A 72,089-nucleotide genomic window follows, 5' to 3' on the forward strand; every position below is an offset into this window, starting at 1 on the left:
GCACCACATGAACCAACAGTAGTAGTTCCCACCGCTGCAGCAGAACCAACAACCAACCCCACCTCAGTGTCTGATCACCCCAAGCAAGCCTCGCCACCAAAACAGTTGTCCTTGCCGGGGAGAGACCTCCCATGTCTTGCCTCACGGCAGGAGGGAAAGACAAGTTGTTCCTCCCATCTCCCAACAAGTAAGCAGGTAGAGAGATACTTGACCCACCAGAACCAGTCCACCTCAGCCCTCGCAACCTGAAGGCACTCTTATAGGAAACCGGTTCGAGGTCCTAGCCGAGGACTCCAAGCAAGGCATTTCGATCCGTAGTAGCTGGCGGTCCAAATCACTTCCGACCAAGGCACCATCTAATAGTGCGGAGGTCAGCAGCACTATTGCGGAGCCAGACCAGCAACAGCAAGGGAGACATGCTAGAGCACCTTGCGCAGTAAATCCAGGCCAGCTCGCAGAACCCAGCCAACCTGAGCAGCCTAAAGGTAGGGTGGAGGTAAGCTCGGGAATCACAAAAACTGCTCCCCTCTTCTCTGTACCCTCTCCACTATCCTCCGAGCTTCTGGCCTCCCCGATACCGATGAACTTTAGGGTCCACCCTGGATAAGTATGATGGATATTTCGACCCCAATGATCACGTAGATTCTTTCCAGTCCCAGATGCACCTCGTTGGGGCTGACGAGGCTTGCATGTGCGTTGCTTTCTCCATGACCTTCAAAGGGGTAGCTCGCACTTGGTACAAAAACCTCACACCGGGGACAGTTAAAAGTTGGGCACAGCTCGTGCAGCTGTTCACCTCGCACTTCATCACCAGTAAGAAGTGTCCAAGGTCACAAGAAAACCTTCTTATTATAGTCTAGAGGGAAGGAGAGTCGATTAGAAGCTACATCAAATGCTTCAACGACACTTGTTTACAAATCTTGGACTTAGACCCCGCCGTAAGACTTGCGATAGCAAAAAAGGAAATCACCCACAAGGAACTCAAATGGCATGTGGTGGCAAACAAACCCAAAGACATCACAGAATTCCTTAAGCTCACCGATAAGTTCATCGGGACCGAGGAAGAGATGAACCAACGGACTGAAGTCCAAGTAAAGAAAAGAAAGAGAGAAGACCACAGGTCGAACAACGGTGGCGGCAAGAGGAAGAAAAGCAAGTCCCCAACCAGGGGAGGGAACAGGTCAGATTTACATCCCCGAGCTCCACGGGTTGAAAGAACGAGCTTCACACCCCTCAACACGAAACGAGGGGAAATTCTCATGAAGATCAAGGATGCCTCTTTTTTGAAGTGGCCGCCCCGGTTGAGGGGAGACCCGGCCACTAGAAATAAAAATGTATTTTGCCATTTTCATAGAGATCACGGTCATAGTATCGAAGATAGTAAAAACTCCGCGACAAGATTGAAGAGCTCATTTGTCGCGGGTACCTGAAAAATTTTGTACAAAAAAGTAATAAAAACCAAGCAGATCGGTAGGGGGAGAAAAGGAGAGATGCTCCCAAGCCCAACAGCCAACGCAGCAAGCAACCACAGAGACAGTTGCCCGAGGAGAGACTAATCTGCAGGATGATCAACACAATCACTAGCGGATCCATAGTCGCGGACTGCACCTCGGCCATAGAGAAGTCCTCAGTTCTCGATCTGGAACACGAAGAGCAAAATCCGTCGAAGAAACCCAAGTCCGTTGACTCGATTTTCTTCATGAAAGACGATGCTCGCGGGGTCCAGTACCCCCATGGTTATTCAATGGTCATAAAAATGAGGGTCAACAACTTCGAGGTGAAGCGTATCCTGGTCGACTTTGGCAGCTTGGCAGACATCCTGTTCAAAGACGCATTCAATAAGCTTCAGCTCCGAGAAGGCGACCTCAAACCGACAAGCACTCCACTGGTTGGGTTTAGTGGAGGGGAAGTCAGGCCCTTACGGCAAATTTCAATACCCGTGGAGATCGGCACCTGGCCTAGCCTCGCGAGGTTCAAGCACACCTTCTTGGTGGTCGTGAATCCCTCCCCGTACAATGCCATTATAGGTCGGCCCATCACCCACACGCTTCACGCAGTGGTGTCCACCTACTACTTGGCTATGAAGTTCCCCACAAACTTCGGAGTTGGGATAGTGCGATGCGACCAGCTCAAGTCCCGCAAGTGCTATGTTGTCATTCTCAAAGGGAAAGCCAAGCTGGCAGACGACCTCGATCTAGAGCAACCTGTGGAGTATTTCAAGGAGTGAGCTATGCCAATCGAAGGGACAATCCACATCCTGACCTCAGCGAAAGATCCAGCCAAGACCTTTCACATCGAAGCAATGATTGAGGAGCCTCTCCGCTCTCGGCTGGTAAGTTTTTTACTTAAAAATTTAGATGTGTTTGCATCGCCCCGGAGTGCAAGAGGATAGTCGATGAGGAGGTCGAGAAACTCCTCGCAACCGATTTCATCAGGGAGGTCCATTACCCGAGCTGGGTGGCTAACTCAATTCTGGTAAAAAATGCCAACGGTAAATGATGCATGTGCATCGATTACACCGACCTGAATCGAGCTTGCCCGAAGGATTGTTTCCCACTCTTTAAGATTGATTGTCTAGTGGACGCGACCTTAGGGCACGAGTTGTAGAGTTTTCTGCATGCATACTCGGGCTATAACCAAATCAAGATGGAACCCGTCGACGAGGAAAAAATAGCATTCATAACCGAGTTCGGAATGTATTGCTACAAGTTCATGCCCTTCGGACTAAAAAATGCAGGGACAACCTTTCAAAGACTTGTCAACAAACTTTTTGAGCCATTGATCGGAAACAAGGTTAAATGCTATGTAGACGACATGGTCGTCAAAACCCAATTTTCGAATTGTCTAATAAGTGACTTGCAATGTGTTTTTGAAATTTTGCGTAAGTATAGTATGAGACTGAACCCTAACAAGTGTGTCTTTGGTGTCACCTCAGGTAAATTCTTGGGTTACATAGTTAACCAATGTGACATCGAAGCAAACCCCGAAAAGATAAAGGCCATCCTGGACATGAAGCCACCTCGCAAGCTGAAAGAAGTTCAGAGGCTGAGTGATCGCATGGCTGCTCTAAGCCGTTTCATGTCCAAGTCATCAGATCACTGCCTGCCTTTTTTCAAGGCATACAAGAAAAGCAAAGACTTTGAATGGATTGAAGAGTGTCAGCCTGCCTTCGATGAGTTGAAGAAATACCTAGTTAGTATCCCGGTTCTGACCCAACCCGAGGATGGTGATGTTTTAAAGTTGTACCTCTCCGTGAGCGATGAGGTACTCAGCTTGGTACTGATAAAGGAAGTAGATCGGGTCCAATGACCTATCTACTATGTGAGTAAAGTTTCGCAGGATGTCGAATCCGGGTACCCAAAGATCAAAAAGTTAGTGTACGCTCTGGTCATAGCAGCTCAGAAGCTTCACTCGTATTTTCAAGCTCACACAGTCGTAGTCCTCACAAGCAAATCTCTGAGGCAAGTCCTACTCAAGCCCGAGGTATCTGGCAGACTGACGAAGTGGGCCATCGAACTCAGTGAGTATGACCTTCGATACGAGCCTCGAATAGCGATTAAGGCCCAAGCCTTAGCCGACTTTGTAGCAGAATGCACCTTCAGCACCGCAACTCCTGAACTAATTGAGCTCAAACACAAAAAGGAGGCTTCGACCAACGTGACACCGATCCCGGTTAGAGCAAGGCCAACCTAGGATGAGGAGCCCTAGATCCTCCATGTAGACGGCTCATCCAATCAACAAGGAAGCGGAGCCAACGCTATTCTGCATGGACCAAGTGGGGTGAAACTAGAGTACGCACTTCGGTTCGAGTTCGTAGCATCCAATAACAAAGTAGAGTATGAAGCACTACCAGTCAGGCTCACATTGGCGAACGAGGTACAAACAAAACACATCATCATCTGCAACAATTCCCAACTCATGGTCAAACAAGTCACCAGCGATTACAAAGCTCGTGACCCCACCATGGTTGCTTATTTAGCCAAGGTCAGGGAAGCTCTACGCAGCTTCCAACATACTTCATCAAGCAGACTCCAAGGTCCAAGAACGCTGAGACCGATGCCCTGTCTCGGTTATCCAGTAGAGTAGCAATACCATGAGGATCGTGTATATAGAGAACCTACCTCGGCCCAGCATTCTCGGGGGGCAGAAGAGGTCGCTCCTGTTGCACAAACAGAGCCGATTTGGATTGACCCACTCATGAGCTACCTGCTTCACGGAACCCGATCTGCAGATCGCAACGTGGCCAGAAGGGTAAAGCGACGGGCGGCCAAGTACGTCATGATAGACGGATAACTATACCAAAAATTCTACACGCTTCCTTAATTGCACTGCTTACAACCTTCAGAGGCTGAGCTTTTTCTCCACGACACTCATGAAAGCCTGTGTGGTGGACACCTGGGGGGCAGGGCTCTCGCCCAAAAAGTGATACGACAAGGGTATTACTGGCCCACGATGAAGATGGACGCACTCGAGCTCGTCAAGAAATGTGATAAATGCCAGAGGCATGCCAACATCCATCACTAGTCTACTGCCGACCTAAAGTACCTCACCAGCCCATGACCCTTCGCACAGTGGAGAATCGACATTCTTGGACCATTCCTGCCAGCGACAGGACATAGGACATTCTTAGTGGTAGCAGTAGATTACTTTACGAAGTGGGTAGAGGCGGAACCCCTAGCAACAATCACAGCTCGAGCTATACAAAACTTCTTTTGGAAGAAAATAGTATGTCGCTTCGTACTGCCTCGAGTGCTCATCTCTGACAGCGGTAAGCAGTTTGAAGATATCAAGTTCCAGAACTAGTGTACTGAGATGGGGATACAATGGAACTTCACTTCGGTAGTACACCCTCAGGCGAACGGGCAGACAGAAGTCACGAACAAAGCCATACTCCGCGGACATAAAGCCCACTTAGCCCGAGCTAAGGGGCTATGGGTAGACAAGCTGCCCATCATACTATGGGCTTACCGAACCACCGTCAAGACCGCCATAGGTGAAACCACCTTCAACCTCACCTATGGCACAGAAGTAATAATCCCAGCCGAGATCGAGGTACTTACATTATGCCTAGAAGCATATGGTGAAGAAGAGAACGGTGATGGGCTCCATACCAACCTCGACCTGGTGGAAGAAGTACGGGACCTTGCATATATCTGGACCGTAGCCTACCAGCAAAGATTAGCTCGGTATTATAATGCCCGGGTCCAAAATAGGCACTTCCGTTTCGGGGACTTGTTCCTTTGAAAAGTTATGGTATTTGAGCCCAGTGTAGGTAAGCTTGGACCGAACTGAGAAGGTCCCTACCGAGTAAAGCGGGTACTCGGGGAAAGTACATATGAGCTCGAAACCCTAGAAGAAAAGCCAGTGCCTTGAGCATGGAACATCAGCAATCTAAGGCGATACTACCTGTGATTGTCAAACTAAGGAGTGAACTGCAAAAACACCACCAGAAGACCAAAGGCCAAGCTAACAATTAACCTCGGCACCAACACAAGACCCATTCACCTCTTCGGCATGGGCAAAGTTCAGGAGTGGACTACAAATCGCTCCCCGAAGCCTAAGGACCACAACACCAGCATAAGACCCATTCGCCTCTTTGGCATGGGCAAAGTTCAGGAGTGGACTACGATTTGCTCCCCGAAGGCTAAGGACCACAATACTGTATAAGACCCATTCGCCTCTTCGGCATGGGCAAAGTTCAGGAGTGGACTACGAGCTACTCCCTGAAGCCTAAGGGCCACAATACTGCACAAAGACCCAGTTGCCTATTCGGCATGGGCAAAGTCCAGGAGTGAACTATAAGTCGCTCCCAGAGCCTAAGGGCTAAAGTACCGAACTAGCAGAGACCTCGGCATTGCATGATACCTGGTTGCCCCGCTGGCATAGACAGCTCGGGCATAAGCCCTACGATATCTAGCCCACTTTCACATATAAGCATGTCGGACCCATTAGGGGCAACTGATATCTAAATAAGTAGTCCGTAAGCTGGCAATTCGGGGCAACAAACACTTGGAAATTTTTTACATGGAGTTACCCCTACTAAGCCTTCATAAACAGTTCAGGGTAACGAACACTTGGAAAATTTTCTATTACGATTATCCTTACTTATTGTTCAGCTCGGTAGCTCGACAATTCGGGTAATTTGCACATCTGTTGCCTAGATCAGAAGTTATCTATACTTAGAATATCTTTTACATGAAGGAGTACTCAAAAGATTAGTATTTCATTCACAAAAGATGTAAGTACAAGGATTTTCTTCTAACCCGAGCATGGCGACTTCGGGGTGTACATTCGATACAAAAAAGTGCTCAAAGATCATGGTTGTTAGTAGGATCGGTCTCCTTATGGTCTTTCGCGACCTCTTGGTTCGAAAGGCACTCCTCGATCTCATTGTCACTCCCTTCCTCTGACGAGTTGGGCTCTGTGTTTGCTGCCTCGGCATCCTTGGGAGTAAGTTTTGATGCGGAAATAGCCTTGAGATCGAGGTCGAGGAACTTCCTCCTCATCATATGCATACACAATTTGAAGCCAGAGCGATAGGAGCTTGAACCATACTCAACTTGGAGATCGTGGAACTCCAAAGATTGCTTAAAGTGCTCCACAGCTTGGCTTCATGCCTCTTCCACAGCGGTCTCGAAAAACCAAGTTCGCTCTTGCACCATCGCCTTGAGATCTTCAACTTCTTTTCAAAGCCTCGTTCTCTCCTTGATCAGTGCCGAGTTCTCCTCAGTCAACACGAAGATCTACTCCTATTGTTTCACTTTCTCCTCGGTCAGTGTGAAGATCTACTCCTGCTATTTCTCCTCCTCGGTTAAAGACAGGATAAGCTCCCTTTGACCTTGAGCTCCCTTCTTGGCTCAAAGCACCTTGCCCCGAGCTTTATCAAGCTCGCGATGCAGTTTTTGTACCATCTACGGATTTGTGATAACACATCAGCGCATGAATAGAGGAGTTCACCTGGCAAAGGACAGAACCGAGGTAAAAACTTTTTTTTGAAAAGGTCGCAAAGAAACAAAAGTACAAGGTAAAAGCACCTACCGCCATACAGAGACCGGCAGCCCGACCCCCAAGCCGAGCCATAGGCATCTCAGCCCACTCCGCGACCTCCTCGGAGAAGATGGCCTCCTTGCTCTTGCGAATCCCAAACTTGTGAATCAGGATACTCCTCTTTGGAGGCTCACTTCGGGGTCTAGAAGTGCTCGCCGGCTCGGGAGAATGAGCAGCTTCCGGCTCGAGTGCTAGGGTGCTCTCCAGTTCCTCCTGCCGAGCACTTCCCTCTTCTTCCAAATTCACCACGGGAGGGTGAGGGTGGACCTCCTCCTGGGGGAGCTCAGCGAAGAGCGGCTTCGCGATATGGACCTCGGGCGGGGCAGGGGTTGAAGGGTTGACCTCCCGGCAAGGCTTCTTCGCCTTCCTCTTCTTCCCCTTCCGCATACTGTTGAAGAGGTTCCTGGCATCGACCTTCGACATGCTGACTATAGAGAATAAAAGGTTAGTCGCGAACTAACCTATTGGGCAATTCGTGCAAAAGCTTATAGCCCGGGCAAGGAGATAGGTAGTAAGTCTGCCTATGCTCAGGGATGACACAAGAAGAGTTCTTCTTGATGGACAATATAGAAGAAAAAATGTCAAGGTCAAGGGGCAGACAATACTCATAAAAAAGAGAGATAGTCCCTACTACGTTTCGGATGGAGTTCGGGTGTAATTGGTCTATGGTAATATTAAAAAACTTCAGGACCTCTATGATCAAGGGGTGTAGAGGCAAGCGAAGACCAGCCACAAGCTGCTCTTCAAAAATCATGATCTCATTATGATCGTGTTCCCAAGGGAAGTTACCTGCAGGGAGACTATAGGAGAGTTCACCCGGGAGGTTGTACTAGTATATCAAAGCCCAAAGCTTGTCCAAAGTCATTGTTGAGGGGCCAAAGTGGTTTGGCACCCGAACTGGACGAGAAGAGAAGGCTAGATTACCTGAGGCCTCTCGCGCCTCCCGGAGTAATTGCACCTCGGGAGAGCCCTGGACCAACCTTGGACCCAAAGCAGCCTCATCTTGACTACCGACCTGGGCCGAGGAACCCTCAGCCTCATATAAAAGACTATCGAAACTAAAGGAAGACATTGACGAGCTAAAACTAAATAGAAAGGAACTAAAAAGAAGAAGCTAAGGAAGACTCACCAAGGGAGGATGACCGAACTAGAAGAAAGCGGCAAACTAGAAAACATGAGCTAAAGAAGCAAGGCGCAACCTCATATCGAAGGCAGGTAAGCTTGTGGCGAAGAAAATATCTCGGGTCCTCCCTATTTATAGCCATTGTAATGGAGAAGCAATGGTCGAGATTGAAGCAATCTAACAACTCCTAAGAAAACCAGCTACACGACCCTCAAGGTCAAAATAGTTTAGCGCATTTCTTGGCGTCCGCAGAATTTATAGATCGCATGAGGTCCACGCGTGAATCACACGTGACCTGTCTGACAAAACAGCTGGGACTTCGAGCCAAATCCACTTGTCACATCGTGAACTTCCCGCACCAGGTCAAGACCCCTAGCTCGGGGAGTGGGGACAATTGATGAAGGGAAATTTAGGCCGACCTCGTAACAAGGAGACACGTGAACATGACTCGTCAAAAGTGACAATTCAGCATAATTAAATCGACACATGGACATGACTCAACACAAGTGACAGCTCAACATGATCAATTTGCTACAAAATGACTTCGGGTACCATGACACTCCGAGCTGGAGCTATCCTGAACTGAGATCACCTCGGTATCAGATCATGACCAGGGCAACGATATCAAGTCCACTACGGGCCAAACCCGGGCAGATGGACCACCTCGGAAAGAACCCACCTTGAGACAAGCCTATTTCGGTGCAAGATCGTCAGTACTAAGGCACCTCGGCATTCAGAGCAGGTCGAGTGTGAAGGGCACGAGCTCGGACAGCTCTTCCCTGAGTAGCTCGCCACCATGTAGCCTGGCATCTTAGACAACTCAGCACTGCATAGGCAGCTCACTACTAGGCAACTCTCCCCTAAGCAACTCACCACCAAGAAGCTCGGCACTTCGCAGGCAGCTCGCTACCTAGTCAGACCAACCCCTGTGCGACAACCCCAAGGAGCTCATTACCGTGCCCCGCATTTTGTGAGATTATGACTCGTAACGGCTATATTAGCTCACCCACTCCCTGGTTCAGACGGGAGCGGGCAACCTTACCGGCTGGTGGCATTTCACCCACCTAACACGCAAGTGGATCTCATCACAGCGAGGATCCAAAAACTGCTCCACCAAACCACAGGGACTCCAGTATATAAGGACTTCATCCCCTATGGGCGAAGGTATGTTTTTTGCGTAATCTTTACTCTCTAGCTCTAAAACTCACTATTATCATCTTCAAGCTCTCTACTACAGCTACTGTGTGCTAGCTTAGCCATCGGAGTGTCCCCGTCGGGTCAACCACCCCAAGATGTCTGACTCTCTCTTGCAGGTTACCCTAGTTTTCGTCATTACTGGCAGCCATATCGTCTTCAATTGGGAGCAGCCAGATTACGCCACATTACATCCTATAAAGAAAGCTTTCAATAAAAAATGCACGAATGAGAACATTTGCCATACTCTACATAGTTTATTTATTTCCTAAAGAAGGTAAACTCACAATGCTTTTACTTCATGCTTTAGCATTTCAGAACAATTGTTCATTTTCTCCCTATATATGTAATAATTTGACTTTGCCAAGCCCAACCATAACAAAAGATACACAAATGTAAAAAGTTAAACAGAACTTGGATCGGTATTGGCAAAGTGAGTTGTTAAAAAAAAAATTATACTTGAAGAAATAACAGTGAAGGAATCACAAAGTTAACAATCAATAGAAGGAAGTTTAGAATCTTCAAATAGAAAACAGAAAGAATAAGAACTGTTTTCTATTTAACTGATAACGTAATCAAACAATGGAAGATAATTCAAAATGAATACCAAGTGGGGAAAAAAACAGATCAAGAGAAAGAGAGACAGAGAACTTGGCTACAGAAGTGTTAGAATTTAATTAATGGAATCAGAAGCCTTTATAAAAGTCTGAGAAAAGAAGAGAATAAGATGTCCATAGAATTAGAATTTTGCAAAACAAGTAGAGATTTCCTTTACATGCCACTAATCCAAATCAACCAAATAATCAAAATCAACAAATTAAATATGGGTGAATGAAACGATTAAGAAGGTTATAACTAATAAAATAAGAATAGCTGAAATTAAACAATGATGTTGAGGTGGATGGATAACAACACTCTGCAATGATCCCCAGAGCATTCAGCAAAATTAGAGAGTTAGTGATAACGAATGAAGTCAGTTGAGATGTATGTTTCAAGGAATATGGGCAAGTGGTTTAATTACAACAAGTCAAAGCATCAAAGTGATGAAGAAATCACGACCAACAATTACATGAACTCTGATGCTAATTAATTAGAGAAAAGATTTGACAAGCAAATAAACAAATACAAGAGACTCTGATAAAAAGAATGGTGATGGCTGAATCAAATGCATGTGGGAATTCAACCAGCAGCAAAAGATGATATTGAAACATCCTGATTGATTGAGGCTACATCTCTGGGGCATTTTAGTAATCAAAATTTGGGGGTATATTGACCCTAACACCCCCAAAGATGCTCCTTTGTGTAGTAGCTTCAATAGCACATTTTCATGTATCAAAAGAAGCTTTTTTGTTTCTTTATTTCTGTTTTCTTTTTTTTCATTTTGCTAGACAAATGGAGTCAAGGCAGTTCCTCCCTCAAACCCCATAAACCCCTACCTTGGACCTTGGTGAAGGCAGGAATTGATCCAAAGTCTCTGCAACCACCCACCAGAGATCTTACCAACTGAGCCAGTCGTCTCATTCATCCCATGAAGCAAGCTTGCATGATAAAAGAGCAAGCCATGTTTAAGAATGGTTGGAACTACCCCTTCTATCCCAATAATCACAACCTTACCAACTGAGCCAGTCGTCTCATTCATCCCATGAAGCAAGCTTGCATGATAAAAGAGCAAGCAATGTTTAAGAATGGTTGGAACTACCCCTTCTATCTCAATAATCACCATCAACTGAAATTTGAAGTTACACTAACAAATTTCCTACAAGTGTTGTGAGTTGCATTAATTCCTTCAGAGGGGATTTGACAAAGCAGATCCATCCAGCAATGGAATGTGTAAGATAAACTGAAAACCAAGGAAAAGAAAACTGATCATCCAAGCAAAATTGGCGAAAAGTCCCCCACCTTTTTATGTCAGACAATAGGCCAGATGTGTTCATGAGAATAGTGATTAGTGGCACTGTAGACTTGATCACTTTATACAACAAAAGCTGCCTCAAATCCTATACCAAACCCACCCAAATATTCTAAATGTATTGATATAGTAGGAAAACTACCTTGAACATTGTCCATACCACAACCCTAATTTCAAATTAAGAAAGCTATGGAACTAGGTCAGTACTCCGTAGGGCTTCATGGGCCAGGAAGGGTCAATATAATCCAGGTACCAGCTTATCGTTATCTTTGGTGGTGAAGAAAAGGGTGCACTGTTATCATTTATCAACTCTATTATTCTTTTTTCTTAATGCCTACTGCAAGGATGAAGGATCCCACTTTTTTCTTAACACCTAATGCAAGGATGAAGGCCCTAACCAAGCCTTACTTAGCAAAGCTTATCAAGAATCAGATCCTAAACTAATGCATTTTAGTTTATTTGACCAACCTTAACTGTGATACTATCCCATTGTCCTTTAAGTAGTCTCTGAATTCGTTAGAGTGATACTCGCCACCTCGATCTGATCAAAGGGCTTTAATTTCTCTCCCTAACTATTTCTCGACCTCTTGTCTGAACTCTTTGAACTTTTCAAAGGATTCAAACTTGTGTCTCATTAGGTACACGTAACCATATTGTGAGAAATCATCGGTGAAGGTGATGAAATACATGTGTTGATTCCGTGTCCTAACACTCAGGGAACCACATACATTAGTCTGTATAAGGTCAAGTGTGCTTGTACATCTTTCAGGCTTACCGTCAAATGGCCGTTTCATCATCTTTCCTTGCAGGCAAGGCTCACAAGTGGGAAGATCTTCTACAGTTAGAAAATCCAAATGACCATCCTTTACCAACCTTGTGATTCGGTCAACACCGATGTGGCCAAGTCGGTAATGCCACAGGCACGTGGGATTAACTGTATCACGGACTCTCTTCTTGGAGATTTCAGCCGACGTAGTTTCGGTTATGTTGGTTTCTAGAGAAGGATGTAGAACATAGATACCGTCTTTCAGTTCCCCGTATGCGATGAATCTGTTATTTTTTTTAATAGTAATCGTACTACTAAAGAAAACAGAATAACCATCAGCACACAATTTTGAAATTGTGTGACCCCAAATCCTTATTTTTAAGATCTCGCATCCTACTCTTTTCCCATCCCACCCCCTATTTCCCTCAAAACAAATGAAGTAAAAAAGAATATTCTTTTTCCCATCCCCATCCCATAAACCAAATGGAGCCTAAGGTTCTGTTTGGTTTACAGTTAAAATCGAAATTGAAATAAAAAATCAAAATCTATTGGAATTCAAATGGGAATGGGAATTGAAATAAGTTGTAATGAGATTTAATTCCCAAGGGAAGGGGAGGGATGGCCATTCCCTTAAATGGGAGAATGTCATTCCACCACGAATGAAAATGGGATTCCGATTCCACCCAACCAAACAGTTGGAATCGGAATGGCTCATTCCGATTTCAATCATTTTTATGATAAAGGTTGATTGGCTATATATTTTTCTAGCATCATATCATTTCGGTATCATAGTCAAACCCTTTATTTTAAGGCAAACCTAGTTCTAAGGTTGGGTAATTTTGGTTCCACCAAGGCTAGATCTACTAATGTTAATCAAGGTTGGTTCCAAGATTGAGTAATTCCAATTCCTCCAAGGTTGGTTCCATCAAAGGGCAATCGAGGCTAATTCTCCAAGTCACTTTTGGGTAGGGTAAACCCCCAAACCCTAGAACCAACTTGGGTGGGGGTTGGTTCCAAATTCTTGGAACTAGACCCTACCTAAAAACCTATTGTAACCAGCCTAACCAAGGCATGTTTGAGGTCAGTTTCAATTGGTTTCAGGTGAAACCCACCCATTTTCTCACCCGTAAGTGGTATTGCCTGCTTATCTTAAAGAGTTCTTTTGAAAATTTCCACTTCAATGATCATTTTCCACTCCATGTTCCTCCTCAATTCTAATTCTTTAATAACCCCCCATCATCCCCAACCTCCGATCCCAGTTTAGGAGAAAAAACAAACCTCCATCCTTGATCCTTGATGGAGAGGATTTCCCCATCGGGACCCAAATACCCATTTTTTTTTAATTAAAAGCTTGTTTTGAGAAAAAATATTTTCTTAGAAGAAAGAAAAAAAAAACACTACTCTAAATTGGTTTAACACTTAATTGATATCATTAATTATCAAAATAAGATAGAAATTAAAACTTATAATGTTTTAAATATATATATATATATATATATATATATATATATATATATATATATATATATATATATATAGCATTCTCTATGATAATGATTACGATTTTCAGAGTAATCACTAGACCTTTCTTCTTTTAACCTTCAATTGGTCAAACATAACGTACCCTGTAAGCTATGTCATGTTATCTCTCTATTCATATATCATAAATGTGGTTGTTCTAGTATTGGATAAACTAGTGTAGACTTGGCACCATGGTTGACCGTTGACCTCGTCAGATGTTATGACCTCTCGACCATCACCTATTCAACTCATTCACTGGTTTTACCAGCCTGATTCCAACATAAATGACTCGTGGGTCTCATCGTTTGAAGAAACTTTGGGTTGGGTAGTTGGATTCACATCTTCTGGATTGGATAATTTGGATTACCGTAATACACCACCCCCTTCCTTCTCCTACTGCTGTGTTTGGTTTGAAAGAAAAGTTTTCCATACCTTTCGCTATCTTTTCTTTCAAACCAAACACAATTTAAATGTAAACTCCAAGAATCCAAATCAGTTTTAGTTGATCTGTTTCAAATGGATTAATATTTAATATGGGCTTAGCTTTAGGCCATGAGATCCAATACAAGAATCTGTTTCAAATGGATTAATATTTAATATGGGCTTACCTCTACCTATTAATTGCTCCTTGAAAATACCCTTGACCCTTCTCAATATCTGTATTTTTGGGGTACAACGTTGTGGACTGGACCCGGTCTTTAGGCCCATCGTTAACGGCACGTAATGTGCACCACGTGTCATATAGATGGCCTTCCTAGTTTCTATATTTATTAATGTGTCTTTTTCTTCATTAATTATTTAAATCTAAACATATTTATTATATGGGAAAGGTTCTTTTCCTTTTTTTTTATAAAAAGAAAAAAATTAAATGAGAAATGTGCGAAATATTTGAAAATTTAATCTTCTTGTTTTTTTTTCGCTTCAAATTTAATCTTCTTCTTTGAAAAGCTAAAGACATCGCTTCTTCCAGATTCAATGCAATCAAGGTATAAATGTATAATCCCTTGCCACTTGTGGGATTTATTCGTTTCCAGCCGTTGGATTGGTGCCAAATGGGGCAGATTCCATGTGATGTTGACAACGGCTTCCCTATCGGAAGAAAAAGTAAGGATTATGTCAACTGATCGATCTCACGGGTAGCATTTCGTCAGTTTGATTTTTGTAACAAATAAGTATTAACGAGATCGGTATATACGACATGGCTTGTCTATAACCAGTTCAAAGAATGGGCCATGTTGTGCGGGCACATTGGTCGAGCCAGGATGTGTTTTCTTCCTTTGGGTTAATATGGGGTCAACCCGACATAGCCTATGGGCTATGGCCCGAGCTTGTGCGGGTCCATGTCGTGCCTGCTGGGTTTAGGCCTGGGCCGAATTGGGTTAGACTGTTTTTTTATATATATTTTGATTTTTTTTAAATTTTTTGTTAAATAAATCTAAAATATTATATAAAATATAATTCTAATAGAAAAAATAGTTAACAAAATATAAAATGGACAACAAATTAGAAAAAATAGGAATTTCATTTCACTTAAATTTAAAACTTGAACAATACAATGATAAAAAATACTTAATAAAATATAAAAAATATAATACAATTACAAATTAAAAATAGAAAATCACAGTGTTGAAAAAATAACAAATAATTTAAATAAAATTGAATAACAAAATTTACAATAATTTTAAAAAATGCTACAAAATTATTGAGTATACAAAAAAAAAATATCTTCATCAATTATTGAGTTTACAGAAATAAAACTGAATCATCAATTATTTAGCCAATCTTTGAAGTAGATGCACATATTCAGACTTTCATCGTTCATGCAACTTTTCTTGTCTTCCAATACCCTAGTACCTACACTAAAACAAGACTCCGATGAAATTGCAGATACCAGAGGGGTTAGTAAATCATGTGACATGGCGGCAAAGGATTGGATAATTTTTGTCATGTGCACTCCACCAAGTTAAAATATCAAAATCATTCATTCCTTATGAGTTGAAGGAATTACTTAAAATTGTATATATATATATTTGCTTGTAAATAAAAATTAAGTTCATCAAATGGATTTGTTGATGAGGTGGCAGCATATTTATGTCTCATACTTTGTAAAGACCAAACTCTATCTTTTAACTATTGGAACTAGTTGTTTCAGAAATGAAAATGCACTTGTACACTTCATAGATTTTTTATGCCCTACCATATGAGATTCATATAAGCTATATGATTCAAATAATAAAATATTAATTTATTCCTTTTATTTTTCAATTTCAATATTCATATTTTCACAATATGATTCAAGTAAAATATCTACACCATCTTTCATAATCATAAGATCAAATATTGCAACTAAACAATAAAGATGAGAAATGTTCTCCCAGTATTTTTTAAATTTATTTTTTCCATTATTTCAATAATACTTTTAATTTGTGAAAATTTTCTATATTTTGCAAAACATTCACTAATCATGAATAATTGGTTAACTAAAAGACAGCGGGTTGGCTAATAAACACCCGGGAATTCCTTAATTGCATCATAAAAACTGTGTAAAAAATCTCTTATACAAATTTCCATTTCCCAATCTTCCTAAAAAATAATATATTGTGGCACTTTTGCATTATCAAAATCAATAGAAAATTGTTTGTAGGAAATCCAACTTTTTAACATAAAATAGGTAAAATTCCATCTATGTTGAACATATAACATAAAATGTTTAGATTTTAAACCATAATTATGACATAAATATTTAAATTCTTGTTTTATTTCTCCAAAACTTTTAACATATATAGTACAATTTTTTGGGCCTAGTGCCACTTTGGTCCCCGGACTTTAAAATGTAACAATTCAATACCTAAACTTTTAAAACATGACAATCCAGTACCTGTCATTAACTAGTTGTTAACCAACCGTTAAGAGGCATTTGAAAAAGACATAAATGCCCTTCGAATGTCATCTTATTTTCTTTATCAACAATCCAAACATGGCAAAAAATTAATAGTCTCAAATCCTTGCCTTTTCTATTCAATAAAGTTGGGGTCACATTTGAGTGGGCATTCTGGTGACCCCAACTTTCTTGAACAGAAGAGGCAAGGATTTGAGACTATTAATTGTTTGTCAATGTTTGGATGGTTGATAAAGAAAATTAGATGATACTTGAAGGGCATTTATGTATTTTTCAAATGCCACTTAACGACTGATTAACAACTAGTTAATGACAGGTATTGGATTGTCACGTTTTAAAAGTTTGGGTACTATCACATTTTAAAGTTTGGGGACCAAAGTGGCACTAGGCCCAAAGTATAGGGTATTAATCGAGAATTTTCCCAAAAAAGTTTGTTGTCAATTCCATAAGCATGTAAAGTATTTTAAATATTTGCAGCAGTAGTTGGGCTAGTATGTGGCCGTTCAAGCTTAGTAAAACTTAAAATTATTTTTTGTAAAAGCCAATTTTTACCAATAAAATGAACGGTAACACAAGTATAACTTATATTAAATTTAGAGGTCCAAATATCAGAAATAATTGCAACTCTGGAATTAAGATTTTATAAGATATAAATTAAATTTTGTTTATATGAATAAAAAATTTTCAGAGCATATGCTCTAAGAACATTTCTAGAAGTTTTTTTTTTTTTTAATTGAGGATTTACAAAACTACGTAAAATTTTTTTAAGTTTATTATCCTCAATTAATAAAAACGTTTGTTCAACCTGTACAATATATTTTGCCCACTCTTGACTCACTTTTTCTTGTAAATATTTAAAAGTACCAAAACCCTTTCAATTTGTGTTTGAGAATTTTCTTTTCCATCTTCTTCTTGTTTCTCATGGGTGAGCAAATGTTTGCCCAAGTGGCTAGTACCACCATTGATATAACTAAAGTCGCTCCTACATTTTTGACAAACAACTTTTTTTTCCCTTCCCCTCAACCTCTTCTATTTTAAATAATTTTCAATTCGGGCTAGTCAATTTAGTTTCCTTCTTTTTCATAACCCCAACAATAGTACCGATACTTGGAGTGGGAACTTTATCAATTTTAGTAGCATCCATATCAATGCTAACGTTATCATCTTATGACTAAATATCATCAGCATTGAATATGCTGGGGAATTGGTTTCGGGAGGAACCACCTTTTTTTTATTAAAAAAATATAAAATTAATTTAATTACACTCACTCGAATTACTGATTCAGAATCTTAACTTGATTTCAATGGCTGAAGCCTTAAAACTTCTCAAATTGCTAACTTGAGATACATGAGCAAGCCTTTTTGTTGAATTTTGAAAACAAGTTAAGACTTGAGAATTGGAGAGTAGAGAGAGTAATGAGAGTATTAAAGTGTATGCGAGTCCGAGAGAGAGAGTATGAAAAGAGAATTGTCAAATTGGTGTGATGAGAATGATGGAGAATTGAGCTATTTATAAGAATTAAAAATAATTCAATTGCCAAAATACCTTAAAAACTAACAATTTTTTAATTGTTGGGAGGAGTATTTTGGTCATTATAAAGTCATCTATCACTTTATCCCCCCTATACTGGCTATCCATTGTAAAGTCATTTATCACTTTATTTTGCTCATCGTACTCATTGTATTTTAGTTGTATAATCCTTCATTTATCACCTTCATCCCTTACGTGCACTTGACATAGACACTAAAATCTATGTCCCCCCCTTTCACTTGACCCTGGATTCAAATTCCCCACCCCAAATCCCGATGGGGCTAAAAATCCTAACCCCATTTTTATCCCACGCCTGACTGCCCATCCTAATAATTTTTACTTGTATATTTATTAATTTATTTCTTTAAAACCTATTTATAATTATTATATATATATATATATATATATAATATGTTATATAATATAGTGAGAATGGGATTGAGGTTGGGGTGGACAAATACTGTTCCCGCCACATCCCAAACCCGAGTTTTGGGTTTTCCTCGAACCCGCCCAGAACCCCGATAAGTGGTCAAAAAACACACCCTGGTACGGTCAAATTGCCAACTGACCTTCGTATATTACGAAGATACCCAACTTTAAGATTGCTTTCTTCTAATCACGGTAAAGGGTAAAAATGTTAAAACATGGAGAATTATATAGACTTGGGCTTTCAAAAAGTAGGTCCAGAACTCGAAACTAGTATCTTAAAAGGGAGGGAATATTACGATGGTACAATGTAGACAATGTCCCATCCCATCCTCCACGTTGACCTAACTTCTTTCTTTATAAAAATAAAATATAAATCAGGGGGACATATTCGTCAAATTAAAAATTTCAGGGTCAAACATTGAAAAAAGAATTCAAGGGTCAAAATATTCAAGAAAAACCGAGGAGGGAAAAAGCGTAGATTCGATGACTTGGACAGACCACGTGTCGAGAAAATCCTAACTAGCCGATGACATGGACACCTTCTTACAAAATCTCAGCCTGAAAGTAACGCCAGATGTGACCGTCATAGTAGACGAAGAGAAAAGGAGAAGACAAAAGAGTGTCTCTCTCTCTTCTCTCTCTCCTTCTCCCCCAAATGCAGTCTACTCTTGTACAGTAAGTCTTCTCTCTATACTCTAGTTTCTTCACCGCACCTCCCCGAAGAAAAGAATTTATGATTAAAGAATTAAGCAAAAAACAGGCAAATCTCTCTCGCTCTCTGTTCTTATTTGTTTTCTTGCCGCGAAACCGGTCGGTGATCTCTGAAGGAACCTGCAAAACCAGGAATCCAGTCAAATGTGATGGGAGGCGGTTTCTCCCGGCTCTTCCCGTGCTTGAAACCGGCCAACCAAAACCACCAACCGGATTTGGTATTCACGGCCACTGAGCCTTTGGATGAAACCCTAGGCCATTCCTTCTGCTACGTCCGTTCCTCCGCTCGCTTCATCTCCCCGTCCCACTCCGACCGCATCTCCCCCTCTCAGTCTCTCCGGTTCTCTCCTTCTCACGAACCCGCCCTGAAAACCAGGTCCAGTTTGCCCGAAACCGCTTTCAAGGCTATTTCCGGCGCTTCGGTCAGTGCTAATACTTCAACTCCCAGGACTGTCATCCAGCATGACGTTATTTACGATGATGCCACTGAATGCGCTGGTGTTCCTAAGTCGAGTGTCGTCAATGGCTTCGAGAGCACCTCGTCTTTCAGTGCTCTGCCGCTGCAGCCAATTCCACGCGCCGGCGATGCGCCGGGTCCGATTGAGCGGGGATTCTTCATGTCGGGACCGATCGAGCGGGGTGCGCTATCCGGGCCGCTCGATGTGAATACCGCTTCTGATGGGGGAAGAGTTCCTTTTTCGGCCCCGCTTGGTGGTTTTTACGTAAAAAAGAAGAGGAAGAAAGGGATTTCTGGAATTCGGAAGGCGTTTTACCGAGGTTTCTCCGAGAAGAAGCGGCCCTGGGTTGTACCGGTTCTTAATTTCGTCGGCCGGAAAGAAGGTCTGACTGGATATGGAGGTGAAGCGGAAGCAAAAAATGAGAGCAACGTTCAGTGGGCCCATGGAAAAGCCGGGGAGGATCGGGTTCACGTCGTCGTGTCTGAAGAACACGGTTGGCTCTTCGTCGGCATTTATGATGGTTTCAATGGCCCAGATGCACCGGAATTCTTGATGAGTAATCTCTATCGTGCTGTTTATAATGAGCTCGAGGGATTGTTTTGGGATGCTGAGAAAGATTCGTCAGTAGTTATTGAGCAAGAAAGTGCGAATTGTAATTTAGGGAATGTAGTTGGTGCTGAAGGAAATGACTCGTTTCAGGAGAACTCTACCTTAGACTTAGAGCCAGCAAAGGATGAAGGAGTAGTTAAGAAGAAATGTGCCGAAGGGACGGAAAAGGATGAGGAAATGTGTCCGAAGAACTGCGACGACGGGATGACGAAGGATGAAGAAGTGAGTCAGGAGAAATGTGGCGAAGCAGTACCCAGGGATGAGGAAGTGTTGGAGTCTGACAGAGATTTGAATAGTTCATCTTTGAATAGCGGGTCAGTGAAGAGAGTAACATTTCAATTAGAGCAGACTGTATTAAGAAGGAAGCCTCTTTGGGAGTTTCTTGCAGAAGCTGAGGCAGATGATGGACTCGATCTTTCAGGTTCAGATCGGTTTGCTTTCTCTGTTGATGATGCCCTTCGTGTTAGTAATGTTGGATCTTCAGTGAGGATACGATCACTGCTATTGTCAAAACTGAAATACGGATTTTCCAAGAACAAGGAGGGTCATAGCAAGAAGTTGTTCCCATGGAAATATGATTGGGAGGATAAAGAGAAAACTGAATCTGAAAACAAAGTCGAGGATAGATCCTCTCGGAGCTTTAGGAAACGTAGGGTGGGGCCAATAGATCATGAGTTGGTCTTAAGGGCTCTTTCTCGGGCTCTTGAAATTACTGAATTTGCATACTTGGAAATGACAGACAAGGTTCTTGATGGGAATCCAGAGCTAGCACTGATGGGCTCCTGTTTGTTGGTTGTGCTAATGAGAGATGAGGATGTGTATGTGATGAATGTGGGTGATAGTCGTGCTATTGTTGCTCAATATCAACCTCAAGAAATCAATTCTAGTATGGAGCCAAAGGCACACGGGAATGGGGTAGTAGAAATGGAGGGTATTGTTGAAGAGATCAGTGCCACTGGTAGCACGGGAAATAAGGTGGGCAACGTAACACCTGAGCCTCCTCCTCAAGAAATGAGGTTGATTGCGCTGCAGCTCTCCACTGATCACAGTACAAGCATTGAAGAAGTAAGATTTAAACTAAGTTTAATGTCCATTCTTATTTTTGTGCTTGGACATTATTCACCGACTGAATTATACACAAATCAACCATTTAATAACTAAGTTGACTCTGATATGCTCGCCTTTTGCAGAATCATGACTAACAGCCTGCCTGATTTTAGTCCAGTCAGCCATCGAAGGCTGTCTAGGCAAGGAACTATTCCCTGGGAATATGTGATCAGTACCTACGCTAAATTAAACTACATATTTACTTAGTTTTTCTGGTTCATACCTAAGATGATCTTTTGTTTGGTAGAGACCTAATTTTTTCCATGTAGAGATGATGATGAAGAAGTTTTAGGAGGGTTTCAAGACAATCTACATTGTCCAAATTTATCTTCCTTTTTTTTGTTAATATACAAATTTATCTTCCCCTTGGACTTAAGTGACTGGACACCATCATTTTTTTTAATTAGTTAAATGGTGCATCACTGGCTCATGCTAGCATTGCAGTATGTGTTGACACACAACTTTTAGTCTCAATATTTTACACTACCTTGATAAAAAAAAGACTGTACTACAGTTAAACCAAATTCTGCCGCGAATAATGTAATCATATGTTATCCCTTGCATAGGAACATTGAATTGCCTTCTCTGTACCTTGAAAATGCCCAAACTCTTGGAATATATATGCAATTTCTAGATTTTTATCGTACTTAATTTTCTTAACTGGCTTGTTTCTCCTTGGTTATATATCTGTGTTTATGCAGTACTCATGTTGAAGACTAAATCGGAAAGAGACCATTCCCTTTATTGTTGAACTTTCAAGAATTTCTTAGAATACTAGGTCCTCCCTTGTTAAAACATCTAGGGTTTGATTTTGAGTGAGAATATCATAACTTTTCCTACAGATCTTTCACTAGGTTTTCTTTGCTTTTTTTTTTTTTTTTTTTTTTTTAAGATTTGAATTGCAATCTGGTGCTATTCATCTGTAAGGGGACATTGCTTGGTGCATTGATAGTCTTGTGCTGAAAAGCATGAAAATGCAGGTTCCAGTCCGAGAGTGTCCACTTTGTGCTGAAAAACGCCAAAGCTTAGGTCTCTATCCACTCCACCCCTCTGTACCTGTTTTAATTTACCAATAAAACGCTTCTTGTGTGATAGCAGGATTCTAATATTTGCCTATGCAAATCCACCAATTAAATTATAATATTGCTGGAAAGCTTTGTTGACATTGTTAAAATGTATTGGAATTGGTATCTCTGTTATGCCAAGAATTGACACCATCTTTTGTGGTTTTTCCTTTCCCTGGTTTTTTGTGGATGTACATCAACTGAGAGATCCAAAAGGTTTGTTTGTCATTGTTTGATTGATGTATGTTAACTTCTGCAGGAAGTCCTAAGAATCAAGGCAGAACACCCAGATGACAACCAATGTATTGTCAATGATAGAGTGAAGGGTCGTCTTAAGGTCACTCGAGCATTTGGGGCTGGATTTCTTAAACAGGTTCACTCATTTAGTATTATTATTGTTTAGTTGCTCAGTTTTTCTTCTTCATTTCAAGATTCAGGCAGAAAGATCAAAAGGGGAAATGGGAAAATTGATGCACCATCATAGTGGTGTTGTATTTCATGATCAAAATGATGCAACCTAAATGGTGTTGTATTTCATGTTAATATAAAGGCATGTTCTGTCAATAACTTGCTTGATTTTACTGATGCCATTTTTATTCAGAGGAAATCTAATTTTTGAGCCAGATGGATAGGAAACATAGTCTGCTTACTGAGCCACTCTGAATATATGATGGCATGCAGAATCTTTGAGACAACCGATTCTATTTGGGCTGGGGTATCTAGATTGGTCAAAATTTGTCTGATTAAATGGTCCTAAATATCTATTTCTTTTCCTCCACACCATCCACCATGTTTTGCCAGAAATTTTGAATAATAGCCTAGATGTTTGGTTAGGGTTATATGAAATCACCTCAACATGTCACATATGAGCCTGAAAAAGCCATGCATGGACTATCATTGCAGCATTGGATGGAGATCTTAATTGTTATCAAGTTATTCACAGTTTTTTTTTTTTTTGATTTTACCATCAGTTTTTCCTTTGATACTTTTATTATAACTATATGCTACTGCAGCCAAAATGGAATAATGCATTGCTGGAAGTGTTCCGGAATGAGTACATTGGTACTGCTCCATACATATCATGTTCGCCTTCTCTTCGTCACCATAAGCTTGGACCTAGTGATCAATTCTTAGTCCTCTCATCTGATGGTCTATACCAGTACTTAACCAATCGGGAAGTGGTTTCTCATGTTGAGAGTTTCATGGAGAAGTTTCCAGATGGGGATCCTGCACAACATTTAATTGAGGAGCTCCTATTCCGTGCAGCCAAGAAAGCTGGTAAGACATTCTTTTTTTTTTTTTTTTGATCAGCAAGAATTTTTTTGATTAGTAACAGAGAAAATCAGTTACAATAGTTAAAGGTTGCAGAGAAGCATTAATCTAATCTGCAACCACTTGCAATCAGCTACAATTCTGCCCAGTACAATGAAGATCTATTTGCCCCTTGTTTTGCTAGGGTATCCGCCATTCCGTTTGCATTCCGTTTGACCCAACCAAACTGAGAGTTGGTCCTCCTTGCAAGTATGCTAATTTCTCTAAAGATAAATTTGAGCTTCCAAGGTACTGATGTGATGTTTTTAGCCCAAGAAATGACTTGTAGTGAGTCTCCTTCTATTTCTAAGTCTATTGTTCCTATCTTCTCAGCCATCTTTAGACCTTGAAGTAGGGCTAGAGATTCAGCCTGTATTGAGTCACCAATGCCTATTGGTCCTGAGAAGAGTGCTATCACCACACCCAGATGATTTCTAAACACACCCCCTATGCCTGCCCTTCCTGGGTTGCCAAAAGAACTCCCATCAAAGTTTAGTTTTAGTTTGTTCAGTGCTGGTGGCTTCCATTCCACACTCACAGTTACTTTGGGTGCATCTGTTTGTGCTACTTCAGCCCACCTTCTTAGAATCTCATTAATGGAGTAATTTTTGAATAGCTCCATGGTCTTCACCCAATGTACAGTTCTGATTTTTATGGCTTCAATAACTTCCTCCTTTGATTTACTTTTTCCAAAAAAAATTCTTAGGTTTCTTTCCTCCCATATAGTTCATACTGTAGCTGCTCTTGCTGCCTTCTATAAGCACTTTCCTCTTTTCTTCTGTTGTCTTAGGAAGGAGGGGCTGAAAAGACTTACTACGTCCTGTGGGGGAGCCCATTTGCATCCAAAGAGAGAACAAACAACATTCCAAATACCAGAAACAAAATAGCAGGATAAAAGTAAGTGGGTTGGGGTTTCACCACAATCCATACAAAGGACACACACATGAGGAGAGAGGCAATTGTTTGGCCTCCTTTTCTGTAGCACATCACAAGTGTTTACCTTCCCTAGGAACACTTCCCAAGTCCCAACAGAAAGCTTGTACTTTTGGAGGGGTTGGTTTATACTAGAATTTTCTCACTGGGAAGTTCACCCTCATAGGATTAGTGTGAGTGAGCAAACCAAAGAAAGATGCACAGGAAAATAAACCATCAGGAGTTTGGACCAAACTCTACTATCAGCTATAGATTGGTGACATTGGTCCAAGTAGACCCTCTCAAGTGTTGAGATCAAAAGTACTAGAGACTCACATTCATTTTCCCTCAACCCTCTTCTGAATCCAAAATCCCAAGAGATACCCAAATCTGAAAGCAAACCAAACCTAGCAACAAGTTTGTTTTATGGTTCGATAAGGAGTAGAGGTCCGGGAATTTACTCTTAATTGTTGCCCTCTTTTATCTTTTGTTGTCATAAATCTATATTTCCTAATGTGTTAAATTTGAGGATGAAATTTGGATTTGATCAATTAATTTTTAATCCACAAAGCTTTTCTGTTATCATGCAATATCTGTTAACTGTTGATCCAAACATGATTTGGATTCTCAATATCAGATAGGATTACTTATGTTTGCAATGTGTTCTTGAAGATCCACTGTCTAATGGTTATTTAGTAGGCACCAATAGCAACTAGAAAACATTTGTCCACATGAAAATATGTATTTTTTATAGGAATGCATGTTTTACCATACTGGGATGCCTTTTTTTTTGATGAAACATATGAAGTAGAAAGAGCAATTGATCTGGAAACATGGTGAATACAGAGGTAGAGGTGAGCAAGATTTTGGGTTTGTCTTTCTTAGGAGGAGAGGATTTTGCAAGAAAAGCCTATGGGAAGTTGGAAGAGAAGTCTAAGAGGTAGCTGAGGGACAAAGGAAAGGATAAATTGTCTCCTAGAGCGTGTGGTGATTTGGTAGTTTGTGATGACAATCAAGAGGGGGTGGGATCCTATGGACTTAAAAGGTTTAGGTACAAAGAAGGGGTGGTAAGTCGGCAGCAGAAAGATTTTTTGACAAGAATGTAGTGCTGGGGTTTGTTGATAAATCAATGAGCCAAAGGTTCTTCAAAAGTTGGTTGCCTAATGCAGTAAGATGGTTTAGAACTCAAAAGAATAACAGGATGGTTCAGGTGTTGATGATTTTCACCAGGTTGGGGGGCTTATTTGGGGTTGGTTTCATCAAGAAGGTTAAGAAAACGAAGAAACTGAATAAGAAAAGTAAAGAAGTTCATTTGTAAGTAAAGGGGCCTTGGGACAATAAGTGCATAGAGCTGTAAAACAGGCCATGCTGGGTCAGCACGACACGGCCTGCGGGCTGGGCCAGCACGACACGGCGATATTTTGGGGGTTGGCATGGCCAACGGCCTAAGCCCGCATGGGCCCGTGCTGTGCCATGCCTTACCACAGGCTAGGCTGGTTCGTGGATTGGGCCAAAGCTATTTATTTAAAAAAATTGAAAAAAATCTTAAAGTTTTTATTTTATATGAATTATGATGTATGCAATTGTTTATATATACAATAATTAGATAAAATAGTATCATAAAATTGAAAACAATTGTTTATTTTATTAATATATTATATACTATATATTATTATATACTTATAATTTATATATTATGTATAATATATATAACTATAGTAATAAAATATATATAATATATATAAATATATATGGTGCCGCCGGCCCGCGGACTTGAAACCCCAAGCTTGGCACGACCTATACAATCGTGTCATGCCTGGCACAACCTAACCATTGTGCTAGGCTTGGGCCGGGCCGGCTCAAAATTGTGCCGAGCCGCGGGCAGCATGACCCGATTTACGGTGATTTGATTTTGATGAGTTCACATGGTCACAACACTTCTTGTGATACTCCAATAAGTCACAAACATGCTAATAATTAAATTAAAACCAAATTACTTTGTGACCCTCCAATAAGTCACAAACATTTTATTCGATCAATAATTGGAATTCATTAGATTAAAAGAATTTTAGTTAGAGCACTCTAGAGAGAGATAAACAAGCTTAACTCTCTCCAGGAAGATAATAAAAAAGAAGAAGTTACAGAACAGCCCAAAACATTTGATCCCTTACCCTCTACTTCGCCAAAGCATTAGCAAATACATTTGCTATTCTCTTGACTCACTGAAACTTGATTTCCAGTCCTCTAGTTAGCCATTTAATCTCCCTCCTCTTGTTAGCAAATTTCCAAAGTCCACTACCTTCTTGTAAACTTAAGATCAGTTTTGAGTCCCCCTCAATGGCTAACTTTTGTATATTCAGTTCCTTAGACTTCCTTATACCCTCCAGTACTGCATAGACCTTAGCTTTAAGAGAGTCTCCAACCGCAATGGGACCTGAATACAAAGCGAGCACCTTCCCATCCTCATCTCTGAAAACCCTCCTACACCTGATGGACCTGGATTTTCCCTCACTAAACATGCTAATAGTAAAATTTGAAACCAAATTGCTTTGTGAGTGCATGCCTAGGTGATTTAGTTTCAGTTAGTCCACATGGTCAGAACACTTTTTTGCAACCCTCCAATAAAACATAGATATTCTACCAATCAAATGAAAGACGAAATTACCCAGTAAGTGCATGCTTGTTGTTGCTACCCTAAGTGATATATGAATTACCCACTATCATATGATAAATGGAGACTACCTCTAGGATCGACTACCTTGGAATATCAAGAAATATGAATGTAGTTGTGGAGCAATGAATTCACATAGTCATAACATTGTGGCTTCTAAGAAACCTAGAAATACTTTAAGTCAAAGGATAAACCAAATCACCCAGTGAATGCATGCCTGGGTGATTTGGTTTTCATGAGTTCTCATAGTCTCAACAATTTCTTGCAACCATCCAATAAAACAGACATGCTACTATCAATCAAATGAAAAACCAAATAACCTAGTGAAGGCACGTCTACTATTACTACACCAAATGATAAAAGAACAGCCCACTATCATATAAAATAGAGGCTATCTCTGGGATGTACTACCTAACTGTGACAATCAAGTAATACCAAGGTAGCTTAACATGTAGAGTGATGCCTAGGCGATAAGGTACTCATGGAGAGTTGCCTCACTTAGTCACTAAGATATTTTTTTTGCACGGTGCTCTTGGATACTTTATTCTTAATTTTCTGAGATTGTAATAATAAAACAAAACATTATTAAACTAAATTGTTCAGTTTGAGTTAAAATACTAGTTTTTTATTGTTTTTCTTATTTGTTAGGGTTCAATCAAGTTGTATATTATCTTGAACCCTCAAAGACTTCAAAACCTGAGCTAATAAGCATGGAAGAACTCAAAATTTTGTCCAATCAATTAACACATACAGATTTTCTTCTTCATCATTTCTTTGCTTCTTTGCTTTTCTTTTCCTAGGATAAAAGTAGAGGCTCCGTCCCTCTATGTTCTGAAGTTTCTCTTCTTTCTTCCATTTTGTTTTCATGAATATGTTGATTTTCTATATTTTAAATGAAATTTATACTTTTTTTTATGAAGATTATAGACAATTAATTGTGAAAGATGGTTGCTGCTTTCTATGGAAGTATGCATGGTTTATATTCAAAACAATCCCATTGCCTTGGCAACGCCTAGGTGCCCACCTAGGTGACTAGGCAACAAGACACCCCCTTATTGCCCAGCCTCACCTTGGTGCCTTGAAAACTATGCTTATAGATAATCAAAGGCAGAAATTTTGTACACAACAAATATGGGTAAGTTCAACTCACAAAGGCGGAAGTGTACAGAAAGCTTGACAAGGTCAAGAGATAGGGATGGAAGTCAAGGCTAAAATGATTGAAAGAAGGCAACAAGAATACCGGGTATTTTGAGTTTCATACTGTAGGAAATGAATGAACTTCCTAGTCAAGATCATTCTGAGAGAGGAAGTTGTGGAGGATCCATAGCCCAGAGGTATCTTAAAGGACAATTGGGCCATATATCATCTCTATATTTGACTAGGAGAAAGTAATTCCAACGCTGAGTGATTTATTTATCAATTCCCTACAAGAGGAAGCTTGTCCAACAAAATAAAATAAAGGAAATAAACAATTGGATATATTACAAAGAGTGGTCCCTTGATTGACAAGAACAAACCCTGAGTCTGGATTTGACTTCATCAAGGATGATGATGGGGTTTCCTATGAATTCTACAAAAAATGGGTTTATCAGTGAAAGTGTGAAACATGGATATTGTTGGTTGAGTTCACAAGAAAGGTTGTGCTTGTAAATTAAAAGGCCATCGTTTTATCAGTATTGTTGCGGTAACAAATTACTGCCCAAGGATGTTGCTGTCACTTGCAATTAAGATGTTGAGTTGCTTGCTAATTCCTTTAGCTTATCATTCTAAGGGACAGGTTTTGGTTTAGGTAGTGGAGATGGATCTATCTCCCCCTTAAAGGTTTCTTTTATGGGTAACGGGCAAGAGGATCTATCTCCCCCTTAATCTTACCTTGGTGGTGGCCTCTTCTTGGCTTTTGAAATTCATTAATTATTCCCATAGAGGGTAACATTTTATTTCTAGATCTCAAGGAGGAAATCAGAAACTTGAAGGATTTCTACATTGTTATAGATAAGTTTCTGTTCCAAGTATTAATACAATGAAAGGCAATTAAGTAGGCATTACTGTGTGAGGGGCATAATGAGGAAATACACTGATTTGCTGGGTGGTATGTCAGAGGAGCAGTCCCTAATAGTCCCTTGAGGGTGCAACCCAAAATAATTATCTTTTTGGTGCCATGTTGAGAAACTTTGCATAGAATTGGCAACTTGTAAAAGAATTATATTTGTACTAGATGCCAAACCAGTGATTTAAAAGGCGCGCCTAGGCGCAAAGGAAAGGTGCATTTAGGGTATGCGCCTCGCCTAGGTCCTAGGGGCAGCCCTTTCAAAAGGTGCATGCTTGGTGCGCCTAGGCGTGCGCTTGATACGCCTTATGCTTCAGTCCTGGCGTGCACCTTTTAAAAATTTCACGTTTTGTTTTCTTTTTTTGAACCTAGCGGCTGGGTCGGGGGCTTTGCTCCACCAAATCTCCGAGAACCCCATATTTGCTAATGTTGTTCATTCATTCGTCCTAATAAAATATCTTTTTAAAAAGCAATTAAATTTATAAATGATTAGTTTTTTGTATGAGAACTAAGAATTTAAGACCCTAACATAGACTTGTTTGGGCTTGCCTTGAGGGGCATGGCACAAAGGCGGCTCGTAGAATTAGGAATGTAATATGTTTTACATCACATTAGGTACTTGAAGTATTGCAATTGAGGAAAAAAGAGATTGTGGGTTTTACATGCTTGACAATGTTTTATATGTTTGATTTTATTTTAAATTTTTTATTTCAATACTCTTTACATGTTATGTTTATGTATTTTAATTTGGATAATAGGTTTTTTTAAAACATTTATTTTAAAATTTAATTTTATATTTCTTTTATTAATATTATGTTTAATAAATTTTATTTTTTGCATTTTATAAATTTTGACATTTTTTTTTGTATTTTTGCACCTTTCAAAAAGGTGCACGCCTCGCCTTGCACCTCGGGCGCAAATTGGCCCCTGTGCCTTGCACTTTTAAAACATTGTACCAGACACCCTTTCTCAAATCAATCGAATTTGGTTATTTCATGAATTAGTTTTTTTTTTTATCAATAACTATGGATTGAATTAATATTAAAATAATGAGAAAATTACAGGGCAAGGGGGCTAAACAATCTTAGCTCCCAAGAACAACCGTTAAACATCAAAAGAACAAAAATTACAAGACAACCCAAAAAATAGAATGTTTGTTCGCCCCTTGTCTAGCTAGGCCATCTGCCAAAGAGTTCACACTTCTTTTTACCCATTTGTATTGGATTTCCATGTCCTTGGTCAACCACTTGAATTTCCTCTTTTCATTACTGTAATTCCAAAGTCTAAGACTATCCTCTTTCAGCCAGTTTACCACCACTTCAGAATCTCCTTCTATGATAAGCTTGTTAATATGCATATCCTTGATTCTTTGTACCCCTTCAAGAGCTACAAGAGTCTCAGCTCTCAAAGAATCTTCCACCCCAATTGGTCCAGAATACATAGTTAACAGCTTCCCTTGTTCATCTCTTATTACTTCTCTTATTCCGGATGGCCTTGGATTGCCCAAGCTACTGCCATCAAAGTTTAGCTTAACAAAGTCATGGGGTGGGGGGGATCCAACAAACATTTGAGGCCTTCCTCATTGGAACAAGTTCTGCTATCTCCTTCCACTTTCTTTGCAGCTCATCAACTGAGAATTCTGTGAACAGAGCCAAGGTTTTCAGCCAATGTATAACTCTAATGTGGATGACCTCCAGCATTGCTTCCAAACTTCTCTCCTTATTTGTAAATATTCGTGAATTTCTCTCCTCCCAAATAGTCCAACAAATTGCAGCCCTCATACACCCCCACATAAACTTGGCCCTTTCTGTTGGTCGAAATGGCATAAATGTGAATAGGATTTGCACATTCGAACGGGGGGTCCACTTGCACCCAAACAAGGTACACCACTCTCAAATGATGTTACTGAACCGACAGGAGATTAGTTAGTGATATCCAGACTCACCATCAGCTTTGCAGAGGACACACCAGTGAGGACAAAAACAACTATTGGGTCTTTTCTTTGAAGTAAATCTGCTGTGTTTACTCTTTCCAGAAAGGTTTCCCAACAGAAACTCCCAACCTTAGGAGGTATAGGATGACACCACACCTCTTTAATAGGGAAAGACAAGCCAGAAGAAGAAGAATGTGTGAGAGCACTAAAGAAAGAGGCACAAGTGAAAGACCTAGAGGGGGTGAGAGTCCAAATTCTACTATCTGCCTTTGTTGGATGTAGGAACATCCCTTCAAGAATGGATAACAGTGATGAGATACCATCAAGCTCTGTGTCCCTGATATCTCTTCGCAGGCCCAAGTTCTAGCCGACCCCAGAAATAGAATTAGAAGGAACAATGAATGAAGACACCAGTTCATTTTTAAAAGTGGAAAGGGCAAAAAGGCTTGGGAATTGGTCTTTTAGGGTGGAGTCCCCAATCCAAACATGTTCCCAAAAATTAATGAGATTGCTTGAGTGCAAGTCATATCTGATCCATGGAGAAAACAAAGGTAGAATAGCTTGAATAGCTTTCCAAGGAGATGCTCTTGTACTCCTTGCCAGACTCCCAAAATCCCATCCATTTGCTGCAACCCCATGAATACTTTCCACTATCTTCACCCAGAGTTTATCCTTCTCCAATGAGAACCTCCAAAGCCATTTCCCCATAAGAGCCAAGTTCCTATTCCTTATGTTCCCGATACCCAAACCTCCCTCCCTTTTACTCCTACAAACCATTTCCCACCCCACCCTATGGTCATTCTTCTCCTCCCTCGGCTCCTAGAGAAAGTCTCTCATTAGTTTTTCTAATCTACTAGCCACCTTTGTCGGAATCTTGAAGATTGACAGAAAGTAAACAGGATGGTTATCTAAAGTAGACCTGATTAGAGTAGTTCTCCCTCCAAGAGACAAATAATTTTTCTTCCAAGTTGCTAATTTCTTTTCAAACCTCTCCACAACCAGAACCCAAAACTCACCTTTCTGAGGGTTATCACCCAATGGCAAACCGAGGTAATTAAGGGGCCATTTTGCTATTGCACATTCTAAGATGTCTACAGCCTCAGAGATCTCCCCCTCGCCCATATTTACCCCAACTATACAACTCTTCTCAAAATTCACCTTAAGGTTTGACATTTGCTCAAAAAGTCGTATAGTGAGCTTCAAATTTCTAATCCTGTTAGGGTCCCCTGCTTCACAAAAGAGTATGGTGTCATCTGCAAATTGCAAATGTGCGAGTGGCACAAGCTGCCTCCCAACTCTCCAACCTCTGATTAAGCCTTTGGAATCTGCTCTATAAATTAGTCTCCCCAAAACTTCAGCTACCAAAGTAGATAAAAAGGCAGGGGGGGTCTCCTTGCCTAATCCCTCTCAAGGCTGGGAAGAATCGACCACTGTCCCATTTACCAGTATGGAGTAATGGCAGTTCCTGATACAACCCAAGACCCATCTGCACCAATTATCCCCAAAACCAAAATTGGTCATCACCTCCATCAAGAAAGACCAATCCACCAAATCATAAGCCTTTTCCAAATCCAGTTTACAAATCACCCCTTTTTCTTGGATCTCTTAAACTCCTCCAAGCTCTCATTTGCTATCAAAATCTGATCTGTTATCTGTCTCCCCTTCACAAAAGCTCCTTGATTATCTGCTATAATTGTTGGGAGCACTTTCCTTATTCTGATGGACAGCACCTTGGTGATAATCTTATAAAGGCTGTTGACTAGGCTGATCGGCCTGAAATCCTTTGGTGACATGAATTCCTCTTCTTAGGAACCAGTGCAATAAAAGTGGAGTTCAGCCTTGGGTTGATCACCCCTCTAGGGTGGAATTCATCAAACACAGTCCACAAATCTTCCTTTAATATCTCTCAATAATCTTCATAAAAAGCCATCGTAAAACCATCTAGGCCCGGTGCCTTTGATCTATCCATAGAGAACACTGCCTCCCTTATCTCTTCCACTTCAAATTTCCTTTCCAACCAATCCCTATCCTCTATCTGCAAAGTTGGCCATTCTATACCCTCAATCCACACCCTACTATTTAGGGGTTTTCTAAAGATAGACCTAAAGTGATTTGCAAAAGTCCTTTCTATTTCTCTTTGGTTGAATATTGTAACCCCTTCAATCTCCAAACTTGATACAAAATTCCTTCTTCTTCTTCCACTTGCCACCACATGAAAAAATTTGGTATTCCTATCCCCCTCCTTCAGCCATTTACACCTTGATTTTTGTCTCCAACTTATTTCCTCCTGAAGAAGATAATCCTCTAACTGTTTACGCAATTTCCATCTTAGCTCTTTATCTTCTTTTGTAAGACAACCCCTTTCTTCCTTGCCATCTAGGTCCTCAATTTGTGCAATCACTATTTGCTTTCTTTCCTCTAATCTCCCAAACTCTAACATATTCCATTCCTTGATTTTGCCTTTCAGATACTGGAGCTTTTTATGAAACCTCATTCCACTCCATTTCACCGTTGGATTGCTTTCTCCCACCGACTTTTCAGCTTCCTTACTAACCTGCCTCCTATGTTCATTCTTACCCTCCACCTGTAGGCCCCTAGTAATCCAACCCTCCATGTCAGCATCGTCTTCTACCTTGGGTCTTTGTCCCCAAAGCTCTGCCTCCACCTCTGAAACTAACAATACTTTAAACCATGCACCTTCAGCAAGAACCTCTATTGTTCTTGGGAGCGATTCTGGTTTCACCTCGACCATCCTAACCACAGCGGCACGAAAATCTTGCAGTTGGATTTCCTCCATTTCTCAGCCCTGCAGCTTCACAATATTTCCCAGATTTGCTTCACTCCAGGGATGGAAGGGAAGACCTACCAATTTGAGCAGGAAACTTCCGCAGACATGTTCCATCTCATTACACAACGGTTTCCAGTTTTGAATCTGAATCAAACCTTCTTCACATTCAAAAGATGTAAATCCCCTGATTTTTTCATCGTCAATTCTCAACACTGCCTTCCTGTCTGAGAACGGTTTCAGAGCAACCTCGGGCTCCAGCTTCAAGTTGTGCACCACTGACTTTAGGACCTTGCTTCAATCTTGTATTGCCTTGCTCGCTGAGATCACCATTCTCCGCTCCCAATCTTCTTTCTCACCCTCAAACCACAGCTTCACCCCTGTATTAGAGCTTGAAATAAGTTCACCATCACTGCATGAGCTCTTCTTCAACGGCTGCTCCAGGCTTTTAATGGGTGCTGAACTTCGTTCTTGCTCCAACACCACATCGACAGAGACAAGAAACTGCTGCAACCCCTCCGCAAAGGCCATCCAACCTTGTTTCTTCTTCCCTTCCGGTAGGCAAAGCAATTGTCTTCTTGCGTCGTAATATTCTGTGACCATGATGAACCAGCCTTTACCATTGCATCTCAGTTCCACTTCGTACCTCTTCTTTCTCAGTTCGAAAACATTTTTCCATCCTATTGTCCTCACCGATTGTATAACACCATCAATAAAGCCCTTGAACCATGCCACTGCTTCCTCAAACAATAGTATCGTGGCCTTCCTATCCTCCCTAATTTTTAACAGGTTCTTTCCTCTGGCCCGCCCTTTCTCAAATAAAAATTTCTTCACTTCAATAATCAGTTCAGACTTCCATCTACTCACCAAATGAAAAACTTCTCCGCTTCGGCTTCCCGTGAGTTCATGAATTAGTTTTGGTAATCCAAAAAATTCTCAGTTTATTGTTTTATCCAGTCATGTTAGAACCAGACCTTGCATAAAACTGGGCAGCTTACTGGACTACAGTTTTACCAGCCTAAGCGGTTTTTGGATTGCTCTGCCCATTAAAACCATTAAAAAAAACTGGAACATGGAAAGCTCATTGGGTCACTGGTTCAACCATCCAGTCTGATCTGAATTTGACAACCTTGATTTCATCCATGTTCTCAATGATAACACAGTTTGAAGCTAGAAAAAATCAAGAGATTTTTTTTGGAAGGTTGCAGAATGGTTAAACGCCAGTTTGTAAACTTGAAGCTTATAGACTGCATCACTTCCCATGACAATCCTTCTTTCTCTAAATAAAAGAAGCCAAATTTGAAAGTGACCTATCCTTTTCTACTTTTATTTAGTCCTAGATAATGAGCATAGGGCAAAGTTTCGGCATGAATTTGTAAATGAGGTTTCTGTGTCTCTATGAATTGTCTATGTCCATACAGTTTCATGAATTTGGTATTTTGTCCCTGTCCTATGGTTTAAGCTATTGGAACCGCAAATTCCATGTAATAATATTAGGGATAGTACAGTTATTGGTTTCATAGCCCTAATTAAACACATTACAACCATCTTCTTGAACAGTTTTAGGATGATAAAAGAGTTGTCTCTAGAATATGATGGTACTTTCTTTTCCAAGCACTTTCAGGGTGTTATCATTGTACTTGGAGCATTTGTATGGCGACAAGCTTTCTCCTTTGTAACTTGTAGGGGTTGTCCCCCTGCTTTGTACATCTCCCCTTATTCCCCCCCTTTTTCTTAATAAGTTCTGGTTAAATTTTCTCAAAAAGTTTATGGGAAGACTCAACACCATGAGATCCTTTAAAGGAGAAAAGTAGTTGTCAAGGTTGTGTTATGGGGCCGAGCGTAGGATCTCGTCACGGGTCGGTCCACGGGGAGAACCTCTAGTTTCCCCTTGCCCCTCCCTTTGCGTGCATACCCTATTGTGGTGACCTAAGGAGTGATTTGTCCAAGAGATCACCCTAACTCTCCTTTACTCTTCTCTTTGATTGAAATTTTGGATGCTTTACTCTCTAATTGCAGTTCCTTAAATAGGAGATTACAAGAGGTGAGAGTCCTCCTTGCAGGAAGACTCCTTGTTGAATTTGACTGCTTATAGATAAGACTCCTAACTTGGGAAGGATGAGGCTTCCCTAAGATAAATCAAACTCCTACTACTCTTCTAATAGATAAAGTAAGAAACAGATAAGAACAGATAAGAGAAACTGGTAAGGATAAGATAAGCTGTTGCCCATGTGGGCCCCTCATCACTGCTGCTGCCGGTGGCAGTGGGGCCGAAATACCTCGCTCATCAGCGATTGAAATGTGGATGGAGCATTGGTGAGATCGAACGACATAACAAGAAATTCAAAGTGACATTATGCGTTCGGAAAGCTGTTTTCTCCACATCCTCGAGGGCCATCTAGACCTGAAAATATCCCGATCTGAGATCTAGCTTTGAGAATTACTGGGCTCCGTGGAGCTCATCCAGCAACTCATCTACCACGGAAATCGGGAATTTGTCCTTGACGGTTCTGTTGTCGAGTTCTCTGTAATCCACACAAAACCTCCAAGTACTGTCTTGCTTCGGTACCAATAAAACCGACGAAGAGAAGGGGGAGCGGCTAGGGTGGATGATCCCTTGTTTCATCATGTCTGCACATTGCTTCTCTATCTCGTCCTTCTACAGGTGTGGGTAGCGATATGACCGGACGACGATCGGTTCTGAACCTGTTATCAGAGGAATCCGATGGTCACACGATCAGGCAGGTGGAAGTTCCTTGGGTTCTTGAAATATTTCTGAGAAGTCGGTGAGGAGTCTTTCCATATCTGTTGTGTGCATAGTTTCGCCTTGGAGTGTATGCACTTGCAATTTCTTTGCCTTTACTCTGGTTCCCTGCCAAGTAACTTGTTTTCCATTAAGGTGGAATGACATTGTTAGGGCACTGAAATCCCATAGGATAGGGCCTAGAGTAATCAACCACTTAACCCCAAGTACCATATCAAACTCGTCCAAGGGTAGCACAAACAAATCAGCAGAGAAGGGTTCGGATCCGACTTGTATTTGGATGTTCTTACAGATTCCAGGGCTGTGAACCCTCTCTCCATTTGCGACGGTTACCTGTAGTTGCGGTCTGCTTTCCACTGGTAGTTTCAGTTGAAGGGAAGCTTGCTCACTTACAAAGTTGTGTGTGCTTCCTGAGTCTACAAGGATACGTACTAGTTTCCCTGCCACCTGTGCTCGTAGTTGCATAGTTTGAGAGGTCTTTATCCCAGTGATGGCGTGGAGGGAGATCTCGGGTTCTAGTGCTGCGGGTTCGTCCTCGTCTTCCTCCAGTTCGTCTACCAGGAGGCAAAATAGCCTCTTGCATCTGTGCCCCGCTGAATACAACTCATCGCAGTTGAAGCATTGCCCTCTTGCCCGGCGATCTGCTATCACGACTATGGATAAGTGTTTGATGGGAGGTGCCGTCATGTTGCTTCTTGTGCTAGGTGCCGGTCTGGGAATGATACCTGTGTGAAGCTTTTGTTCCCTGCTGGTTGCCGAAGAAGGGGCCACCCCGGTTGGCTTCGGGGGTGTCCATGGTGTCGCTGATCATCCCATGCTGAAGGATACCTGTGTGAAGCTTATGTTTGAAAGCGCGAGCTAGGTTCATGGTGGTGACCAGGTTGGGAGGATGCTGCATCTCCACATCTACCCTCAGGGGTTCAGCTAATCCAGCGAACATATCCACTTGCTGATCTGGGTGTACCGAGGCTGCTCTGGCGAGAAGGGTCTGAAATTGGCGCTGGTATTCAGCCACGGTGCCTGTTTGCTTGAGGTTGATTAACTTACCTAGCGGGTTGCTTGTCAATGGGGGCTCGAACCTGAGGAGGCAGTAGAACTTGAATTGGTCCCAGTTGAGCCTTGGTTCCTCATACTCCACTCGGTAGAACCAGAGTTGTGCTTCCTCCGTTAGATGGAACGCGGCCAGACTGACCTTATCTCTTTCCTCCGTACGCTGATTGCAAAAAGAATTGTTCACAACGGTATAGCCATCCAAGTGGATCTCCGTTGTCACTGTACGAAGGGAACTCCAGCCTACTATACCTGGGCATGACTGCTGCTGCTGGGGCGACGATCTGTTGTTTGCCGGATGATTCCGCCAAATCTGGTCAGTGGCTGTTGGTGGTTGCCATCCCTTTGGGGCTCCTCTCCCTGTTGGAGAAATACGACTCTAGCAAGCGACAAAGCTCTCGGACATCATCCTTGACTTCTTGTACTTCTGCGTGGTTCTCCACGAGCTGGTGCTCCAATTCGTGGACCCTGGATGACAGCTGCTCCAGATCGCCCATGACGTTCGGCTCTGATACCAAAACGTTATGGGCCTGGGCGTAGGATCTCGTCATGGGTCGGTCCACGGGGAGAACCTCTTGTTTCCCCTTGCCCCTCCCTTTGCGTGCAGACCCTATTGTGGTGGCCTAAGGGGTGATTTGTCCAAGAGATCACCCTAACTCTCCTTTACTCTTCTCTTTGATTGAAATTTTGGATGTTTTACTCTCTAATCACAGCTCCTTAAATAAGAGATTACAAGAGGTGAGAGTCCTCCTTGCAGGAAGACTCCTTGTTGAATTCGACTGCTTATAGATAAGACTCCTAACTTGGGAAGGATAAGGCTTCCCTAAGATAAATCAAACTCCTACTACTCTTCTAATAGATAAAGTAAGAAACAGATAAGAACAGATAAGAGAAACTGGTAAGGATAAGATAAGCTGCTGCTGGCTAAGGATAAGATAAGCTGCTGCCCACGTGGGCCTCTCATCACTTCTGCTGCCGGCGGCGGTATGTCTTCCCCACGAACGCATCCACAACAGGTTGTCTTCTACATCTGCATTAGCAAACTGGATGCAGATAGAGTTTATCATATGCTGTTCTCTTTGATTATGGGGTTACATGGGCCATTTTGGTAAAACTTTTGTCTGCCTTCGACTTGGCTTTGTTCTTTGAGGCCTCGTTGACAGGCTCATCTAATGGTATTTGGGCTCTTTCAGTAAATGGGTATAAATCATATGAAAATGCTCCCTTTTGCAAGCTTTCAGTATATTAAAGAAAAGGGTTGTTTGACAAACTGTCCCTCCTTTTCTTTTTGTTTTCCTTCTTTCTTGGACCATTAATATAAAGGTGGCTTATATTCTTTTCTTTTCTTACTTAATAGTGAAAGTAGAAGAAATTTCTAGTAGTTTTTCAAAGCATCAACTAGGCCATGCATGACTAGTTGATTGGCAAGCCAGTTAAGGACATATCAACTGCATCATTCACTAGTCAGTTGATACCCATGGTGCGGTCAACTGAGACAATTAAGTGTTGACTAGGTTTACTAACAAAAAACTAGTCAACTTGTTAATACACATAATCATGCACCTACTCATTATAAAGTTTTTCTTCTATGCCTATTTCTAAGCATTTAAGATAGTGCTCTTATATGCCTTATATTTTACATGAACCTGGTTTGGTTTCATGCTTTGTGATGATAACACAGGACTTGACATCAATTTTCTTATCAAAAGATAATGACACAGGACTTGGCAGAGAATATTAAATAGGAATAAGACGTAAAGTAAGACAGAATAAAGTTCTTTTAGGTCTTTTATGTTAAATTTAGCATATGTTTTTTGTACAACTAGTTAGCACCTAACACCAACTAGTTGACACATTGCATAGGAGAGCCTATGACAACTATTCGTAACCTTGGCACATTGAAAACATTGATCCTAAATTCCCAATATGAATGTAAAATGCTGAAAGCTTGTCCCGACTCTAGTGTTTTGTAAGTGAGAAAGTGCAACTAAGGTGCAAGGTGGGCGGGCATGTGCATAAATGTGGCCATGAAATTATATTTGATAAAAGAATATGAAAATATGAAAATATAAATGCTGAAGTAATAAAGAATTTTAAAAAGCATATTGAATGAAGGATGAAATGCAAAATTAAGCTTTATGGACAAAATTAAAACAGTGTATACGACATGTAAATTTAGTACTAATAGGAGTATAAATCAGGATACACTTAGGATTGGAGGCCAAGAGATATTTCAATGTGACCATTTTCGATGACCTTCGAAGGAGTTGGGCAGCAGTGGTCTCCACCTCATCCAAGAAAAATAGAACACAAGCAAGTTGGTTACCTTCTGTGGAAAGAGTTGTAAGGTTGAACTTTGATGGGAGCAGTCAAGGCAATCCAGGACCTTCAGGTATAGGAGGGATCTTGAGGAGTAAGGATGGCAACATTCTGTCCTTATTCTTAGGTCCAGTGGGTTATGGGGACTCTACAAGGGCTGAGATATTAGTTGTGGTACAAGGACTATAGATTTCCAACCAACGTGGAGTGACTAATTTGATAGTTGAAGGAGACTCTAAGGTGATAGTGGGATGGATGTCGGACCCAGAAACTGTTGTTTGGGGATATTGGAACATCATTAAAAAAGTCAATTGGCTTATGAGAACCATGCCAGTTAGCTTTCAGTGGGTTAGTAGATCGGCAAATGCTTTGGCAGATTCTTTAGCTAAACAAGGGGCTTCAAGGGATTCTCTGTTTTTGGCTATTTTGTAACTGTAATTTGAAAAGATTTGGGTTTGGAACCACCTTTAAGGGGAGGTAACACCTCGTGCCTCCTCTTAGGGTGCTTCATGCTTGTACTATTTCTATCTCTGTTTAATAAAATACCATTCACTCAAAAAAAGGTCATCCATAGGAACCTAGGAGTAGCCCCAATAGGTGATAAGATGAGAGAAAGTAGACTTAGATGGTTTGGTCACGTGCAAAGAAGACCATTGACAGCACCAGTTAGAAGATTTGTTACAAGTTGAAGGGGCTAGAAGGGATAGACCAAAAAGGACATGGGTAGAAGTAGTAAGAAACAATTTAAGCACAAATAACTTAAAAGTGGATATGAATTTAAATAAAACGGATTGGCAAAGCAGGATCCATGTAGCCGACCCCATAATATTGGGATAAGGAATGGATGGTGATGATGATATTAACTGTAGGTTAGAGTATCATTATTTAACATGGGTAAGGTTAATTCATCAAAATATAGCAACAAGCGAGATATGTCGCACATCTCATAAGATTGTGTCAAGATTATTAATATTAGGCCAATTTTAGATCCATAAAGAATGGAGAAGGATCCATGTTCAATAATGTATGTATAGGTGGTAGTTTTTACAGCAGATTTTCCATGCCCTTGCCAGCAAGGGCATTTAATCAAAATTTCAGAGTAATCTATACTTCTATAGGTATCATTTTACTTGTTATAAATCTTTCAGTAGAGTATGAAGATGCTATATGGATTATATCTCCATTCTTTTAAAATCTAGTATACGCTGACCTATTTTTGAGACTGACATGCATTGGTTGCAGGCTTGGATTTTCATGAGCTATTGGACATTCCACAAGGAGACCGCAGAAAGTATCATGATGATGTTACTGTTATGGTGATATCACTAGAAGGAAGAATTTGGAAGTCATCAGGAAAATACCTATGAAACATCTTCGCAAATGGCTACCCCTCTATTCATGACTTTTAATACAAATTACTTCAGCAACTCAATTGGTTTCTCTCTCAAGACCAATGTAATGTAACCAAGGGGAGTCTATCATTCAAGCTAGCAAGTTCTGTTTATTGACCCATTTTTCATGGTCCAAGAAGGATTTGTTTATCTGGTACTTGCTGGGCATGGTATCAAGTATGGGGGGGAAGAGAGAACCAACAAGCATGATCGGCACTGATGTTAGATTTTCATTGAGGCTGCTGCTTTCTCAAACAGATGCAAAATTGGGTTCAATATGAACCAACCGGAATTTGATATTGGATTGTCAGGAAGAGCTTTTTTGGGGAAAGGGTTGGTTTTTCTGTTGCGCATCGGTGGGGGCTCTGTGAATCATTTGTCCTTCACTTTTTTTTCTTTCCACATATTTTTCCTATGTATTCTTTTCCTCTTCCAGAGGAAAATGTTGGGGGGAAGGTTTTTGCCAATCTTTAACATTTCAAACAATGAGCATATGTAATCTCTTTGGTGGTGTTGCACCACACCGGTTTATAAAGAAAAAGAAAATCCAAGATTCTTCTACAATTGATCTTCTAATCCAAAAAATGAAAGGTTGAAATAGTCCATGTAGTTTAGGAACTATCTTCTATCAGGAGCCTTATGTGGAAATGCTTCTGAATGATAAAACATGAGGGTGAAACAGGCAAACACTGATGCAGCACACAACCATGGGATCATTGTTCTTCATGCATTCAACATCGACACAGAGCTATTAGCGATAATAGATAAGATCGTTTAAAAGATAGAATTAAATAATTCAACAAATACAAGAGTAAACAGATGATAGGATTCATGGTTGAACCCCAAAACTGCAAACACAAATAGCGGATAATTTTACAGGTAGCCACAACAGTATAAGCTTCAGTTGAAGATGGTGCTCCCGTTCCCGTGTATATTATTATGCACCAACAGCTGGAGGCGGAACCCTGGATTGCACCCATGATACCAAATCATCTCGAGTAGCCACAAAACATCCAGCTTTCTCTTCACTTTGCGTAAATGGAGCAGCTAATTTCTCCAAATGGGAAGCGAAAGTGCTAGCAAGTCCCTGAGAGAACTTGTGAGTCCCTGAACCAGTATAAGCAGAGAACACTTCTGGTAGTGCCTCTTGACGCTCCATGATTTTAGAAAGACTCCCCATCCACTCTTCAAAAGCAGTGTAGGCTGCACCCACGGATAGTGACCTAAGGTTCAATGACCACTCATCTTCAGTCTTGTTATGCAAACCAGGGTACAACCCATAAAGAGTGCCCAAGTATAGCAGCTCATGGGCCCTCTCATGGAGATTCCGGTTCCGGCATATATCAATCAGGCAATTACAGAAAGGTCTACGGGCTTCGACCACAGCTTCATTGAGTATCATACGTAGATCTTGTTTGATTTTATCAAAGTTAGCTTCCTCATCTCTAAGCAGTTTAACAAATGCAACCAACTTGGCATTAGCCTTCTCTAAGCAAGAAAGAACCTTGTCCACATCCTCATCTTCCTCACAGAAAGACACAACAGACAGCAAGCACCCACAAAGACGGTCATCAGGTTTAATCCCTCTACCAATTGAGATCCCAAACACCCTCACAACATCATCGATTCTCTTAGCTCTTCCGAGGCACTGTATTAAACAAGTACATCCCATCACATTGAGCTTCACACTTGACTCCGACATTTCCTCAAACAATTCGATCGCCTTATCAACCTTACCCGCACTGCTATATATATTAAGCATCGCTGTGTAGCTCCAGCTATCCGGACTACATTGCTCTGATTGTTTCATATCCTCAAACAGCCTCTCAGCTTCCTCCTCTAATCCAAGATCAGCACACATGCTCAACAATGTGTTGTAAAGAATGAAATCCATCGGCCACTTGTTCGATCTCATCCGCTCCCAGAGCTGCAGAGCATCCCGACCCCATCTCGCCTTCCCATAAATCTTAACCAGAGCAGTAAGTGTTTTCTCATCTGGGGTCAAACCTGCCGCAACCATCTCCTCGAACAGGGCTCTGGCCAGACCCGGCTTTCCAGCCTTACCCATTGCTTCCAACAGCGTATTGTAAACGACCAAATTGGGCGCAACCCCCAGAGTCTTCATCTCCTGCAAGACATACCTGATGCCATCATAGTCCCCAGCCTCCCCAAACATCTTCCCCAGAACAGAGAAAGCAATCGGGTCAGGCTTCCACCCGCTTGCCCTTCCCCTCTCATACAAGCTCAAAACCTCCTCCACCTTCCCCAATTCGGCATAAACATCTAAAACAGCAGAGTAAGTAACCTCATCAGGCATCAAACCAGTCTTGTACATCCTCTCAAACCACTCCACAGCCTTGTCAAAAAGGTTGCACCTCTTGGCACAAGTTATGATGGTAGAGTAAGTAATGTTGTCAAGCTCAACTTCATTGTTGATCATCTCTTGGGCAAGCTCCTCAATGAGCTCAATCTGCCTCCCGAATCGCAGGGACTTCATAGCAACGTTGTAGAAGATTGTTTCAATGGGGAAAAGGTTCTGGGTCTTGAGCCAATTGAAGAAAAGCATGGTTTTCTGCCATGGTTTCAAGCTGTTGAGGATTAACAAGGCATTTTCTCTAGTGGGAGGGTGTGGAATTTCTTCTAGAGCAACAGAGAAGGCGGCTTCGGTAGGTTCACAGCCATTGAGCTTCTTGGCGAAGAGCCTGAGGTCTCTGAGTTGAGGGTTGTAAGAGTGAGAGGAACGTTTCTGGCGTTGAAGAGAGAGGACAGAGCGCTTGGGCTTGGAAGGGTTAACCCAAGTAGATTTCGGCTTTGAGAGGAGGGTGGGCTGCGGTTGCTGGTCCTTGGTGTCAGAGAGGAGAGTGAGAGAGAGGGGTTTCAATTGGTCAGAGAGAGATGGGTTTTGGCGAGGCTCTGCTATCTCTGAAGGAGATTTGCAGAAAACCGTAAACCTCTTTGTAGGGAGTCTGAGAGGTGAGGAGAGGAAACTGGGTTTCTTTGAGTCTGATGGAAGAGATATGGTAAAACGAAGATCCAAAGCTGTTGAGACCGTAGAAGTCATGGGTGGTTCAGACTATCAGAGCAAGAGAGAGAGAGAGAGAGTAGGACTGGCCGACTGGCGACTGGGAGGGAACTCTAGCTCTGGTGTTCGATTCTGAGGAACTAACCAACCATATCCACTCGTAGATATTTAATATTTTTGCCGCCTAAGGATCAAAATATACAAAATAACGGTAAAAAAGAAAAAAAATTGGGTAAGATCCGCCGAAGCGGGTAGCCTTAACCGTATGTGTGGTTCAGACTATCAGAGCAAGAGAGATAGAGAGAGAGTAGGACTGGCCGACTGGCGACTGGGAGGGAACTCTAGCTCTGGTGTTCGATTCTGAGGAACTAACCAACCATATCCACTCGTAGATATTTAATATTTTTGCCGCCTAAGGATCAAAATATACAAAATAACGGTAAAAAAGAAAAAAATTGGGTAAGATCCGCCGAAGCGGGTAGCCTTAACCGTATGTGTGGTAACAGGTAAGCCCGAAGGCTATTCCCGTCCCTGTCAGGGGAGATGCCAACCGTCTCTCCTTTCAACGAACACGCCTTAATGCTCTCAATTTTCCCTTATAAAGCTTTCTATATTCTTCTAACTAACCAATGTGGGATGAGAGTCATGAGACCAAAGCTTTACTCCTTTATATTTATAGGTCTTTATTATTATTATTTTTTTGAAATGTATAGACCATGTTATAAGCTATTTCATTAGAGGTTCAGAGCTACATTATAGTCAATAAATCAAAAAGCTATAAGCTATAGAAAAGGAGCTGGTCTTCCCACAAGCCAGATGCTTGATTTAGATCCTCAACAAGAGCTTTAGCATCAGACTGTAGACTTAAGCCTTAGTTTCTAGTGCGAATCTCTGTGCGGGATTCCCATACACCAGCCAGAATCGTAGTGCGAGTGTTGTAAGAAACACAAGAATCATAGCTTCCTATCAATGAACTTAGGAACCCAAGTTTGTTAGGCTCAAAATGTGAAGGAACGCAAGAACAAACCAAAGGAACAATAGAAAAAAGAAGAGTATAACAAGGAAACAAATGCACAAAGATTTATGTGATTCAGTTTACATACACAAACAAAAAGAAACAGCCCTATCTGCCTATAGGGTAAGGTTACAATGGAGTGTGACTTTTAAAATTTCTATCACTACGGGGCAAGACGATGTGCACTCGTTGAAAGATGGCCTGAAATTCCCTACAATTAATTTGTTTCTTCTGGATTAAACATCTTCCTGGGCTCCGGCTAGTAAACAGCTGAAAGACCACTGAGGATGGGCCTATGGGCCTCATGTTAAACCCATCTCGTTACCATTCCTAAATTTTGCCATATTAATATTTTAAATTAATAAAAAACTAAATATATAATAGCAATAATTATATATTAATACGATTAGGGTGGACAGTAATCCAAACGTGCGAATAGGGGCTCCGTTCTCTTCACTCTTGAAATCTACTGGTTATGATTTTCATGACCATGTTTGATCCGCCGCTTGACCAGTGTACAAGAATCTGTAGGCCAACAGGATCCATACAACTCATCTTTGAGACCTTTGAGCTTGAATGGCGGCTTCTGTTCTTATTACTCTCAACACTCTTCTTCTCACCTAAATTCATGCCAAATCTATTGCTGTTGCTGCAGTGCTGCTTCTCTCTGGGAGCAGTCGAAAGATGACCAAAAACAACTTCAAGAGACCAAAGGTTGAACCATCTCAACCACTCTCTTTTATTGAGATTTTCTTTCCTTCCATTCTTCTGAGTTTTTTATGCAAGTTTTCTTCCAAGCAAAAGTTTCAGCTACTCCGGTGGCCGGCGTTGCAAAAGTTTTAGTCGTTACAAACGTTGTAGGAGTTTCAGACGTTTTACCTCTCACTTCTGAGTTTTTTACGCAGGTTTTCTTCAAACGTTCCCAAACAATAGGTAGGAGGTCATGTTGTACTCTCAAGCTTTAAACAGAAAATACAGATAACTGGAAGCTCAAAAGCACATTTATTGAATGAAAGATACTGTGACTTTATACAAGCCTTACAAAAACAGAATTGCGAAAACAGAGCCTAAAGATGTGGTCAATCTGTAATAGGAATCTAAGCTAAGATAAAATCTTTCAAACCAGGAAATTATTAATAGAAGTAACAACTAAGATGGACTAAGTCAAATTGACTTTAGCCACCAAATATCCTAACAAACCCTCCCTTAAACTGACCTGCAATTTGCAGTTAGTTTACCTTTAGTGCCAAACATACTCCAAGCAGCTCTCTCAATCTTATGAACACCTCGTGATTCAAAGGCTTAGTCATAATATCTGCCAACTGATCCTTCGAACCACAATGCTCCAACTTAACAACCCCATCCTTTGTTAAATCTCAAAGAAAATGAAATCTAACATCAATGTGTTTGCTCTTGCCATGCATAACCGAATTCTTTGATAATTTAATTGCAGAGCTATTGTCACAGAAAGCATCAGTGCACTTACTTTGTTTATGGCCAAGTTTTTCAAGAATCCTATGCATCCACACACTTTGGCATGCGCAAGAAGCAGCTGCTATGAACTCAGCTTCAATGGTGGAGAGAGTAACCACTAGTTGTTTCTTTGAGGACCATGCTACTGCACCTGAACTGAGCAAGAACACATACCCTGATGTACTCTTTTGGTCTTCAACATCTCCAGCATAATCGCTATTTGAGTAGGCCACCAGCTTCTCTTCTCCACCTCTTTTGTAGAAAATTCCCAACTCAGTAGTTCCCTTTAAGTAACGCAGAACCCTCTTCACAGCTTGTTAATGCAACTCAATTGGCCTCTCCATAAATCTACTGATTAAGCTCACCACATTAGCTAAGTCGGGTCTAGTGGCAGTCATATACATGAGACTACCCACCATTTGTTTGTAAGCAGTTGCATCAACACCAACGCCACCTTCATCCTTTACATGTTTAAAACCTAGAACAATTGGGTTTTTTACTGGATTACTATTTTCCATGCCAAATCTTTCGAGCACTTCATTAGCATATTTCTTTTGGTTGATAAAAATTCCTTCACTGTCTTGCACCACCTCCACACCGAAAAAGTATTTCATTTTTCCAAGATCAGGCATGTCAAACTCTTGTTTCATAGAATTCTTGAACTTTTCAAACATTACTTCATCATTCCCTGTGAAGATAAGATCATCAACATACACACTTACTATAAGCAATTTCCCTCCTTTTGCCTTTGTAAATAAGGTATGTTCATTTGGGCACCTTTTGAAACCCTCTTTCATGAAATAGGACTCAATTTTGCTGTACCAAGCTCGAGGAGCTTGTTTGAGTCCATATAGGGCCTTCTTGAGTCTATAAACCTTGTCTTCTTCTCCCTTTACTTCATAGCCTTGAGGTTGCCCAATAAATACTGCTTCATTCAAGCCCCCATGCAAGAAAGCACTTTTCACATCGAGCTTGTACACATTCCAACCTCTGCAAGCAGCAAGGGCTAGAATCATTTGAATGGTATCCCAACGAGCTACAGGTGCAAAAACTTTGGTGTAGTCAATCCCAAACTGTTGCGAGTATCCCTTGGCCACGAGCCTTGCTTTGTATTTGTCTACTTCCCCATTCTCGTTTAGTTTGGTCTTAAATACCCATTTTACTCCAATTTTTTTTTGCTCCAACTAGAGTGTGGTCAATTCCCAAGTTCCATTCTTCTCAATGGCTTTGATTTCCAAGTCCATTGCCTCTCTCCACTTTTGGTTGTTGACAACATCTTCGAAAGACACAGGATCACTAGAGGCAGTAAGCATCATGAAATTATTTTCTTCTTCTTCAGATAATCCCTCACCACTTACATAATCTTCCATCCGCGTTGGTGCCCTTTTAACCCTCCCTTGAATTGGACTTGAATGGTTGTTTTCAGCTTCTTCATTTGATGACGAACCAGACCCAGTAGCACCATCAACAACCTGCTCTTCTTCTTCATGTACGTGTTCTGCGTCATGCTCTTGTGACCCATCTTCATCTCCCCATTCAAGATCCGCACAGCTAGCTCCTTTAATTGTTTTACTCCATCCCCACTTCTTGTCCCCTTCAAACACCACATCTTTGCTTATAATTATCTTCTTTGACACAGGATCATACATCCTATAGGCTTTAGATTCTTGGCTTAAGCCTAAGAAGACACACTAGAGACTTTTATCATCAAACTTCTGTCTATTGTTGTTGGGGATATGCACACGTCCAATGCATCCAAACACCTTAAAGTGCACCACTAAAGGTTTGAAGCCAGACCATGCTTCCTCTGGTGTCTTATCTTTTACAACTTGAGTAGGACATCGGTTGAGCAAGTGAACAGCCCAATTGACAACTTCTGGCCAGAATTCTTTAGGAACGAGCTTCTCCGTCAACATGCATCGTACCATGTTCATGATCGTCCGGTTCTTCCGTTCTGCGACCCCATTTTGTTGTGGGGTGTAGGCTACGGTGAGTTGTCTAGCAATACCATTTGAGCTGCAATACTCATTGAATTCAAGTGAGGTGGACTCTCCACCCCGGTCAGTTCGAAGACAACATATAACATTTCCAGTTTCTTTTTCTACTAGACTCTTGAATTTTTTGAATACAATAAATGCTTCTGACTTGAGATTCAAAAAATAAGTCCATAGCTTTCTGCTATAATCATCAATAAATGTGAGTATGTACCTTTTATGGCTGTTTGATTCAGGTGTGATGGGACCACAGCATGTACGAGTTGCATCTTCTTTGTAGCTCTCTACAAATTCCTTGTTGGAATGGTTTCTCGATGTTGCTTGCCTATCATACGTACTGTGCATACCGCAGATGAACTATTGAGAGGAGGCATGCTCGTCACCATCTGCTTGTAGGATAGGGTTCTTAAGCCCTTGAAATTTAAGTGCCCAAATCTATGGTGCCACAAGTCAGTTTGATCTTCGGATGTGATCTTAAAGCATGTAGGGACAGGAACTTGAGCTTGGTCTACTTGTGTTCCAATTTCAGCAAGAAAAATAAACATCCGATTAACAGACATTTGAGTCTGCATAATCAACCCTCGTTCATGATGATAAATCTTGCATTCTCCATGCTGTATTAGAATAGCTAGATTGCGTTCCTGTAGCTGACCATTACTAAGAAGATTATTTTTAAGCTCAGGACAGTAAAATACTTCAGTAATTACCTAACTTGTGCCATTGACTCGCAGCTTAATGCTTCCCTTCTCCATTACTGCCTTTTTGGTGTTATTGCCGAGTTTCACAACTTGCATAAAAGACTCATCTAGATGGAGAAACCATTGCCTATCTCCAGTCATATGGTTGCTGCAACCGGTTGCTACGGGTGTGGTTGTGGACATGCATCGATTACAAAATAAGAATGAAAATAGTGCCATTGCCAATGGTTCACTTCAAGTAACATGTCCTCATTCTACTTTAGAACATCCAATTTTTTTACGTTGATCCCAAAGGAAATTCATGGAACGATGGAATTTTGGCAAGAGAACTATTAGATGTAGACATTGTTTTGCACTTATGTGGATGGAGGAGAAACTTATTAAGTCTTTGAGAAATAATCTCAAGTTTACACTCTGTTGTCAAGTTGGAAAAGTGAAATTACCATTGCTACCGGATGCCCCAAGATATTTAAAGATGCTTTTTAATAACACCAAATTTAGGTATCAGATATGGACATATAATTCTATGTTGTCATTTACATCAATGGGAGGAAGAACTGATCATAGTGTTTTAGATGGAAGGGGTCCATATTGTTTCAGGATTAATGGAGAAAACTTTCACAAAATAGGATCATTACTTCCACAACCTGGTAGAAGACCTAAGTTTGCTTAATTGTATATTCATGATATAAACATGAAGTTCAAAATAGAATGCAAGCAATCAATAACAATGATAGTACATCACATGTTGATCCAAAAATTGTTCAAGGTTTACAGAGTATGCTTGATCTCATTAATCCATATGTGCAAGTTTTTCGTAGAACTAGAGATATGCTTTTTCAAGAGGAAGTTCATGATTTGCGTATAAGAATCGTAGAATCAAAGCAAGGAAGACAATAATATAATGCCCACAACAACTGAAATAACTGTACTTATAGCCAATGATGGAAATGAAAATGTTGGAAATCGAGATATCATTTTCCAAACAAATGAAGGTATTTTACAAAGAATTGATGAGATACATCCATCATACATGCCATTACAATACCCTTTATTGTTTCCACATGATACTGATGGATGGAACTTAAACATATCATCTACAAGTGGGTTTAACGTTTCAATGAAACCATTTGGTTCCTCAGTATTGCAGCACAGAGAAATGGAAGGACTGCCACTTTTGAGGGGAGGCAAGTCGTTTCAACAATTTGTAGTTGATTCTTATGCAACAATTGAACATAATCGTTTGAGATATGTCACAAATAATCAAGCAAAGTTGCGACCTGAGGACCTTTAGCATGAGGACCACAATATATGATACAACAATATCAAGATGCAATGGCAATTTGTAGATGGGCAGGGGCCCTTGATCTTTTCATTACTTTCATCTGTAATCCAAAATGGCCTGAAATTCAAGAAGAATTAAACAGAATACCATGGAAACGAGTGGAAGATAGGCCTGATTTGGTTGCTAAGGTCTTCCATATTAAATTGAAGCAATTATTTTCAGACTTAAAGAAGAATAAACTATTTGGAGAAGTTATTGCAAGTATCTACATATTTAATTAAATTTCATCATAAAAAATTTAATAATTATTATCATGTAATAACTAATTTTTCTTTTTAAATTACAGATGTCCATGTAGTTGAATTTCAAAAGAGAGGGCTTCCACATTGTCACATACTCATTGTTGTGTGATTTATGCATAATTAATTCAGGCAAGTGTACCTTAGTTAAATGTGCGTATAATGATGAGAAAAGTGTCGACCCCACAAAGATTAGATCATAGTACCAAATCAATTTTAAACTAACCTAAGTTGAACTCGTGAATCAATTGAATGAATAAAAACTAAAAGAATTAATGCAAATCTAAGAACTTAATAAAAACTGAATTTATGGATGAATGCAGCTAGGAATTAGATTTCATTAAATCAAGGTTATATAATTATCTATTTAATCCAACTTAAGACCAAAATTACCCTAAGATATTTTAAAGTTACTTGCATGTGATGGTGGATTTCCCTAAGGGTCTGTTTGATTGCTGAGAAAATTGGATTGAGAAAGGATGGGATGAGAAATATTGGGATGAGAAAAGGAAAATTTATTTTCTCAGTTAGTTATAATGTGTTTGTTTGCTGAAAAAATTTTTGTGAGAAAGTCCACTTTCTAGTGTTTGTTTTGCAAGGAACAGAATCTGGTAAAAAATAGCTCACAATTGTTCGATGGAAATCAAATCAACCAACTTTGACAAAATTTCCACTCGGATCACTCCATTTATCCTTTGCAATTGCTTCCACACTAGAAATGTTGCTCAAAACCACCCAAATCCTTCATCCATGTTTCATCCTCCATCTAACTTAGCATAGAAAAACTCCTTGAGTCTTTCAAGTTTTAGTCAACAACGAACATGTTTTCAAAGAAAATCACTGAAAAGTACACAAAAACTCCACTGTTCTCAATGATTTTTGACTCATTGAGATCGGGATTCTTGTCCAAGACACAAAAGTGAAGTTAGTAAGAAAGAAAAATGAGATGAAACCTAGGAAAACCTGATTATAAGATTAGTTGCAGAGAGCTTCACAGAGAAAGAATAATGGAACTTTGAGAACTGTTGAAGCATTGATTCCTATGGAGAGTCTGATTTTAGTCAATAGGGTTGTTTCATGATGTTGCGAACCTTGTTCCAGCAATCTTCTCTGTTTTGATAAATGGGAACTTGGTCGTCAAAAACAAGGTTTGTACAATCATAGACCAAGTTGTCATGGACCAACAATCTGTTTCTTTTTCTTCTACTTGAACAACAATTCCTCCAGCAATGAAACCTCTTCAAAATGCCTTCACACCCGCTAGGGATTGGCTGTGGTTGCCTGGGCCACAACAACCACGGCAGCCAAGTTCCCATGGTTGCTCGAAGCTTTTGATTTATTTATTGATGAGAATGGAATCACGACAACCAAGTTCCCATATGCAATTAGGTTCAGCTGAGCGCCATGGTTATTCACGGCCATGGCAAACGCAAAAACCAAGTTCCCACCTTGGGCACTATAAGGGCATTTATTAAGGACGAATTTGAGGCATTGGAGACATTCTAGCATTGGCAGATGAGGTGAAGAGAAGAAGAGGACGCATTGGAGACATTCTGGCATTGGCAGACGAGGTGAAGAGAAGAAGAGGAAGGGTTTGTTCACGACATGAGTTGTAGGGTCTGATGCAGTTCAAGGTAATTTTGGTTTGGTTGCAGAGATCCCTCATTCTCTTCATCTCCCTCTTTCCATTGCCGATGACCTTTAGCATGAGAATGAGGGGGAGCTTTCCGTTGCTGATGACAATTTTGTCCGTTGCGAGTCCTCGATTTCTACCAACGACAACGTTTAGTGCGAAAGTGAAGAGGAGCTTTCTGTCGCCAACGACAATTTTGGCCACTGCGAGTTCTCAATTTATGCCAACGATGACCTTTAGTGCGAGAGTGAAGAGGAGCTTTCCGTTGCTGATAAAGATTTTGGCCGCTACGAGTCCTCAATTTCTACCACCAATGAGGAGTAGGCGAATGAGCGAATAGAGAGGAGGTTATGGTTGGGATGCTGAAGGAGGATGTGGTGATGATCGGCGATGGTGGTGGAGGTGCTGATAACAGGAAGAAGATGGTTAGTGGTGGAGAGAGAGAGAAGAGATGATCGACTTCTTGCTCTGACAAAGCCCAAGCAATTTTCTTAGAGTTTTCTTTTCTCACCAGGGTCGCACTGTTTTGGTACGACCCCGCTCACTTAATTTTGGGATCTCGCGTCCCTCTTGTTTCTCATCCCAAAACACTATTTACTAGTAAATAAACACAAGAAAGGGAGAATAATTCAGGAATATTCCCTTTTCTCATCCCTTTCTCAACAATCAAACAAACCTTAAATTAATTAATAAGCTTTCTCAAGACATATTAATCCTTTATTAATCCAATTCTACCATCAAATTTCCTAGTGGTTGTTAAAAGGAAAAATAAGCATTAACTTCTTCGGAAACCTCTAATCATAAAAGGGGATTTGACTCACTAAGCTTCCTTGGTTCCCACACATGAGCTAATCATCTTTCGATATCATAGTCTATCATGCAATTTTTATTGCCTAGGGATCTAATTCATAACAATCCTTTGGTCAGTCATGCATGAATCATCAAATCATTAAAAGATTGGCCAATTCTTTTAAAGCATTAAACATAGCAATAAAAAATTTCTCATGCAAATAATAAATGTATTGAATTGAATTAAACAAAAAACTATATAATCTTAAGATCAAAATCCATGCTATGAGAATTTAGCTAGACATCATTAAATTCAACATACTCAAAAAAATTAAAGGGAGAATAACAAGAAAACTTTAGCCTTTGAAGGTAGAAGACAAGTGCAACAACTAAGCCTTTCTCCCTCTTGAATTCAGATTCTTCCTCTTCTCTGGCGTGCTGAAATTGCTTCATCTTCTCTTCTGATGTGTTGAGACTGTTTCCTCTTCTCTTCTCTGTTGAATTTTCTCTAAGGAGGTGCCCCTTTACCTTGAGTTTATGGTCATTTTTATAGTCAGCCTCCCCTCAATTGCTTCTCAATGCAGACTCCTAATTCAACACAAATTAGGTCTCTTAGTCTTTATCTCAGTTGAATTCCTATCTTTTCTGCACTACCAACTACAAGACCCAAAACTTGTAGCTCGAATTTCACTTGGTTGGCAGAGGAATTAGGTTGGGTGATAAACACAAGAGTTGTATCCTATCTCTTAGCTTGAACTATCCATTTGAATCATCTTAATCCGAGTTGTAGGAAGAAAGTTATGCCCAAAATACGAGAACTATATCAAAATAGGAAATTTTCCAATTTTTGTGCATACATATCAAATCCGATTTCAATGGATTCTCTCCTTCATGGCTACATCATGGAGCATCATTGATGCATGGTCTTTTCTCTGATTATCTTGATCAATTAAATCGAACTCCTCCTTAAAATTGCACAATTAAGCTTCAAATCATCTTACAAGACAATTTCATCATAATTAGTGCAATACCATAAAAACATTATTACCCAAAATCATCAAGTTAGAGGTTTGAAAATATGTACAAATATAAGCTTATCACTCATAACCCTAGCAAAAGAAGATAAGTCTGTAACAATTGATATTGATACTATCATATGTGCAGAAATACCTGATAAAGAAAATGATCATCTTCTTTATGAAACAATGGTCCGGTGTACGATACATGGTCCATGTGGTGAGCATAATCCAAATAGTCAATGTATGGTCGACAAGAAGTGTTAGAAGGGTTACCCAAAACCATTTTGTAGTGAGATCATTATTGGCAAGAACGGATTTGTTGCATATTGAAGGCAAAATGATGGAAACAAAGTCATGATAAATGAGATTGAGATTGACAATCAATGGGCCATTCCATATAATTCAAATTTATTATTAAAGTATGATGCAAATATCAATGTTGAACGATATGTACAAACAAAAGCCATTAAGTACTTATATAAGTACATACACAGGGGCTCAGACCGAGCAACTATAGTAATTGAAGAAAATAATGTGCCCATTACAAATGGTAGAATGCAACAATATCAATAAGTGAATGAGGTCAAACAATATTGTGATTGCCGTTACATATCTTCAAGTGAGTCATATTAGAGGATATTTAAAATTGAAATTCAAGAACACTTTCCAACAGTTGAGTGTTTACAATATCATTATCTGAATCAACAAACGATCATATTTTCAGATTCTGATGACCTCAACACAATTCTTGCTTGCCCGATGTATGTGGAATTTCCTACACGATGGTGTGGGACAAAGATAGAAAAGAAGTTTTCTTGGCTTTAGGGTTGCCTGACGATGATAATGAATGGCATGAAACAATATTTGAGGCATCACTATGGGCATCGGGGTCACAATTAAGAAATTTATTTTATGAGATTTTAATGTTTAGTGAAGTTACAAATTCGTTAGAGCTTTGGAAACAACATTGGAAAGACTTTGCAGATGATTTTCAAGCAACCATGAGAAGACATACTAGTGATCTTACATTAGAATTAGATGCACCCACATTGAAAGACATGGCACTTTATGAGATTGAAAATATTTTGAATAAAAATGGAAAGTCTTAAAAAGAATTCCCACCCATGCCAATGCCATCCGTTCATTATTTTCAACTCTTGCGCCATAGGTTGATTCATGAAGAATTTAATTATGACAATGCGGTTGAAGCTCAAGACTTTGCTACATTGTCACAAGTGACTCCTTCGTCGCGCCATCAAGCACCAACAGTGAGCCATCAGAGTGCCAACCACATGCCTTCATGGTGTCAACATGTGTGTCATGGGTGGGCTTTGCATGTATATTGTAAGGGGGACTGCCAATGGCGTTATTGTAATTACTTAGTATGATTTTTCATCCTTTTGATATTTCCTATTGTCACTCCCCCAAAAGCTTAACGCACTCTTTGAGGGGAGGTAGGTAGTCGAGTGAGTCATGATCATGTAAAGGTTAAGCATGAGATCCCATCGACATTGAACTGTGTGCTTATGCTTGCCATCCATTAATGCAATACAAGTAGCCTTTTTCTAATTCATGTGCCATCTTTGTTGCCTTTTCTTGTGTTGTTGCTTGTTTCTTAGGCTTACTCATCGCATTTGAGTGCTGCACGGGGTCCCAACAACTATCCCCGTGATAGTTGGTATCAGAGCAGGAGCTCCTATACACACTCTGGACCTTGTCTTCGTCTCTACATCAACACAATGAAGAACAACCGTGGCATTGCCGATGACACATCACATGGGCGGCCTCAAGCCCATGACACTAATGAAGCTCTACTTGACGAACCTACCAAGACACAAGCCCCAAAGGGCCGTACAACTAAAGCTAGCAAGCATGACAAATTAGTCGACCAACTAGCTACCGTGGACATGCGCCTCCTACGTTGCGAGGTGACAGTGGGAGAAACCCGAGATCGGGTTGATGAACTCCACCTCAACCTAGAGACGGCTGAGAATGAAGTGGTGGAACTAGAAGGACGTTTCAATGGTGCCTTCAGAGACATGCACACCACCATACAAAATTCGGGAGCTGGGCCTTCCCAAAGCAGCCTACAGGGCTTGCTAGACAGATTTCAAGTGCAATTGGATGAGATGAGAGATGAGATAACTCTCCTAAAGAGGGCAGTGGCCAACACACCTAGCACTCCCTCCACCCTAGCTTCCATGAACATCAAGATTCGAGATCCAACACCTTACTCAGGTGCTTGGGATGCTAGGGAGCTTGACAACTTCTTGTGGCAATTGGAGCAATATTTCTCTGCCACTGGCATCACTAACAACCAAACTCAGGTACGTACAACTGCTATGTATTTGACTGATATCGCAATGTTATGGTGGCGTAGGTGTTGCCAAGACATTGAACATGGAACCCGCACCATCGACACCTGGGTTGGATTCAAGCGTGAGATCAAGCGGCAGTTCTACCCAGAAAATGTGGAGTACCTGGCGCACTGAAGAATGAAGAATCTCAGACATCAAGAATCACTACATGACTATGTCAAGGAGTTTTTAGCCTTGATGCTGGAGATCACTGACATGTCAGACAAGGATCTTCTGTTCAATTTTATGGACGGTCTCAAGCCATGGGCCGAGCTTCAACTCCAGTGACGCGGGGTTGAGGACCTCGCCACCGCCATGGCCGTAGCTGAGCAGCTTGTTGATTTGAGAACACCTAAGGAAGATGTGCAAAAACCATCCAGCCCACATACCCTGAGTTTGAGTGGGGGAGATCAACAATTAACCTCTACAAAGGAGAAGCTAGTTCCCGCGGACAAGCCCTACAATTACCAACACGGGAAGAAGCCACAAGGAGGCCCAAGCTATCAGGGCCACCAATCCACTAGGAGACCTCCTCCTACGCCTTGTTACCTTTGCAACGGGAAGCATTGAACGAGTGACTGTCCAACCTGAAAGAAAATAACTGCCCTCATCGCCAAACTCAGCAATAGTGAAGAGACCGATGAGGAGAAACCCACAGCGGCGCCAAGAGTAGGTGCCCTCCAACTCATCAACGCCATGGTCAAGAAAGAGGCCACATCCAAGCGGCCCACCAAAGCCCACAAGGGGCTGAATTATGTAGACATCACCCTCGGCGGGAGGCCGACCCAAGCCTTGGTGGACACTGGGGCCACCCACAACTTCATTTCGCTTGCGGAGGCAAAGCGACTCAGCTTGACCACCACCAAACAAACTGGGTGGGTCAAGGCTATCAACTCTGGGGCCAAAGTAGTAGAGGGCACGACCCGTGGAGTAGAACTCTGAGTTGGACCATGGGAAGGACCCATCAATCTATCTGTGGTTCCCTTGGATGATTTTCAGGTTGTTCTTGGAGTGGAGTTCCTCACGTAGGCAGAAGCAGCACTTATGCCACACATCAACAGTTTGCTTATTCTGGACGAACAACCTTGCTGATACTTGGGAAGCAGCTTTCAACCTTGTAGTTGTACCAAGAAACCAACAACCATGAAGACAGCGTTGCGTTAACAAGGAAGAACCCCTATCAAGTACCTCACATAGACACTGGAACTGGTTGGGAAGTCGTCACTAGGAAGAAGTCACCCCCAAGACAGTTCCATTTCCAGCGCCAACGCCAATGCTAACTCTCAAGTCAACATCAGCATCAGCATTAGCTTCAACACCAACCACATCAGTAAAAGTCGACTTCGCAGCAGAAGCCACAAGCGCTTGCAATTGGTGGGCCCAACAGAAGAAGACCCAAGGCCATGTCAAACCTTGCCCACATCTCCTACCATAACCACCAGGGAGAGCGAGTGCCACCCAAGCCATCTAGGGACCACATTCACATCATCCCTAAGGCTGGTTCCCGTAGTAGCCCTGTGAGTTACCCTTGGGGAAAAAAGCATGGGAACCTACACCTTAATAATCCGAAACACCATTTTGATCCTTACCTGGCCCAAACCTACCCCTTAGCCAAACTGAACCAGCCACTAACATACCTTGAGGCTGTCAGGAAAGGGCTTAGCCATAGGAAACCCCAACAGAATGAGCCAACCCAACCATGCCACCAAAATATACACCTCGGCCTTAGACGACAGCCGATTCGGGGAGTAGCAGAAGAACCTTCCTTCCGCAACAGTGACTCTAAGGGACCAGCTGAAGTCGATCTCCGAGGACATAGATCAAATTGAATGGGGGAGAATGTCACAGGTGACTCCATCAAGCACCTACAATGAGTGCCACCCAAGCCATCTAGGGACCACATTCACATCATCCCTAAGGCTGGTTCCCGTAGTAGCAACGTGAGTTACCCTTGGGGAAAAATGCATGGGAACCCACACCTTAATAATCCGAAACACCATTTTGATCCTTACCTGGCCCAAACCTACCCCTTAGCCAAACTGAACCAGCCACTAACATACCTTGAGGCTGCCAGGAAAGTACTTAGCCATAGGAAACCCCAACAAAATGAGCCAACCCAACCATGCCACCAAAATATACACCTTGGCCTTGGACGACAGTCGGTTCGGGGAGCAGCAGAAGAACCTTCCTTCCGCAATAGTGACTCTAAGGGACTAGCCGAAGCCGATCTTCGAGGACGTAGATCGAATTGAGTGGAGGAGAATTTCACAGGTGACTCCTTTGTCGCACCATCAATCACCTACAGTGAGCCATTAGAGTGCCAACCGCATGCTTTCATGGTGTCAACATGTGTGTCATGGGTGGGCTTTGCATGTATTTTGTAAAGGGGACCACCAATGGCATTATTGTAATTACTTAGTATGATTTTTTTCATCCTTTTGATGTTTCCTATTGTCACTCTCCCAAAAGCTTAACGTACTCTTTGAGGGGAGGTAGGTAGTTGAGTGAGTCATGAGCATGTAAAGGTTAAGCATGAGATCCCCTCGACACTGAATTGTGTGCTTATGCTTGCCATCAATTAATGCAATACAAGTAGCCTTTTTCTAATTCGTGTGCCACCTTTGTTGCCTTTTCTTGTGTTGTTGCTTGTTTCTTAGGCTTACTCGTCACATTCGAGTGCCACACGGGGTCCCAACGACTATCCCCGTGACAACATGGCATGAAGGCTTAAATGCATATCAAAAATCAAATTTTGACAAGATAATAGAAGCACATAACAATGAACACGATGGTCTATTTTTTGTTTATGGGAGTGGTGGGAAAGGGAAAACTTACATTTGGAAAACAATCATTGCCAAATTTTGGGTTGAGAATAGAATTGTTCTGTCTGTTGCTTCTTCGAGATTTGCTGCTTTATTATTAGCTGGAGGAATGACAATTCATTCAAAGTTCAAAATTCCTTTAGATTTACATGAATCATCATGTTGTTCAATCAACTAACAAACAAATTTAGCAAAATTGATTTAAAAGGTGGATTTAATTATTTGGGATGAAGCTCCTATGACAAATAGGAATGAATTTGAAGCGGTTGACAAAACTTTTAGTGATATAATGAAAGGAATGTTAGCAATTGCAGGAAATACAATATTTGGAGGGAAATTGATTATTCTTGGAGGTGATTTTTGTCAAATCTTGCTAGTTATTAAGAAAGGTGGAAGAGCATAAATTGTTGTATATGCGATTCAGAGATCACACCTATGGGATCACTATCAAGTTCTTACGCTTAAAACCAATATGTGTTTGTCAAGTTCTTACACTTAAAACCAATATGCGTATTCTATCTTCGAACATTACAGAAGAAGAGTGTTTACAATTACAAGAACTTGCAGATTGAGTTTTACAGATTGGAGATGGTAAGGTGCCGACTATATCTTTTGTTCAAGGTAAAGAGCCAAATTGGATACAATTTCCAAGAACGTTTCTTATTGACAATAGTAATGGAGGAATGGAACTTCTTGATATGATATATCCATGCTTTGAGGAGAGATATACTGATTAGTCATATTTACAACAACATGGTATTTTGGCCCCAAGGAATGTTGATGTTGATGAAATAAACTCAATTGTGCTCACAAAACTGCTAGAAAATGTGCAAATATACTAAAGTGTTGACAATTTAGTTCCAATAAATGGTGATGATAGCGAACAAAATATGAATCTTTCGGAGTTGTTACACTTTCTCAATTTTCTTGGACTTCCAAATTACAATTTGGAGCTTAAAGTTGGAGCCCTTGTTATGTTTTTACAAAATCTGAATCCGTCTATTGGTCTATGTAACAAAACCGGATTAATTATTCAAAAGATGGGGAATTGGGTCATTGAAGCCAAAGTAATTACTAGGACTCATGCAGGGAATACCGTATTTATTCAAAAGATTACTCTTTCACCTACTAATAAAGAATGACTATTTGTGATAAAATGGAGACAATTTCCTTTACGGTTGACATTTGCTATGAGCATTAATAAAAGTCAAGGGAAAACAATGCAACATGTAGGCGTCTATTTGTCAAAACCCGTATTCTCTTATGGGTAGTTATATGTTGTTATATCCCGTGCAACTTCTCCATGTATATTGAAAATCTTAATGAAAAATAAAAGTGGTGAACCTAATGATTTCACACAAAATATTGTTTATAAGGAAGTCTTCCAAGATATATTGCTACATCAGGTATTATACATATGTTTAGAATGAAACCTCCTCTACCTAATTATAACTTAGTGCATTATTTCACACAAATCTTAATGCATTATTTCTTTGTTGATTATTAATTATAACTTTTTCTTTTAATTTTAGAATGAAACCTCCTCTACCTAAAGTTTATCGAAGATTCAACCATTGATTGGTGATTAGAAGACTAAGGAGTGACTTTAATGAAGAAATGTTGGTTGAGGCATGCCAATGAAGAATCATTGTTTCAAGAAAATCCAACTTGCATCAAAATAAAGGGACTATGATTTTAAAATACCTCCCCAAGCTATAATTAATGCCATTATCAGTACTCTTAGACTATAATGGAATAGTGCAATTGATAATATATATTCGCACAATAGTCTAGATGATCCATTGGCGTTAACAAATTTATTGATGGAAGAAGAGCGCGATGTCAATGGGTTATAGATTGAGTTTGAACAAAGGCCGAAAGAAGAAGGGGGGGCATATTTCTTAGATCATTGTATTACCAAACAAAACATGTTTGATCTGTTGCAAAGAAAAGGTTTTTTAGTGACATTAGACATTTTTTACCATGCATTTCTATCCACATTACCACCACCGTTATCAGAACTGGGCTTGCAATACATTGCAAGGCAAATACCATATGATTTTTAGGATTTATTAGATTTTTGATGGATTTTGAGGATGAGGCCATGATGATCGCTACTACTGAAGAAATTGAATGCAATTGAAGTCTTTTTAACCATTAAGATACTTAGCAAATATCACATCATTTTGTTTTTCTAATAGACAATGCATTAGTGAACAATATTGTTTTGTTACATTAATTTCAATTCTTTGATTGTATTACAAATTATAGATTTTCTTATGAATATTTTTGTCTTAACGGATACTGGTTTATAACTTTATTCTCTCACTCATGTAAATTCAATTTGTTACATTATTTTATTTTACATTATATATTTAAAATTTTCTTATTTATTTAGTTATTTTAATAGAATGAATTTCATCCAACTTTAATTTTTAAGATGGAATTTTCAAAGAAATATTGTGACCTAAAAGGTCACCTTATTAGAAAGTTTGGTATTTTATCATTTAGAGAGGACAATAATATTAAAAAAGTATGCAAATTGATATTTGTTGATTCCCAGGTAAATTTTCTATGCAGATAAATGTTAGTGTTTATTTTATTTACGTGCATAGTATAAATGATAAATCATATTGCAATTTGCGGGGGTATAACATTGAAGTCAAAATGTTTGGTGTTGAAATTGAAAAGTTTTGGAATAAATTAAATGAGAGAATACTATATTGCATTTCAAATTTGGCAATTAATTGTGCTGGTACTTATTATACTCTAAGTCGAACTGATATAAAAATGAATTTCACTCAACAGACAAAGATTATATGTAATTTGAAGAATTTCCTAGAAATTCCTTTATATAAATATAACTTTGTAACATTTGATCATATTGCGGAATATTGGAAAAAATGTTATTATAGGTATGTTAAATTTTGCTCTTATCTTAAACATTTGGTTATATTACAATGCATGTTTTGCCTTTATCATAACTTTTTCATTTACTATAGATGTTATTGGAGCAATTATTTATTTGGGCAACACTTCCTTCGTATATCAAAACTCTGAAAATAAAGAAATTATTTTATTAGACTAATAGTAAGTTGATGTAAAACTTTTGTACATATTGATAAGTGATGGAGGGTGATTTGGCTCGACCTCGTAGTACGGGTACACATGGGCGTGCCCTTGCTCAAGCGATGACTCAGCGTGACAGCATAGTAGGCGCAGCTGCAACTCGGAGGGAAGGTCCCACCGAGTTCATCCCAACAACTCGACGGGATAGGCTACTCGCCGGGAGCCGCCAGGCCTGCACCTCCTCCCCGAGGCTAAGGCACCCTGTGCTGCCTCCGAGCTTGGGACCCCTGACCTTTCCTAATACCTGAGCTCCTCCTAGTGAATCTCGGGCCATTCCCAGACAGGAACACCTCGATCCGCTTCTAGTTACCCCGAGGTGAGGACACCTCGAGTCAGACAGCTCGACATAGTTTGCCACCGACAGCTCGCCACTTGCGGGATAGCCTGGCACAGGGTAACTCGTGAAAGGGCAATTCGGCATATCATAGGAAGATCTCCTGCCCGACCACCGTCAGACAGTGTCGTGCCTGCCACCTTTAGAGGGTGCCTTACACCTGACAGGCACGTACCTTGCATTGACGGCCCCGCACGTGCCACCTCAGCCCAACTTGTAACGGCTGCGGCAGGCTGATAGTGGCGGTTATACCTGCCTTGTCAGAGGCCAGTGGGCCTGATGCAACGGAATTCTGTTATAAGGAGCCTATTCTCAAAGAACAGGGGTATCTTCTGCCACTCGTGCTATCTGCACTCTTGGCCTTTATTCTCTCCTTGCTTCTTCCACAGAATACTAACTTAAGCATCAGAGTGTTCCCGCCGGGCAAGCCCTTGGGGATTCTTCATCTTGTTCATCTCAGGTACCTTTCAGGAGCCATGCCAGTGCCAGCTAGGATTGACCGGATTGCACACCATCATTTGGCGCCGTCTGTGGGAACCACTTCTAAAAGCCTTCCTCCAAACCTTCACAGTTCTTTCTTCTCAAAAAACTCAGCACTCATGGCTTCCTCAAGCAATGTCGGACGTAACACAAAGATGGATAACACTAGGGAACAACCCTAGGTTCCCACGGTCTGCATTGGGTAGTTCACCATTCCCCTCTCGGTGGACAGATTCCGCAGCCTGAACATGCCTCAAGTAGTGGTGCTTGTGGGTGTTCCCCTTTCCTCCTTTGTTGAAACGACCTTTGATGAACCGACTGTCATCCCTCTGGCAACCAGCCAGAACCAGCTCGATGCTCTGATGTAGTGCATGCGGGCCATTCAAGCTCAAGTGTAGTAGCTCTAGCAACACCAACTTTACTAGCAGCAAGTGCTGCACCATGTCTCCCAGTACCACTACCAGCAACAATTTCCTCAACTGCCTCAGCCTCAGCTTCAACCACAACTCCCTCCTCGGCACCCAGCCTCACAACGAGCTAGGTCTCGCCGCCAGGATGAATGCCCTTCTCGCCAAGGAGAAGCCTCCCAAACCCCCTCTAAGAGCCAGGCCTCCTCTCGCGGCAAACAAGAAAGACTGGTCACCTCGGTCTCACAGCGGGCGGTCAGGTCGGGAGGACCCCAGCTCGCCAGGTCTACATCACCTCGACAATCAAAGTTCGATACCTCGCTATTGGAGAACCGGTTCAAGATCTTGACTGCAGACTCCAAACAGGATCTCTCTATCCATAGCCATAACCAACAGCTTGAGCTACTTCCTGCACAAACTGTTAGACAATTTTGTATGCCCTTAGCTTCAATCCATTTTGATGTACTTTTGACATTTAGTGTAAATTAATAAAGTACATGTTTGGTTCATGTTGTTTGGTATAATTCTGTGTAAGACCCTAAAATTGGACACTTATAGAAACTTGTGTTAGTTTTAAATATTCACATCCATTGGATAAGTCTGGGGAGATTTATCCTGCCAAGGCTGATACTGATGTGCCACCAAGTGTTGGGATGGCTTGTTTCGGTCATCAGGGTAAGACCCAAGGCACATGCAGTATGAGATTGCTTGAACCCTTGAACCAGACCAGATTTCCAGTATTCCCCTAGACCTTGGAGACATATGGGCAAAACTGGAAAGTTACACCTAGATCGGGCTGTCTTTCATGTGTCAATCAGTGAGATCCTTAGTGGGGGTCAAAACCTGGACATGTTGGGGCAGTTTGAGAATTCATCTGAGTGAGTGATCATAGTGACAGGATCATCCCCTTTGTCGGACAATGGTAATGATTGGGAATGCACTCTCTCTGATGGAAACCAAACTGCCGGTAGTTGATTTCAATTGTTGGAATTTTGTTTTGCAAAATTAATATATATATATATATATATATATATATATATATATATATATATATATGTGTGTGTGTGTGTGTGTGTGTGTGTGTGTATGTACGATTTCAAAAGATTTGCAAAAGGTTTTAATTCCCGGGATCCATGTGAGTAGAGAGTGCAGCACTGTTCCTTGCAGTCGAGGGAGAGGTCTTCTCTTGTTGGGCAGTGCTTGATCATTAAGGGCTGAGAGGTTAAGTGTAAGACCATTTAAGATAATACCTGATGGGCTAATCTTGCACTTGCCCACAGTCCCTGGGTTTTTATAAGATGGCTTGGCCCAGGAACCACTTAACGTAAGTGTTGGGCCCATAGGGTCCATGTGATGGGCTCAAGGGGGTCATTGAGTCTTTTAGTGAATTCGGCTGGGCCTTGTAATAAAGGCTGGGCCGAACCCATGTGGCTGGTGTGTAGATCAATGCTTGGGTCCCACGCCATACAAAGAAGCCCAACTGGGCAGCAGATTGGAAACTAGTTAAACACTGAACACTTAATGGGCCAAAAGCCCATTTTGAACTGGGCTGATATGATCACCTATTCATGGGGTGAATCTGAGATTAATGTTCGTAAAAGGATTGGGTCTTTAACCTTATCCACTCTAAGAGACCAAATTCAAATTAGATTTGAATCTGGCAACCTCTTGATAAGATCAGGAGTTGGCTAACTTAATCTGCAGATAGGATTAAGATTATCCCCTATCCAAATACTGATTTGGATTGGGATAACTCCCAAAAATTAGGAGGTTTCTTAATGAAGAAGAAAGAGGAGAAAACCCTAACAGAAATATCAGATTTCAAACTAGGGTTTGTATGCAAGAGATACCTCCTGCGAATTGAGATTTGATCTCTCACAGACTCCAGAGAGAAGAGACACAGTTCAGCCCTCTTCGTCCTTGGATTTCTCCTCCTCCAGCAGCCGCCATTCCCTGTTGCAAGATTGGATCTTTGCAGCAATAGAAAGTCAAGAAATCAGTTCTTGACAATAGTCTTGCAAGAAAGACCAAAAAGATTCGGTGTTCAAAGTTTCCAGAGGATTCTTGCGAAGGATCCAGTGTGTAGGATGCACCCTACTGGTTCCGTTCCATCCACAGCTGTGTCATCTTCATCTAGAGCGGATCTTGGTTTCTTCTTTGGGCGTGAACACCAACTTTGGGAGATATTGTTTCTCCGGATCAGGTATAATCCTTCATGTTTCCTTTTGGTTCAGGTCTGGTTTGATTATGGTTCAAGTAGAATCCTTGAATATTGTATTTTAAATTTAGGGAATATGATTCCCAGTTGGAAGAAGGTAGGAAAATTTTTGAAATTCACCCACCCATTCCACACCCTTCATGGCGTCCATTAGATGGATCCTACCATTCTTTCACAAACCATTCCTGACACATGGTCATCAACCAACCAGCGACCATAACCAAATTCCTTAAGCTCGCGGACAGATTTATAGCCATGGAGGAAGAGATCAACCAGAAGGACGAAGGCGCGCTGGAGAAGAGGAAAAGAGAAGGAGAGCCTTCCAGCCAAGGGGACAATCGAAAGAAAAAGGATGCAGCTCTAGGGTCAAAGTTGGGTCGGTTGTTCTGAGTCCCTGTAGTGGACCGAACTGATTACACCCCACTGAATGCGAAACGGGCCAAAATCCTGATGGTGATCAAGGATGCCCCGTATGTGAAGTGGTCGCCCCGCCCCGTCTGAGGGGGAATCCCAATGAGAGAAATAAGAATCTGTATTGTAGTTTTCACAGAGATCACAATCATAGTACCGAGAATTGTAAAAATCTCCACGACAAGATAAAGGAGCTCATCCGTTGCAGATGTTTAAGGAACTTTGTACAAAATAATAATAATAATAAGGTAGGTCGGCAAGGGGAGCACGGTAAGGATGCTCCTGAGTCTAGCAGTAGGCCGGATGAACAGTCACAGAGGTAGCCTCCGGAAGAGAGGACGGTTTGGGACACCATCCACATGATAGTGGGAGGCTCGATCGTCGCAAGTTGTTCTTCAAAAACAACTCGAACGTTAGTTCGTGAAGCTGCTTGGGAAGAGCAAAATCCTTCGAAGCGGTCGAAGATAGAAGAACCAATTTTCTTCACAGAGGACGATGCGCAAGGGGTCCACTACTCCCACGACGTCGCGCTTGTCATAAAGCTAAGGATCAACGACTTCGAGGTTAGGCGCATCCTCATTGACTCAGGCAGCTCGACAGATATTCTCTTCAAAGCCATGTTCGACCAGCTTCAGTTGCAGGGAAGTGACTTGAGGCCCGTGAACACTCCTTTGGTGGGTTTCAGCATAGAAGAAGTCGGGCCCCTTGGGAAAGTGACAGTACCTGTGGAAGTCGACACATGGCCTTGTGTAGTCAGATTCAACCACGACTTCCTGGTGGTCGCGACCCCCTCCCCATACAACGCCATAATAGGTCAGCCGATCACCCATGTCCTACGGGCGGTGGTCTCCACTTATCATTTGGCAATGAAGTTCCCTACAGACTTCGGTGTGGGGGTAGCGCGGGGTGACCAGCTCGAGTCCCGTAAGTGCAATGTCACCACCGTAAAGGGAAAGACCAAAGTGGCCGATGACTTCGAACTGGAGCGGCCTGTAGAGAAAGGCGAGGAACGAGTTGCACCCACGGAAGAAATAGTCATTGTTCCAACCTCAGCAGTAGACCCAGCTCGGACGCTTCAGATTCGTGCTTTCGTCCAGGAACCTCTATGACCCGAACTATTAGGTTTCTTGCTTCAAAACTTAGATATTTTTGCATGGTCCACGGCAGAGATGCCCGGTATAGACCCTGACCTTATAACTCACAAGCTCAATACTGATCTTGTAGTTAGGCCCGTTAGATAGAAGAAACGCAACCTAGCCCCGGAGCAGTGGAAAGCAGTCGACGAGGAGGTCGCGAAGCTTCTCGCAGCTGACTTCATAAGAGAAGTCCATTACCCGAGTTGGGTAGCCAACCCCATTCTGGTAAAGAAGGCTAATGGCAAGTGGCGCATGTGCATCGACTACACCGACCTAAACCGATCCTGCCCAAAAGACTACTTCTCACTCCCCAGAATCGATCGCTTGGTGGATACGACCTCAGGGCACGAGTTGCTGAGTTTCTTAGATGCCTATTTGGGCTATAACCATATCAAGATGGACTCGGCAGACGAAGAAAAGACTGCCTTCATCATAGAGTTCGGTCTATATTGTTACAAGGTTATGCCCTTCGGGTTGAAAAATGCAGGGGAAACCTTTCAAAGGCTTGTAAATAAATTGTTTGAGCCAATAATTGGTAGAAAAGTAGAATGTTATGTAGACGACATGGTCGTCAAGACTCAATTCTCACACGAATTAATACAAGACTTACATTCTATTTTTCAAATTCCGAGATGACTTAACATGAAATTGAATCCAAACAAGTGTGTCTTTGGTGTTACCTCAGGTAAATTCCTTGGATACATTGTTAACCGATGCGACATTGAGGCCAACCCGGATAAGATTAAGGCCATCTTAGATATGAGACCACTTCGGAAGTTGAAGGAGGTTCAGAGGTTGAATGGCCGCGTAGCCGCCCTGAACCTTTTCTTGTCCAAGTCGGCAGACTACTACCTGCCATTCTTTAAGGCAATTAAGAGCAAAGGTTTCGAATGGACCCAAGACTGCCAGCTCACGTTTGACAAGCTCAAGATATACCTTGCTAGTATGCCGATCTTAACCTGACCCGAGGAAGGCGATGTTTTATAACTGTACCTCTTGGCAAGCGACGAAGTGGTTAGTTCAGTACTGATAAAGGAAATAGATCGGGTCCAACAACCCATCTATTATGTTAGTAAAGTATTGCAGGGAGCAGAAACGAGATATTCAGAGATAGAAAAACTAGCATATGCAATGGTAATTGCAGCTCGGAAGCTCCGCTTGTACTTCCAGGCTCATACTGTTATTGTCCTCACCGACAAACCTTTGAGGCAGGTCTTACTTAAGCCCAAGGTCTCTGGTCAGTTGACGAAGTGGGCCATTGAGCTCAGCGAGTACGACCTTCAGTACAAGCTGCGAACTGCTATTAAGGCCCAAGCCTTAGCAGATTTCATCGTCGAGTGCACATTCAGCTCCGAAATTCTCAGGCCGGTTGAGCACGAGGTCCCCAATTCAGGTGAGCCCGAAGCTCCCAGGCCGGTTGAGTCCGAGCCCCGTGAGGTAGTAACTAGTGTGGCATCTCTCCTAGTTAGGCCAAGCGCGAACTAGGATGAGGAACCATGGATCCTTCACGTAGATGGCTCTTCGAACCAACAGGGCAGTGGAGCTAGAATAGTTCTGCACGACCCAAGTGGCACGCAATTGGAGTACGTGCTATGCTTTGAGTTCGCGGCATCTAACAATGAAGCGGAATACGAGGCATTGATAGATGGACTAGCTTTAGCTAGAGAAGTAAAAGCCAAGAACATCGTTATCAGCAGTGAATCCCAGCTCGTGGTCAACTAGGTCACTAGCGAATACGAAGCTCGCGAGCCAACCATGGTCGCCTACTTAGTCAAAGTCAGAGAGGCCCTGCTCAACTTCCAGTCCCACTTCATCAGGAAAATCCTGAGGTCGAAAAACGCTGAGGCCGACGTCCTGTCCAGGTTAGCCAGCACCAGCGACATCACCATGAGAACCGTGTACATAGAGGACCTGCCTCGGCCTAGCATTCTCGGGGGGGGGGGGGCAGAGGAGGTCACTCCCGTCGTTCAAGCAGAGCCGAGCTGGATTGACCCGCTCGCGAGGTTCTTGCTACACGGAACCCTCCCTGCAGATCGCAATGCAGCCAGAAGGGTGCAGCGCCAGGCAGCCAAATATGTCATGATAGACAAACGACTATACCGGAGATCCTATACGCTCTCCTACATGCGTTGCTTGCAACCTACCAAAGCCGAGCTCGTACTCCACGACACTCATGAGGGTCTGTGCGGCGGACACTTGGGGGGCAGGGCCCTCGCCTAAAAGGCACTTCGATAGGAGTATTATTGGCCAACAATGAAGGTAGATGCCATTGAGCTCATTAGAAAATGCGAAAAATGCCAGAAGCACGCCAATATTCACCACCAACCTGGCCTTTCGCACAATGGGGCATCGACATACTTGGACCATTCCCGCCAGCAGCAGGCCAGAGGAAATTCTTAGTAGTAGCAGTGGATTACTTCACCAAGTGGGTAGAAGCTGAACCCCTTGTGACAATCACAACCCAGAACATCGAAGACATCAAATTCCAGAACTGGTGCCAAGATATGGGAATCCAATAGAATTTTACTTCAGTCACACACCCTCAAGCAAACGGTCAGGCAGAAGTCACAAACAGAGCCATCCTCCGTGGACTGAAGGCATGGTTGGACCGAGCTAAAGGGTTGTGGGCAGACGAGCTACCTAGTGTTCTATGGGTTTACCAAACCACAGAAAAGACTGCCACGGGAGAAACTCCCTTCAACCTCCTATGCTGCAAATAGAAGCATACAGTGACCAAACGAACAAAGATGAGTTGCATACCAACCTCAATCTGGTTGATGAAGTAAGGGACCTCACATACATCTGGACACTGCTTACCAGCAGAGAGTAGCTCGGTACTATAACGCTAGGGTCAAGAAGCGGAACCTGCGCATTGGCGATCTGGTCCTTCGTAAAGTTATGGTACCTGAGCCCGGTGCGGGCAAGCTCGGGTCCAATTGGGAAGGACCTTACCGAGTGAAACGAGTGCTCGGAGAAGGAACGTATGAGCTCGAGACCCTCGAAGGGAAACAAGTAGCTCGGGCTTGGAATATTGTCAACTTAAGACAATACTATTTGTAACAACTGAGTAGGCTACGAGCACTTCCCGAGCCTAAGGGCCAAAATGCCGAGCTAACATGGTCTCGGCATTATAAGACCCTGTCGCCTCTTCGGCACAGGTGAACTCTAGGAGAACGGACTATAAGCCGCTCCCCCAGCCTAAGGGCTAAAACGCCAAGCTAATGAAAAGCCTCGGCACCATATAAGGCCTAGTCACCTCATCGGCATAGGTTAAGTACTTGTAATGCTTAAAGCTTAAGCAGTTCGGGTACGAACCTTGTAACGTATAGCCCGCCCCAACATGCAACAAGTTGAACCCGTTAAGAACAACTGATACCAACCTAACCCGGGTGTAGACATGTCGGGCATGTACCCTACTATGTTAATCACCTCGGTGTACGTAAGGCTACCCCTACTAAGTATTGGAATACAGTTCGGGGTCACGACAGTTGAGGAACCCTCACCTCGGGTAATTAGCCTGATAGCCTAACAGTTCAAGATAAAATAATCACTTCAGCAAGTAAAGAAAAATTGCACAAGTGTTTGGCGAAGTGAATCTTTTATTATGAAAATTTCATTACAAATGGTTTTGTTACAAGAAAAAGAAAAAGAGAAGATTAAGCTTGCAAATACAAGGACCGAGCTATTTTGGAGGCTCGTTGTCTTTGCTAGGGACCTCTTCGGGGGCAGTAACTGGGCCAGCATCCTCTGCTTCATCGTTGACGCCTTCGTCCTCAAAGTCTGGATCATCCCCCGACTGACGCACTATGTCATCGGTGATTCAGGAAGTGGTGATGGCACTTGTGTCCAGACCGGGGTAGAGGTGCCAAATCAGCTGTCGGCTGAGCTTGAAGCCCTTGTGGTAGGCCTCGATCATCACGTCATCAAACTTTGATGACTAGACATAATCAATAACAACTTGCACCTTGGCCTCCTAGAGGGCGTCCTCAAAGATTTCTGTATTCTCCTTGATGTCAG

The 72,089-nt window shown here is 41.5% G+C and overlaps 3 protein-coding genes and 1 non-coding gene across 4 annotated transcripts; 2 read left to right on the forward strand and 2 right to left on the reverse strand.

Annotated features, from left to right (window-relative positions):
- The first annotated feature begins 18,995 nt into the window (after positions 1–18,995).
- Positions 18,996–42,115, forward strand: LOC148880748 (protein phosphatase 2C 29-like). The gene is made up of 4 exons (XM_088962756.1): positions 18,996–21,262; positions 22,628–22,741; positions 23,382–23,646; positions 41,403–42,115. Exons 1-4 carry the CDS (start codon positions 19,280–19,282, stop codon positions 41,525–41,527), a joined length of 2,487 nt encoding a protein of 828 aa, XP_088818882.1. The 5' UTR covers positions 18,996–19,279; the 3' UTR covers positions 41,528–42,115.
- A 187-nt stretch (positions 42,116–42,302) lies between these two features.
- On the reverse strand, positions 42,303–44,951 carry LOC148880749 (pentatricopeptide (PPR) repeat-containing protein). The gene has a single exon (XM_088962757.1). The coding sequence runs from the start codon at positions 44,610–44,612 to the stop codon at positions 42,489–42,491; it is 2,124 nt and encodes a 707-aa protein (XP_088818883.1). The 5' UTR covers positions 44,613–44,951; the 3' UTR covers positions 42,303–42,488.
- Positions 44,952–45,021: 70 nt separating this feature from the next.
- On the reverse strand, positions 45,022–45,146 carry LOC148880750 (U6atac minor spliceosomal RNA). The gene has a single exon (XR_016105982.1). It is a non-coding gene; the product is annotated as a U6atac minor spliceosomal RNA (small nuclear RNA).
- A 5,511-nt stretch (positions 45,147–50,657) lies between these two features.
- Positions 50,658–51,047, forward strand: LOC148880751 (uncharacterized). Its single transcript, XM_088977102.1, has one exon. It carries the CDS (start codon positions 50,658–50,660, stop codon positions 51,045–51,047), a length of 390 nt encoding a protein of 129 aa, XP_088833228.1.
- Positions 51,048–72,089: the final 21,042 nt, after the last annotated feature.

This window comes from Nelumbo lutea, chromosome 1 (assembly GCF_056320005.1).
Source record: "Nelumbo lutea isolate HS-2025 chromosome 1, American lotus-T2T, whole genome shotgun sequence".
Lineage (NCBI taxonomy): Eukaryota > Viridiplantae > Streptophyta > Magnoliopsida > Proteales > Nelumbonaceae > Nelumbo > Nelumbo lutea.

Bases quoted from the DNA above. Each gene is read 5' to 3' on its own strand.
- LOC148880751 (XM_088977102.1), top strand. From the start codon at position 50,658: ATGCCCACAACAACTGAAATAACTGTACTTATAGCCAATGATGGAAAT.
- LOC148880748 (XM_088962756.1), top strand. From the start codon at position 19,280: ATGGGAGGCGGTTTCTCCCGGCTCTTCCCGTGCTTGAAACCGGCCAAC. The intron at 21,263-22,627 runs GTAAGATTTAAA...TAACTTCTGCAG, and splicing joins ACAGTACAAGCATTGAAGAA to GAAGTCCTAAGAATCAAGGC. The intron at 23,647-41,402 runs GTAAGACATTCT...CATTGGTTGCAG, and splicing joins CCGTGCAGCCAAGAAAGCTG to GCTTGGATTTTCATGAGCTA.
- LOC148880749 (XM_088962757.1), bottom strand. From the start codon at position 44,612: ATGACTTCTACGGTCTCAACAGCTTTGGATCTTCGTTTTACCATATCT.